The sequence below is a fragment of the Macadamia integrifolia genome, chromosome 11, assembly GCF_013358625.1.
Source record: "Macadamia integrifolia cultivar HAES 741 chromosome 11, SCU_Mint_v3, whole genome shotgun sequence".
In the NCBI taxonomy this organism is placed as follows: domain Eukaryota; kingdom Viridiplantae; phylum Streptophyta; class Magnoliopsida; order Proteales; family Proteaceae; genus Macadamia; species Macadamia integrifolia.
In genome coordinates, this window is record NC_056567.1 from 32,243,267 (window position 1) to 32,314,345 (window position 71,079).

General features: G+C 36.6%; 7 protein-coding genes across 12 annotated transcripts in view; 3 read left to right on the forward strand and 4 right to left on the reverse strand.

Moving 5' to 3' along the window:
* Positions 1-5,847: 5,847 nt before the first annotated feature.
* Positions 5,848-13,755, reverse strand: LOC122092667 (plant UBX domain-containing protein 8-like). The gene is made up of 9 exons (XM_042662898.1): positions 13,406-13,755; positions 10,750-10,811; positions 9,983-10,606; positions 9,568-9,820; positions 9,238-9,411; positions 8,994-9,158; positions 8,025-8,168; positions 7,768-7,824; positions 5,848-6,291 (listed from the first exon to the last, which is right to left on the reverse strand). Exons 1-9 carry the CDS (start codon positions 13,487-13,489, stop codon positions 6,184-6,186), a joined length of 1,671 nt encoding a protein of 556 aa, XP_042518832.1. The 5' UTR covers positions 13,490-13,755; the 3' UTR covers positions 5,848-6,183.
* Positions 13,756-17,933: 4,178 nt separating this feature from the next.
* On the reverse strand, positions 17,934-19,368 carry LOC122093695. The gene is made up of 2 exons (XM_042664097.1): positions 18,505-19,368; positions 17,934-18,427 (listed from the first exon to the last, which is right to left on the reverse strand). Exons 1-2 carry the CDS (start codon positions 18,979-18,981, stop codon positions 18,266-18,268), a joined length of 639 nt encoding a protein of 212 aa, XP_042520031.1. The 5' UTR covers positions 18,982-19,368; the 3' UTR covers positions 17,934-18,265.
* An 852-nt stretch (positions 19,369-20,220) lies between these two features.
* LOC122093103 (pentatricopeptide repeat-containing protein At3g12770-like) lies at positions 20,221-22,536 on the forward strand. The gene has a single exon (XM_042663352.1). It carries the CDS (start codon positions 20,221-20,223, stop codon positions 22,534-22,536), a length of 2,316 nt encoding a protein of 771 aa, XP_042519286.1.
* Positions 22,537-23,939: 1,403 nt separating this feature from the next.
* On the reverse strand, positions 23,940-31,701 carry LOC122093694 (chitin elicitor receptor kinase 1-like). Its single transcript, XM_042664096.1, has 13 exons — positions 31,477-31,701; positions 30,625-31,357; positions 30,035-30,068; positions 29,910-29,929; positions 29,640-29,801; positions 28,456-28,652; positions 27,280-27,369; positions 26,323-26,416; positions 26,055-26,206; positions 25,886-25,974; positions 24,790-24,925; positions 24,602-24,700; positions 23,940-24,515 (listed from the first exon to the last, which is right to left on the reverse strand). The coding sequence occupies exons 2-13, from the start codon at positions 31,265-31,267 to the stop codon at positions 24,351-24,353; spliced, it is 1,881 nt and encodes a 626-aa protein (XP_042520030.1). The 5' UTR covers positions 31,268-31,357; positions 31,477-31,701; the 3' UTR covers positions 23,940-24,350.
* A 4,616-nt stretch (positions 31,702-36,317) lies between these two features.
* On the forward strand, positions 36,318-39,365 carry LOC122093236 (chaperonin-like RBCX protein 1, chloroplastic). The gene is made up of 6 exons (XM_042663517.1): positions 36,318-36,605; positions 36,701-36,795; positions 36,880-36,997; positions 38,534-38,550; positions 38,652-38,714; positions 38,816-39,365. The coding sequence occupies exons 1-6, from the start codon at positions 36,455-36,457 to the stop codon at positions 38,882-38,884; spliced, it is 513 nt and encodes a 170-aa protein (XP_042519451.1). The 5' UTR covers positions 36,318-36,454; the 3' UTR covers positions 38,885-39,365.
* Positions 39,366-39,849: 484 nt separating this feature from the next.
* On the reverse strand, positions 39,850-49,531 carry LOC122094275 (malonyl-CoA decarboxylase, mitochondrial). Of its 4 annotated transcripts, XM_042665034.1 has the most exons (16): positions 49,343-49,530; positions 49,081-49,193; positions 48,911-49,001; positions 48,701-48,827; positions 48,442-48,625; positions 46,984-47,128; positions 46,789-46,879; positions 45,740-45,798; positions 45,547-45,624; positions 45,096-45,179; positions 44,722-44,906; positions 44,143-44,271; positions 43,413-43,485; positions 40,952-41,037; positions 40,376-40,460; positions 39,850-40,209 (listed from the first exon to the last, which is right to left on the reverse strand). In XM_042665034.1, exons 1-16 carry the CDS (start codon positions 49,418-49,420, stop codon positions 40,183-40,185), a joined length of 1,635 nt encoding a protein of 544 aa, XP_042520968.1. In that variant the 5' UTR covers positions 49,421-49,530; the 3' UTR covers positions 39,850-40,182. The 4 variants fall into 4 exon arrangements, with proteins under 4 accessions (XP_042520968.1, XP_042520966.1, XP_042520967.1 ...); XM_042665032.1 differs by having other exon boundaries at positions 48,442-48,827; positions 49,343-49,531; XM_042665033.1 differs by having other exon boundaries at positions 39,850-40,259; positions 48,442-48,827; positions 49,343-49,531.
* Positions 49,532-64,109: 14,578 nt separating this feature from the next.
* The window catches only part of LOC122093785 (protein STRUBBELIG-RECEPTOR FAMILY 8-like), a 25,796-nt gene continuing 18,826 nt past the window's right edge, over positions 64,110-71,079 (forward strand). Inside the window, exons 1-6 of one of the 3 annotated variants that reach the window (XM_042664267.1) lie at positions 64,110-64,533; positions 64,751-64,891; positions 65,011-65,082; positions 65,188-65,253; positions 65,348-65,419; positions 65,528-65,599. In XM_042664267.1, coding sequence (XP_042520201.1) covers positions 64,830-64,891; positions 65,011-65,082; positions 65,188-65,253; positions 65,348-65,419; positions 65,528-65,599 — 344 coding nt within the window. In that variant the 5' untranslated portion in view covers positions 64,110-64,533; positions 64,751-64,829. Of the gene's footprint in view, positions 64,534-64,750; positions 64,913-65,010; positions 65,083-65,187; positions 65,254-65,347; positions 65,420-65,527; positions 65,600-71,079 lie in introns of those variants that run through there. The other 2 variants (XM_042664266.1, XM_042664268.1) reach the window with 2 other exon arrangements.

Genomic DNA, 71,079 nt, shown 5'->3' on the forward strand with positions numbered 1-71,079 from the left:
AAGTTGTTACTTATTTGTTTTGTAAATATTCTCGCAGCCATTAAAGGGGGCTACGCTAGCACCTTTTCTTTCTCTCTCAAGAAATGATTTCACTATCATTATACATACCAATAATACCTATTGGTGTGCTTCTCTATGCAATTGCATAGGGTGTGTTTAGTTACGAAAATCTATAGACGCATTCATTGAATCTGGACATAATTCTATAGAGAATCATTCTTTTGAACATCTCTTCTTTGCTCATGACACCTTTATTTTCTGTCGAGCCATTTTTCCTTGATATCTTTTTTGATTTATCTGGTCTAACTATAAATTTTAATAAAAGTGGGATTGCTTTTGGCTCTAATATAAATAACATTTACAAAACCACTATATGCAACATTCTCTGTATCAAAGAGATGGACCATAATACATCTTAGCTTGGAACTCAACTTTTTCACCCGGGGGCCAAATGTGCTTAGATTCAACTATATTTTTCATAGAGTTAACAAGAAGCTCTCTATTTGGAAATCCAATCTGCTTTCTTATGCAGGTAGGTCTGTGCTTATCCAATTAGCTCTCTCATCCATTCATTCATACTTGATGTCTTGTTTTGTTTTCCCCAATGTCATATGCAAGAAACTTGATTCTATTTATTCACGATTCTAGAATGAAGATGACTCTAATAAAAGGAAAGCTCACCTAATTGGTTGGAATAAGATTTGCCTTCCTAAACCCATGGGTGGCCTTGGGATTAGGGATTCTAAAACCTAGATTAAAGCATTGCTCTTGAAGTTGGGATGGCCACTGATCATTGAAGAAAGCTCTATTTGGGTCCAAATTCTAACTAACAAATATTTTCCAAACTTGTCTGTTTTCCATCCCAAGACTTTAAGGAAAAAGGGTTCTGTCTCTTGGAATGGCATTGTAAGTATTTTACCTATTCTCAGTAAAATGGTCATGCGCAAGATTGGCAATAGGTGCAATATTGATTTTTGGACCGAGCCATGGATCCCTACTAACCCATGTTTTATCTCCACTTTGAATACTACTATACACCACCCAACATCTCTTCACAAGATAAGTGATTTTATTATTGGAGTCAATTGGATTCTAGGCTTTTATCCTCTTTTTTACATTTAACTTTAGTAAATGAAATCTTGAAAATTCTTATAAATTCTAACTTTGATAAGTGGTGGTGTCACCTCTCCAAAAAAGGGGTTTTAACCACCAAAATGGTTGCAAAATATCTCCTTGCTCACATTGGTGGCGATTCTTCTAGAAATTTTTAAGATCTTCTTTTGGAGGCTTGCACTTAGAGGAATTCCTACGAAGGATATTCTGGAAAAATGGTTGACTGTTCACTCTACTTGTGGTTTTTGCCACAAACATTTTGAGTCCATTAGACACATTTTTCTTTCATGTGACTTCACTAAAGAATCTGGGGGCTAGCCCATTGGTTTAAGAATTGAACATATTGTTGGTTTTTCCTTTAAGTCTTTGATTATACATTTCTTTAACTCTACCTCACTTCTGAATAAAGATTTATGCAATTTTTTTAGTATTTTCATTATTATATATTATTTTATATGGATACATAGAAATAAAGTCATTTTTACTACAAATACTCCTAACCCTCATTCCATCCTTATACCTGCAAATCAATGGATTTAGATTTACTACAAACCACCTCAACATCAACAGTTGATCCCTCAATACACTGACTCAGTTTTACCCTGTCTCTCAAATCTGGAATTACCATTGATGATCTGTGCTAGCATATCAAATACTTACCAAAATACTTCCGAATAGGGTAATTGTATCATTTTCAAAAGGAAATGTGTCTCATTGTCTGCAAACTATTTGATGACAGGAAACTCTATTGAAACAAGCTCTAGGAGTTTTCTATATGAATTACAGCTTGTGAAAGCAAAAGGATGGGGTATTGCAAAAGTTTAGAGCAATTCAGAGGAGTTAAGTCATCTTCTTTTGAACAAAAGTACTACTTCATGGCCTTGGAGCATCGCACCTATTTTTGTGGATGTTTATGATCTCGGACTACTAACTACATTTTTGCTCAAGTCTACTAACGAAGTGGTCTTACTGTTAGCTCGTTTGGCTTCTGTATCTATGAATAGGAAACAAAATATCACCCTCTCTAACAACAACATAGATGTACAAATAGTTTTATTTAATATTTAATTTCTTCTTCTTCTTGTCAAAAAAAAATTTTTTGTTTGGTTACTAAGAGTTTGTGACATGATTCTCACTCGAAGTTTTTTGGTTACGCTGATTCTATGATGTGATTCTTCCTGAAAAATTGTTTGGTTAGCATCAGTCTGTTGGTTGGATTCATAAGGTAAGAACAGAAGTACTATGGAGTAAACATAGTTAAAGATGTTGCCATACTATGAAACTCATTGCAACAGTAAGTTAAAGAATTAAAAAAAAAAAAAAGTTGAAATGCCTGAAGTGTTAGCTCCGAAAAAACGACCTGTTTGATGCTAGATCTCCTTCTAACCCTTCTTGTCAAAGTCTCATTGGAAGTGTTTGGATTTGCTAGATGACGTCCTCCATCCTACCAAAACCCTAGTTCAAATAATAGAAAAAAATCCCGAAATTAATTTATGTCCAGATAAAATTATTGTCCTATCTGAAAAAACTGAACTAATCGAAAGGGAAAGAACAAATAGAGTTTGTAAACACAACCTGAGTTCGTGAGGAGAAGAGATCGAGAACTGCTGAACAAAAACCCTAATTTTCTCTACTCTGGTTGGCCAGAGTTTGAAGAAGGTAAAGTTGTTTAGAATGAAAATCCTGATTTTGGTCACTCAAAATAGAAGAACCTTTTTTTATATGAAAGTAAAAAAATGAAGGTTCATATATGAGATTAGGTATAGATATAATCTCAGATATGAATGAATTTTCTTCACAAAAGGTAATTCTTAATAATTATTTGGTTCTCTAACAAACATAATTTTAAGAGAACCAAACACATCTAAAAACATAGAATTTCGATTCTAGAGAAAGTAAATCCGTAGATTTGCGTAACCAAACACGTCCTTCAATTCCAAACCAAAACTAAACCGTTGAAATTCAATTTGGTTCGGATTGAATCAATTCCGTCGGTCCGATTAGTCCAGGCTAAAAGAATTGACATTCCCAGTATTGACCTAGAGAAATGCGGGTGTCTAGTGGTCAAAGACAAATTTTTAAAAAGTCGGTGGAGAGAAGCAAAGAGACGCTACCTACGGGCCCACATGGAAGGGACTTCACGGGAATTGCGTGTGGATCACGTCGTATCAGTATCAAATGAGACCGATTTTTGATCTCTGACACTTAACATCGTAGGGAGTAGGGGTGTCAATCCATCGGGTGGATTCGGTTTTGATTGGGCTTAATCGGGCTTGAAGCCTTTCAAAGACTACACTGTGTCCGTCCATTTAATTAATCAGGCTTAGTTATTGAGGGCATGGTACGTTTTATATTCGATCGGTCGGCCTCGGGTTATAATTGAGCCACCTTAATCGGGCTTTAGTTGGGTATTAACCGGGCTATGGACATATTTAATGTTAAACGGGCTTTAACAGATTTTTAAACGTGCCCTCTTTAAAATGTACTATTATATTCCGGCCCACTCATGCAAGCCCAAAAAAATGATAATTAATCAATAAATGATACCAAATATAACTATTATTTAAAATGTGAACATGTTTTTACTTTTTAATTTGGGGGGTAAAATAGGTATTCTACAACCATTAAAGGGTCGGGCTAGGCCAGTGCACAATAGGCCGGTCTAGGTCGGGTGTTAAACGATCGGTCTCAATTGGGCGCCCAACGGTCCAAGTAGCAAAACCAAGACCTACCGTTTATAAACGGGTCGGGCTCAAGCCCGACACGTTTAATAAATGGTCCGAGCTAGGCCAGTCTATAAACGGTTGGTCCCGATCGATTTAGTCGGTTCGTGCCACGAATTGCCCGACACATTTAATAAATGGTCCGAGCTAGGCCAGTCTATAAACGGTTGGTCCCGATCGATTTAGTCTGTTCGTGCCACGAATTGACAGTCCCTCTCCTACTCTCCTTCTCCTCTCTTCCACTGTAGGCTCTCCCTCTATGTTCCTCTCTGGCTCTCTCTTGTCTCCCTCCAGGCCCCCTCTTTTTCTCTTTCTCCGTCTTTGGTTCTGGATAAGGTGGCAATCAGTGTGGTAATCAATACGGTTTCGATAGGTACAACAAATTGAGGTGATATCAAAACTGATACCATACTGCGAAAAATAACTACATTTTAATATTGATACAGTGATATCATACCACCTCAGTATGATTTTTATTTGCAACAATATTTTTATCATTTTTTGCATTATATATGTAATCGGTATTTTAGTATAGTATTCAATATTTTTCACCACATACCAAATAATTTTGTCTTAAAAATATCGATACCCTACAAAAAAAATAAAAAATAAAAAATTATAATCAATACTTATGCTGTTATGCTGCATTTTGTATGTATTCTAAGTTGATAATGCATTTCAAAAAATTATACCAAACACAATGTTTATTTCAAAATATCCATTATACAATCTCAAATGCTTTAAGAGTATAGTTATACATTTCATTTTCCTTACCACAATTAAAGGTGAGATCTTCACGGGGTGGGGTGTTAAGAGTCTAAAGACCCATAAAATGTTGAGGTTGAAAAAAAATGAGATGAAAAATATATTTTAAATTAATAACAAGTCCAAATGTTTAAGATCATGCATAGAAGATTAAGGTTGTGTTTTGTACGATTTTAGGGAATGCATACCAAATGCAGCCTTAATAAGTCATTCCATTTATAAAAAAGAAGAAAAAAAGAAAAAAAAAAAGGAGAAACACTTAATAAGTCATAGGAGGTCCAAAATTTACCCTGCTTCCTACCTTACATAAACTCATACAGTGGTGCCAGTTTTCAGATCAGACCAAGAGTTGTTTATGCGTCACCATAGATAGTGAAAATTTAACCATAAAGAAAATATACCTTTTTTGAAAAAGCAAGGGCAAAAGTGACCCATATGCACCAATTTAATCTGATCTGGATCGATATACTGATAACTAAGGGCCTTTTTGATTTTATTTCTGCTGTTTCAGTGTTTGGAAACAGCAGAAACGGAAAAACCCCATTTTTGTGCTAAGAAATGATTTTTAGAATTGCAAAAATCTGTTTGATTTTTTTGCTTCTAGAAACGTTTTCAACAGTGTGGTAGGTGCTGGTTCAAGACACAAGTGAAGGCATGACGTTGCAGATATGTAGATCACGAGTGAAAGCATGATGTTGGAATGTATGCTTCGTAGAGATGAGCTTCAAAAGGATGAAGGCAGTCCAGAACTGTGAGCTTCATACAACCAAGTTGGAATCACCACTTTTGAGTAGCGAGAAGTTTCAACAATAGGTTGGGAGCTGAGGTAGGTCAATTGAAGTATTAGGTTTTTCACAATTTTTATCCCTCTCACTTGTTTCTAGAAACAGAAAATTAAATCTACCTTGTTTCTCCATTCCTGTTTCTAGACATTGAAATAGATTTAAATTTCTGTTTCCATTTCGAAAAACAAGTTAAATGAAATAGAAAAATCAAGCGATTCTTGAGGTGTTTTTCAGTTTCTTAGCACAAAAAAAAATGGAAAAACACGTTTTTGGAAACGAAATCAAATATGCCCCAAGTCCTTGCTTGAATGTGACATCCGTAGCAATCCCATTATCAAATGCATCCGGGACATAAGCAGTCATGCAAAACATGAAGTCTTTTAACGTTGATCAGGACCCATTAGGCCCTTGAAAAGGAAAACCATATACTTTTTCACCCCTCACTACTCCTAGAAGCAGTATAAGTTTCCAATGATATGATTAAAATGAAAATAAAATATTTTTATACAAATACAAATCCATAAATCAATCAACACCACCAATTAAAACAATCATCCAGCCCACAAACCCAGAATGCTGAAGAATAGTTGTGGTGGCTGGAAAGAGTTCAATAATTTTCTATTTTCAGCTTCAGATGAAGCAGCATTTTTGCTGTGTTCTGGCATTTTAATGGGCTCCAACAATAACATCACCAGCCAAGATCACACATCATGCATGTTTTGTTGTTTCAATGGAATTTTCAAAAGTACTCTCCTTTTCCTCTGTTTTCCTACTTACAAGTAGGATAATCATCTTTCCTAAACTAATTCCATAAATAAGGCTTCTTGTTTGCTGGTTAGACCTAGTTCACCCAGAGATAATTCACTCTCACCATCACTGAAAGCACGCCGAGGATATGGCCTCACCTGTCCAGCATGAAAATCAAGGAAGTGTCAGTCCAAGTTCCATTCATCAATTGTACAAGTAGTGCGACTGTTATACATAGCAGAAATAAGTCTTTTCGTTCTCTAATGCATTACAATTAGAAGAGAAATGTTAAACCGGTTCAGGGACCATCTTGCAACCCAGCGGTTCAACATCAGATAATTTTGATGACATGCAAAATTTAAATTCAACAACCGATGGTGAACCAGTCACCCCACTGTGTTTCAAGAACTAGCTCAACATTTATCCAGAGTTTCATTTCCATCAATTAGCTATTAAATCAGAAGAGTAAAGAATTACTGGTCCAATGTCGACGAAATTTAATGTAAAATGAAACCAAAGGCTACCTGCGCATACCATCTTCAAGCAACAAAGTCTCAGCCATAGTTTTAAAAACCAGATTAGGTGGTCAAACCAGGTTAGACTGGAACTGCCCTTTATTGACTCTCTGAAAACCACCCATTCAAAGCTTGACGGTTTCCTTCCATTTTTTCTTTTTTCCCTCCAAATTTTAATCATTTTTATTCTCTTACAAAACCATGGTTTGATCAGTAAAAACTGGATTGAAGAGGAACTGGAACCCTTTTCGGTTCCATAACTCCACCCCCTGTCCGGCTTTAAAACTATGGAATTGTCCACCATTAACCTATGGCTCAGAAAATGTGATTCAAAGGGCAAGACACCAGTGCTTAATGTCATAGTGCCATCTGAGACCATCAAGGCCACAGTAAATCTACAGGAAAATAGAGGTAGACCTATAGTCTTTGAATACTTTGGGTGGCAAATGACCATGCAAGAAAGAGTGCACCATATTGTGAATCAAAGGCATGTGTGTTAACAGATGTTTCCAGCTCGAGTCTCCCCGTGACTCATCTGTTAAACAGGTTAGGTGTGGCTGCATGTAACAGAGTTTTACCCTCCGGCCTGAACCGTAAAATCAGGCAGGTGAGAGGGGTTCCTAGTTCCTTGTTAGCAGGAAAAAAAAAAAAATCCACAAAACTTTTGATGAAGTAAAAGATTATTAGGAGAAATTACTCTTGCTCTTGATCTCTTAATTTTTCCTTTCATATCTATTCCCATTGGCAAATGTTCAATGGGGGGAAAAAAGGGTAAGGAAAATTCTCATAATTGTAAGAAAATCATTAATATCCTGTTATTATCTGTAATTTCCATAAACACCTGAAATATCCAAGAAATTATTAAACAGAATGCCTTTTTATCTTTAGGTTATAAGTGATACCTCAGACTAAACTGGTTAGTGCAGAAAGCCTGTTTATTATAACAAGATTTATACTAAGCATAAGCATCACATAATTCCTGCAACAGTACACGAGAGTAAAAGTTTGTGCATAAAAGGACAGTAGATTGTTTAATTCAGTAGGTTTGCAACCAATTAACCAAAGATGATGTAATACCAGAAATTAGAAGAACAGAAAGTAATAAGCACGGACAATTACCAGTTTGTAGGTACCAGGTTTAACGGCCCTACCCACATCAATGAAGTCAAAAAAAGACTGCAATACAAAAGAAAGCAGCTGTCAGATTAAAGAATCAACAGAAATTTTACACAAATACAAAAGGAAATATCCATTACGTCAATGAAGTCAAAAAGTGACAGCAATGCAAAAGAAGGCAGCTGTAAGATTGAACCAAGATTAAAGAATCAAGAATAATTTCTACACATCCAAGAGGATGATATCTCCATCATTTCTACCTGGAGCTTGTCTGACTTGAGAAAGCGACGGCCACGTCGGCTACCATCAGGCATCCGAATGAGAAGAGTTACAGCATTATCATCATCTGAAGCTGGTTCCTGAGGAAGAGAAGCTTCTTTTGCAGCTAGCTGTCTCTCAAACTCCTGTCATCAGAGAGGAACCTAGTCAAACAACCATGAACCCACAGACAACTTCAAATGAATTATTCCTCTTCTGGAATAAGGTTCCCTTTATCAAAAATTTTTTTTTTGGTGGGCGGCCCGTTTATAAGATAATATATTACGAAGAGGGAGGAATATTCAAGCAACCCCTAAGGAGGGAGAAAGGGAAAAGGGGGACACACAGCCCTCAGCTAGGAGGTTCCCTTTATCATTGAAGGAAAGGCACAAAGATATAGTTTACTTGTCTTAAGACATTCACAAAATTTTGTTTGTCGTAATTCACAGAATTGCAAACACAACTAGAGTCCACAAGGTTGGAGTAATCCCTAAGGAAAAGATGAGATTTGCCACAATCACAGGGTTGCCAGTCGACACATGACTGCGATATTAGCGATTTCATAGAGAGCGAAATTTAAAACCAGCCAGATTTGACTTAACTGTTTGATGTCTGGCAAGAACTAAACTGGGTCAGGTAAACCAACCTAGCTTGGACTCAAAAACTCTTTAATTTTTCAAAAACCACTAGATTTAGAAAGAAAGACCGTCAAACAATATTACAACACAATTCATAATTTATAATGCTCATCTCCTACTATATTTGCAACCAAGATATGGCATATCCAATAATATAAGAGAGAGACTAAATATGGAACAATATCATGAACCTGTTTCAGGTGCAGTTTTGGTACGAAAGATTTCCCCTTAGATTTTTTGCAGCAAATCTACAGAGATAAGAAGTGTGCCAGTGCTTCTATCTGAAAGCATTCCCCCTATCATTGCTAACGCATGAACTTTAATTCATGTTACCTCTTCTTCTAGCAATTTCATGCGAGCTTCTTCCTCCTTGCGCCTCTCTTCTTGAAGAGCAGCAGCTCTAGAAGCTTCCTTTTCTAATCGACGGGCTTCAGCTTCCTCCCTGGCCTTCAATTCTTTCTCTCTATCAGCTTGTAGGGAAGCAAGATACTCATCATCCTGCAACCTCAGACCAGCATCAATGGTTTGACAAACACTGAAAATCATTAGACCATGGCCACAAAAAAAGAGGACAAACCTGCTGCTCTCGCAGTAGGCGTTGTGCTGTTAGAGTGGGTGAAGGAGAACGTGGTATCCGATGAGTATAGGATCCCACATCAAAACGATATGCACTACCTTCAGGAATCTGACCAAAAAGTGCAGCTTCGAGCATAACTGCTTCATCGTGTTCCTCTGAAGATATGCCTCCCCACTTCATCACAGTAAGAATGTAAACCAGTTAGTGACTCTAAAACACCCCACTTCATTACAGCAAGAATGTAAACCATTAAGTGATTATAAAACAGTATCATATTATCTGACTATGTTACACAGTAAAAGTAAAATATGTATTAACAGCTATGCATACTTCATCAGAGGGAAAGGTATCCCCAGTGCGCTGCCGATCAGTACCAACATCATGCGTTCTAGGACTTGAAGGGGGGCTGTACATTTCTCCAACATCACTTGCAGATTCCACGGATCCAGAAGAAACATGTCTGGACCTGTGCTTAACCAATGGCTGCTCCTCTACATCCTTAGCTTCTTCTTGCACAGATGAGCTTCCTGCCTCCAACTTAAATTGACTTGACGTTCCCTTGCCAGAAGAACCAAATCCTTGCCTCCATCAGGAAAAGGGAAAACAAATCAGGAAAATGGATGAAACACCATCCACACCCACAGGACAAGCCTAGATGTATGCACAAGCATGCAATGATCACATAAAGTGAAATACTAGAGAGTGCATATGTAATACAAATGGAACAGCAACAATAGATATCCACCTCCCATTTGCTGATGGCAGTTTTCCCAACTCTTCTACATCAGATGGAAATTGCTGATTTGGGTACCCCTCTTCAGCCTCTCGCTTTGAAGCTTCAATGGCAGCGCGGACCATCTCTTCTTCTATATCATTACTGTAGTCACTGCTTACATTTGGAACACTTGGGACATGCACTTGATACTGACTGTCACCCAAAAAGCTAGCTTCTCTTTCATTCTGACCAGGAGTATGTGCCGGAGGATTAATCGGAGGACCTTCATCTTCTTCATCATCAATTATGACTTGTCCATGAATTTCAGGATCATGAGTATATGCAATTCCAGTGACATCTTCAACAGTAGGACTGGGTCCAGAATGACCAGGGTGGTCATTTCCATCCTTGATATCTATGGGGATCTCCCGAACATTTCTTGGATGTGAAAAAAATGGTGCATGGCTGGAGAACTCAGAAGCACCCCTGCTTTCAAAGAGACTTCTAGGAAAAGTGGGGTCAGTAATTGAGAATGGGTCCAAGTTTCTAGCAGCAGATAGAAGTGGCAAAGAAGGTCCCTGTGTTTGTAATCCAAATGGATCATCTATATCCATGAAATCATTTTGAGATACTGCAACAGGTGCTCGTCGTGTTCTGGACATAATAAGCATGAAATGTAACACAGATATTCAGAAGAGGAGATAATAACTCCCAGATAATGAGAGTAAATTCTCAATAATAAGAAGGAAATTGGGGGGGGGGGGGGGGGATGATAATATAGATCAACGGACACATACATGTTTCTGTCTCCTGCGTTAAAATATGCATTGACAGCTTCATTGAGATCACCACCATGTTCCTATTACCAATCAGGAGAGAACAAAAGCAGAAAAATATTAGAGCAGCCATATCGATCCCATAAAGAGATTATGACGAACAAAAAGAGATCAAAATATCAAATGGCATACTGTCAAGTGCCAAAAGAAAGAGAAATGGAAAACTAACAGGATATAGTGGCAGATACTTGAAACCAGCAACATGAGTAATATACAATTATGTCCAGTAAAAAACCAAAACCTGCTCAAATGTCTTCAGGATGGATAGCTTGTCCATACTTAATTAATGTGTAAATAACAGCTAAATTCATTGTGTAGTCTGTTGAGACTTCCCACAACTTCATGCACCACCTGGAATATCAAAAAAGGTGAATGGTGCATGTATGGAATTTCCAACCTACGATCTCGAGTCAAATATCAGATCACAGCACAGTCGCCCAAGCATTTTAGTTTTGAATATTCTTCACTAGCAACAACAACAACAACATCCAAAACCTTACCCCAACTTAATAGGGTCAGCTACATGGAGATTCCAAGCAAGGACGAGCGCGAGGACCCATGAAAAACAGATTGACGGGTTACAACTTATTATAATAAGTGCTAGCTGTCAACCTTACGCACCACTATAAATCAGCCACAACCTTGCGAAGAATACATTCTTCATTAGCATGGACACTAAAATTTCTCATGCCAAAAGAACATAAACTAACGTCATTTTTAATGAGTTTCTTATCTTAAAGTAACATTTATCCACCAAAGAATCCATTAGACTATTACCCAATCGGGTAGCTGATGCCTCAACTATGTCCCCTACTTGATACTTACAAGTGTCAATGGAATCAATGAACTCTTTGAGGAAGATACATATTTCATTCCCAATGTCATTCAACATGACAGATTGTTGTTTGAGAACAGTATCAATACAATGCTTCTCAGAAGCTCCTTCAATAAATGGTATCATTGCAAAGGAACACGAATGGTGTTACATACACAAATTCGGGTGGAGAGAAAATAGTGAAAAATATAAAAAGAAATGAGAAAGAGATGATAAAGAGATACAAGGGGATAAAATAGGAATAATTCCCCATTTGGTAGATTAGCTTAACAGACCAAGCTTGGGTCTTGGCTAATTGGGAGGAAGCCTATCTCTTGGATTTACAGGCGAAGCCAAACGTCTGGCTTGGATGAGGAAGCCTACCTCTTCTCTTGTGAGAGAAAATAGAAATTTTTAGAACTTCAAATCATTTCTATTCATTATACTTGTATCTACTACGTAGGCTAAACAAACAAGTTTTAACCGTAATTCCACACTCCACGTAATTCTAACTCCTATAACTTCTAACCACTTTCCATAACCATAGATATTAAGTTACATAACACTACACACTCTACCGTGGCAATAACTCCTACCCAAATACGAACACAATAATTACATAGGAATGAGTTGGCATGTTACGGATGGCATGGTGTTTATCTAGAGAGTACTGTTAGGATGCTGATGATACTAAAAATTTAGTTCTTATTAAATGTTTTAAAGTTGTAGATTGGATCCTCCCATAAACAGGGGCCTTTTATGCTGGATGACTAAGTTCATGAACATCTAACGCATGTTTTAAGTAAATAAGCTGGCTTCAAGCTTAAGTTGAACTCACAAGTTGAAACTTGATCACAAGCTTTGGCTCATGGCAGAATGTTGAGCACAAGTAACCCCCAAGACATGAATGCCTTCGGATCCTTCTCTAAATGTCTTCATTTTCACTCAGTTACATAATGAAAAATTTTCCATCATCAGCATGCCTACATGGCCACCCCAGATAGTTGCAATGTCCCCAACCCCCCACCCCACCAGGAAATATAACATGGTCAAATATGTAAAACAAAGGAATGAGAAGATGAGGATTTACGCATTTGTGGTCGATAAACAAGGGAACATTAGATAAAAATATGGATGCATAAATAGGCACCTTCATTCAAATGGAGCACAAGATTCCAAATGATAAGCTTCTTGTCATCTAATAAGTTTCTGAACCTTTTCCCATGACAGCATTTTCTGCCCAGTATGCAAGAACAATATAAAGAAAGATTTCAGGAGGAAGAAACTTACCTACCTGTATAGCTGCCTAGACTTTGTTTTTATGGCTCAATAAGGAATATTAGTGAAAGCTAGTTTCAAAACCAATGCGATATGAATCATGAAATTTAGAAACATAATGGGCAGGCGGATTGACTCATTTGTCTGATCTTCGACCTGTCAACCATCTCCAAAGTAGCTTGCTTTGGGCGCAGATCATTCTTATAAGAAATACCCACATGAGGCAGAGACTTACCCAAACCCTAAAGCTTCCCTCCATCAGCAATAATAATAATCGATAACATACTATGCAAGATAAACAACCAATTGATGATTAAGACCCAAATCAGAAAAAATTAAGAAACCAAACTAGTCCAATCCAAAATAAGAAAACCCTAACAAGAAACCAAAACCAGCATTTATGATCAGAAGGTCAAGTCGAAATCCATGGAAACAATAACAAAATTCATTCACAGAACCAAAAACCCAAGATATTTCCAACGATGAAACAATAGCATAACTCAAAATTCGATCATAAAAACTAACCTCCAGTCTCTGCACCGCCACAGCCTCGGATGCACCAGTAATGCTTGTAAAAGTTTCGATTGCGTCTCGAGTAGCTCTCGCCATTGACGTCCAGTTAACAGAAACTTTAGTCAATTTTCACGATAACAGACCGATACAGAGAGAGAGGTGGTGGTGACTTCTGATTCTGAGAAACGTGATTAACTAGGATTGTTTTTCCGAAGATTGAGATTGAAATTCAAACTCAAATGAAATGAAATGTAGAACTCATAGATTATCGCTCTGGACTTGACTGTTAACACTTTCACACTGGCGGGGAATGCTAAGCTTTTCCCTTCTTTTTTTTTCCCGGAAAAAAACTTTTCTGAGAAACGTGTACGCTAGCATTCTCTCTCTCCTCTCTCCTCTCTCCTCTCTCTTCTCCCCAGGATTTAATAATCGGATACGGATATCGGTCTTGGCCGATACTGATACGTTATCGATGTCCATATTGGTATGAAAATTGGTCATTATTTATCTTTTCACCCTTGGTCAGTGGATTGGTATGGGATCGGTCAGGAATGGGTATCCGTAATTGATATACAAATCGGCTGATTCGAGACAGATTTCTAAAACCGCACCCATATCTTGAAATTACCTTGCTGCCCTCTTCTGTAGAAATTGTTTTGTGTAACTCATTGGCACGCTTCTCTACACAGCTAGTTCTAAGAGTGTCAATTTGGAAACTATAATTATTCGGAACTGTCCCGTTAAAATCTGATATCAGATCGTTCCATTTTTTGAAAAGTATATTTGAATACAAAATCATGATGAATTTAAATGTGTCAATTCCTCATCAAACTCACTAACATCATATCTATACTTTTAAAATAATAATCAAAATTAATGATGATCAAATAAACAAGCCCCAATATAGTTTATATCACCACCAGATAAGTTTATAGCAACAGATTAAAGGACCATCAACCAAAACCATGATATAGATGTGGGTGTGTGAGCCGGGAGAGGGGCATTGAGGATTGAAACCATAGTTTTAGTTCATGGTATTAATATCGATACGTTTCGATCTGTATCACATATTTTTGCTCTCAATAATACTGATACTAACAAAATTTTTAGCATTTTACCCTTTTATCAGTACCATATCACCAATCTAGTAACTATATCTGTGTCTCCCGATACCAATATTAAAACCTTGGTTGAATCCCAACTCCCAAGACTTGCTATGTTTGGAAAGCAAAAGTTAAAAATTTTAAAAATAATTAAATTTTTTTTAATATAAATAGAAACAAAGAAACATAAAACATTCATTATTGTCACCATAAATTTTGATATAAGGAAAAAGCATTTTAAGCATTGACTGTTGTTCTTCTATGCCACTTGTTGAAGAGCCTTCTTCCATTGAATTTTTTATTATTATTAAGAAAAAGTATCCTGTCTGTGTATCTCTACGCTCATATAGGTCGTGTGTAAAAAGATGGCTCTATCCCCTACTTAGATGCTTCAACATGACTTCCCATTAACTTGCATATTGGCATAGTGATGGTACAAGTAATTAGAATTATCCTTCCTTATTAGTATTATGCTTATTATTATTTTACCTTTCAAACGTTGTCTTGGAGCAATTGGCCGGATTGGGTTTATCTACAGCCTACGCTATAAGATAGCATATATCCAAGGGCTAGGAGCCTCAGACACGCAACCCAAGGGGTTTTCCATCCTTGGATCTGAGCTACACACTATGTCGCGTAATAGAGGATCCTGATCCCAATTGACTTTTTTTTTTTAATTTAATCAGAATATTTATATATTTTTTTTGCAAGAACCCCCAACCCCCCTCTTCAATGGGAATATGACTACATTCGTGTAGGTACCTTCACACGCATGAACTTTTTTTTGGGTGAATTACACGCATCAATTTGCTTGTGGCAAATGCAAATCAATATTGGTGATCTACAAGTGTGGTTATGATAACGACCAATACCATCATTTTATGATCACTTTGAAATTTGGTTGCTTCAATAGTTTTTTTTTTTTTTAGGTAGAAGGTTGCTCGAATAGTTAATCGGAGGTTTTATGGAATTGTGATTCGCCTTTTGATCATGGGAGAACGAATGCAATTTGGTAACATAGCTTCTGCACCAGACACATCAATGTGATTACCATTCCAACCATGTGAAATAAAAAATCACATCTATGTACATACTCTATGCATTCTCATTGATCCTCGCGTGGTGCAGGAGCTATGCAATCATGCAACGATCTCTTACCCTTTATTTATTTAATACAATTCTTGTTTATAATTCTCCAAATAAGAAGAACAATAAAATAAAAAATCAATCCGTTGGCCATAAATGATGGCCTATTTCAATTTGTGGTTTAGGTTGTGTTTGGAATGTATTCTTGAAGTAGATTTTGGGTCCATAACACATGATAAAATTTGATCCTTCACTATTTTATCATTTCAAAATGCGCTCTGAACCTAGAAATTGTTCCGAGAATGCATACCTAACACATCCTAATTTTTCAAGTAATGTTTTTAACCTATTTTTTTAGGGGATGGGGGGAAGGGTCTTGATGAATCTACCATTTCTCTTGTTCTGAATACCATCCTAGTGGCCGAATGGTGTCCCAACTATAGAAGGGATGGATTAATTGTAGGATTTAGAGCATCTTCAATGTGTCCCTTTAAGATATTGGTTTCAAGCATCCAATTTAAGGTTTTTGGTGGCTAGGGACTAAAGCTGTGTTTGGCCTGCATTATTGGAATGTATTAGAAATCATACCAAATTGTTGGCACGAAAATTCCTCCCTTAACTACGGTCAGTTGACTGTATTAGTGTGTGCGCGGGCGTGCCAGAATCCTTCTTGACCGAATTCAAAATCAAATCTGACTCCGACCAAATGATCTGGGTTTTACTCTTGCCCCGATAACTCCAGGGATTTTTTATAATCAAAACCTCCGAAGAATGAGAGAATAAATTGCAATCCTCTCAAAAGGAGTTTTTGAAATACAAAACACTAAAGCCTAACATATAGATTTTGTGGATTGAAAATTCACAAAGAAGTGATTAAACAAGTTCTACTCCATCAAAATACGAAATTGAAATAAAGAGTTGCATTGTTGGTTTTGTTTGAATATGTTGATTGTCGTATGAATTGGGCGGCTTTTTCTCCTTATATACCTTGGATCCATTAATTGTTCCATTGCCGACTTTATTTGCCCACTTCGCCCATGAAGTGGTTTTCCAATATACTGTCGCCACATGTCCCACTAACTTTACTTTATGCAGGCATATCTTAACCGCTTTGGCAACTAGTATCAACTTTTACATGGGTGACAAACTGATACGGTCAGTCCACGCTTCCTTCCAAATACCCAAAACCTCCCCTACCACGTCACCAGGGCGTATTTTGAAATTTGGGCACCAACACAAACACAACCTAAATCTCACTTGTGTATTTAGATATTTAGATATTTAGACACTAATGCTGATTTGGTATCTGATTGACTACATTGTCTGATTTGTATCGATATCAATCGTTATTGATATCAATACTTTAACTTATACTTATCAGTGGAATTGATCAAAAGGTTTCTATTATTGGATGGTCAGATGTCACAATTTATTACCATGAAAGCTCAATTGGAATCATAAAAGATCCAAAATCCTTCACCTTTTTAAGGTAAAGATTCAAAATCCTTCTCAATTCAAGGAAAGAAGAGAAAGAAAACTACATTGCTTCTTTCATAAGAAATGTACACTTTCCAATTGCCATGATGCCTTCCTTCTTCTATCGAAAAAAAATGATGCCTTCCTTTTCCTTTTGAGTTCTCTTAGTAGGCAGGTGTTTGTCTATTTTTGTGTCCAAGAGCCATTTGGCAGACAAGACCCACTGAGGGGTCATAAAGAGACATGAAGGGCTACCAAGGGGATCCATTAGACCACACTTGTTGCAATACTATAAGTCTATAACTATAGCAACTATTATTTTTTAAAGGTGGGGGGTGTTTAGAAGGATTGAACGAGCAACCTTCGCTTGACTTACGCTGGAGCCCAATTACATAGTTACTTGCCACTGTGCTTAGAAGCTCATTCCGCAATAGGGGGATGTTTGTCTAATAGCTAAAAGAGAAAAAGAACCTTACAAGCAACATGGATGCAAAAATCCTATTCTTGTTGATGCTCCCCCATATACTATCATTGGCGTGTGTAAGGTCCAAACGACGTTCTGTTTCAAAAACAGAATTTTCAATTTCTGTTTCAAAATGCCGTTTTAAATTAAAAAAAAAAAAATGATACTTGGTGAACCTGTTTAATGACCGATTACCGAAGTTGTTTTTTTTTTTAATATTTAGAACAAAACAGAAATGGCAGAATACGATTTCGCCGTTCCATCCTTTCGCGTTTCTTCTTTTTTTTTTTTTTTTTTTTTTACTCTTTTATTCCTAAAGAACAGTAAAACACCAAGTTAACACCAAACATTTTAATCCGTTTTTTTCTGGATGACTATCAAATGCAGCCTCATTCTCACTATTTCATACCTGTTCCATGAATTTCATCCCATGTTCTTATGTTCTTTTTCAACTAGAAAACCAAGCCAGAAAGTATAATGTGAAGTGATCGAACAGGTTGATCAATGGCTTGTGGATACCTACCACTATACAAACTAGAAATGTAACAACTATTCAAAATCATAATATTCTCAGTAAGTAGCAGAGTCAGGACTCCGAGCTAGAAGGAGAGCATGGTTTCAAGAATCGGGAATCAACCGTGACTGATCTAAGTCGATTCTGACGAACGCCACCGTTTCTTCTAGTTCGCAGAAATTTCAGAAAGCTTATACATACATTAGTTCTCTCCAATTCCTAGCTTCCTTTCAAAGATCGCTTCGTTCAGAAGTGGAATACAGCTCTGAAGCAATATCTTTGGCTACCTGAAGGAACCCTTTGAAGTCATTCGTCCCCAATTCAAGGCAGTCACTCAGCAAGCCCTCCTCCACCTCTTTCTGTATCGTCAACACCAATTCCCTCAATGGACCCTGCAAATTTTTAAGAAACAATAAGTAATATACGAAAAAGAGGAAAGAAGATGATCGATTCAGATGTAACAACTAACCGATTGATGAAACACTCGCAGAAACCTACGAGATAGAGATTTCGAAACACCCAAGATTCTCTGGTAATTGTGAAGAACCCAAGCTGCTCTGTCCTTATCCGATTTCATCCGAGACAAATCGTTCACATCCCTCAATAACTTGCCGATTTCCGAAGCCACACCAAGCATCTCACTCCATTCCACGCCCCTCCAGGCATAATTCCTCATGTAATCCAAACCCATTGACCACATTCTTGTCCAAAACCCTAATCGAAACCCTCCTTCCAGCTTCTCTGCGATACTTCTCGCTCTGGCGGCGCCTACGAGATCTCCTCTGGAGGCACGGAGGTTGGCAACTCTTTCCATGAGGGAGTGAGCCAAAGAGAATGCGATTCGCCATTGTCCGTACGGGAAACCTTCGGCTGTGGGTAATGGCGTCAATAGAATGAGGAGTAATAGCAGAATAGGCCGATAGGCATCTCTGGCTCTTGGTGACATTTTCGACGTAGCAGATCAGATCGCTTGAAAGTTCTGGAAGAAGACAATGTTTCGCAGAGGAGTGAATATCGACGAGAGCAAATATGGGAAAGTGAGGGGCCGGGAATGCTGAGCACGCCGCCGGGTGCGGAGCATGTTGCATCTCCCCTTGGTCCTCTTTAAGCGGTGATCGTCTAGGTTTCGTCCATAGCCGACATGACGATGTAACAGCGCCCAATGCCTCTTTCTTTGTGCCCTTTGCTGGCACCTTCTTTCTCCACGCCTCGTTGAATACCGTTGAATCATCGTTTGGACACATAACGATGACCAAATAGTTATGGGTCGACTTAAGTGATCATCGGTGAGGGGGGGAGCTGGATCCTCTCCTCTCTCAGCTTTTGGGAAAGATTCGTTGCCCTCCAAACTTTAGCCCTAAATGATTGATGTTTGGTTTATGCCTCTAAGAATGGATCCTCTCCATTAGGGGGTGTCAACCAGTTAGGCTCGACCAAATCTAGGGTTGCACTGTGAATGTCTGTTTAACTAGGACAGACCTGGTATGATTTATAATCGGGTCGGTTGATCTCGGGTTATAATAGAGATGTCATAAACAAGTCTTAACTAGACTACGGACTTGTTTATCCCTAAACGAGCATTAAAAAGATTCTAAATGAGTCTTCTTAATTTGTATGCAATAGTTGAAGTACTTAAGCTGACAAACTTATTCCATTGAAAGCACAGTTCTACCTCAAGCATGTCCTACAAACCCATCATTAGTTCACCACCACAATTACATAAATTTTATTTTTAAATTTAATTTTCTAATGTTAAAAACATTTGTTCATCAATCAATCTGCTGTTCATCTAAAAAATTGGAGCAAACCTATTTGGACTTTTGCTTTAATCTTCAATTTTATTAGTGAAAAAAAATGAAAATTTCAAGTAATATTAAAGGGGTTGGATTACATCGGGCTTATAAATGTTTCGGGTTGATCGGACATCCGTTGGGCTAGATGGCCGGTCCAAGTCGGGGCCATAAATGTGTTGAGCTCGGCCTACCAATACGATCTTGGAATTGACCCCTTTACTCTCCACGTTCATTCACCTGAACATACATGTGAGGATCCAAGACCTCTTCACCCTATAAATGGAATGAAATGAGATATGTGTTAGATGTTCACATGTATGCAGAGGATCCGAGTTCAAACGGAAACTATGTTTAAGACGTGAAAACACTGATTTCCGATCGAAAACAATGACATGAATCAAACACCACAAAAATGGGCAAGAACCGTCATCACCCAGGAGCTCTTCCATTGGAACTCTGCAATTGCTCAGAATGCCTCCCAAAATCCCCACTATTCCCTCTCCCTCTACAAACAAGTGCAAGCAAAGGGTATCTCACCAAACAATTTCACATTCCCACCCTTACTGAAAGCCTGCGCCACTCTTGGCTGCCTTCGCTCCTCACAACAAATACATGCCCATGTCGCCCGCCGTGGCCTTGCTTGCGACAGGTTTACCCTCGCCGCCCTCATCGATGCTTATGGCAAATGTGCCAATGCCGTTGATGCGAGCCAAGTGTTTGAAGAAATGCCACAACAAACAGTGGATCTCGTTTCATGGACTGCTCTCCTGTCTGCTTTCTCTTCGAATGGTCATACCAGAGAAGCTTTTAAAGCATTTTCACGGATGAGACATTCAGAAGATCGTGAGTGCTCCAAGGGCGATGTAGTTAGCAAATGTGCGCTTATATCGGCCTGCACTGTCGCCCATGATTTGAATTACTCGCACCATGGCCGAGCTGTTCATGGGCTTTCCCTGAAGTATGGGTTTGAATTGAACACCCGACTGGCAAATTCTCTTGTACATATGTATTCTGAATTTGCAGCGATGGACATTGCGTTGAAAGTGTTTGATGGGATTCCAATCGAATGTAGGGACGTGGTCTCATGGAATACTTTGATTTCTGGGTTTGCAATGAATGGAGAACCAGAACGAGCATTGCAAACATTTGAGCATATGATATCACTGAAGTCGGTGACAGTAGCACCAAACAGAGTGACCATTATTGCCCTCTTGAAGTCTTGCTCGGAGCTGGGTTGCGTGGAGAGGTCTCGATGGGTGCTAAATTACGTATCTGATCATCATTCCTCACTCTTATCTAATGATATTGTGGTCTTGACAGCCTTAATAGATATGCACTCCAGGTGCGGAAATTTGGAGTGGGCAAGAAGGATCTTTGACGGAGTTGAAGAGAAGAATGTGGTCTGTTGGAGTGCCATGATTGCAGGATATGAGCAGAACTCGTGCCCTGAAGAAGCTCTCCAGCTTTTCTATAAAATGCTACTGGAAGAATATAGCGAGGTTGTTGAAGTCCAACCAAATGCAGTCACCATGATGACTGCCCTTGCAGCCTGTGCAGCTCTTGGTAGCTCTAGGCTAGGGAAGGTATTTCACAAGTATGCTGTGTCCACAGGACTAGACCGTGACGCCCGAGTTGCTTCTGCACTCATTGACGTGTACGCAAAATGTGGGGATATAGAGCCTGCAAGGCAGATTTTCACTGAGATGGATGATTCGAGCAAAACTTTAGTTTCATGGAGTGCCATGATTGGAGCTGAAGGTCTACATGGGGAAGGACGCTGTGCCATTCATCTTTTATCTGAAATGCGGACCTTTGGATTCCGACCCAATGAAGTTACTTACATTTCAGTTTTGTCTGCTTGTAGCCATTCTGGTTTGGTTGAAGAAGGTAAGTCCTGTTTTAGTAGCATGGTGAGAGAAGATGGGGTCTTGCCTACTGCAAAACACTATGCTTGCATGGTTGATCTCCTTGGCCGAGCTGGTCAACTTGATGAGGCATATGACCTCATTCAAGGAATGCCTGTTGAAGCTGATGTAGCAGTGTGGGGTTCTCTGCTTGCCGCTTGTCACCTTCATGGAAATTCTGACCTTGGAAAAGTCATTGAGAAGCAGATTTTAAATTTGGACACGCAAGCTGTGGGGCATCGTGTGCTATTGGCAAACATATATGAGGATGCAGGTAGATGGGATGATGTAATTAGGATGAGAGTTGACTTAAAAAGGAGTGGATTGCGGAAGATTGCAGGGCAGAGCTTCCTTGATGTTGGAGGTGAAGTGTATAGCTTTGTAGCAGAGGATCGTTTTCATCCTGAATCTGATAAGATATATGACGAACTAAATGCTCTTGATGTAAAAGTGAAGAAAGCTGCCAAGTTTGCCAGAGAAAGATATACTGAAGGTGAAGAAGATGATATAGAAGAAATAATTGCAAGATGCATGTACCACAGTGAGAGATTGGCCATAGCTTATGGGTTGATGATAATGAACAGAAGTAGCTCCAGTAGCAGCAATGATAGAAATAACAGTGAAAGAGCCAAAGAAACTTCAACCAATCCCATTCGGATAACAAAAAACCTTCGTGTTTGCAGGGATTGCCATTTCTACACAAAACTAGTATCCAAGGTCACAAAGAGAGAGCTTATTGTGAGAGATGCCCGACGTTTCCATCACTTCAAAGATGGGTGCTGTTCGTGCCAGGATTACTGGTGACTCTGATCATGAGTGTGATTCCATCAGCCAGTTATAACATACAACAATGCATAGTGTATTCTTTGCTAGAAAGAAGAAAAGAATTCAGATTCAGATGCCTTTGTAAGAGCAGCTCCAATTTAATCACCAAATGGTTCCTGATTTGATGAGCATAAGACCTCCCATTGTGGTGCGAGAGTAGATCTATTTTTCCTCAAACAAGGTTAGAACCTGACCCGACTCAACTCAACAAAGTTTTTCCCAAGTAAATGGGTCAGCTACATGGATTTCTTTTTTGCCTTCCAACTCTATTTTGTATCATATCACTTCTTCTTGGAACTCTCAATGGCCTCGGCCGCAAATGCTCATATCGGAACAATGAGAGTCTCATATGCCTTTGAAGTGGATAATTGAGGCAATGAAAATAAAACAACATCACTCTAGGTTATCATATGCAGCCTCAAAAAATGACATCAAATTAAGCACAATTAGCATAGGCTTCTTGGGTCATTTCCTTTTACTTTTATGTTGGTCAAACAACCATTATTGTCAATGTATCAATTGACTTGAGCTTTCTTTCATACTCACACCTATTTATGTTGGGGAAATCTAAAAAAAGTTGTGAACTTTGTTAATTTTCCATTTTCTTATAAGTGATTAATGTCCCTTTCTTGGGACATTGGTCCATATAGGTGGGGGCATCGAGGTAATCATCCTTCCTTTTCCATCTCTTTTACCTTTCAACCAACACTACTTATGACCTCTACAAGTTTCTTCAATGAACTCTTTCTCTCTCTTCCAGCTTTGTCTCTGTCAACTCTAGAAATCTCTCATCGTCTCTTTCTTCAGCAGTCTATGCAAAACTGCCAACCTAGTTCACAGAGGCATTTTATTTTCTCTAACTAGGTTACAATGGCATTTAAACGGTTTCGGAGGTTTAGATCTCATGGTAAAAGTTGAGTTTCACAGTGTTCTCCAGCCAAATGGCTAAAGAAGAAGATGATAATGTTTTCCAAGCTTTGAAATTGCATTCCTGATCACTTCATGACAATATGAAATCTCATAAATGGGGTTAAGAGCCTACAAGAGAAAGCAAATGTCTCCTACTTTATTTGGTTTGCTACTTTAACTCCTACCTGCACCCTTCAAAGGAAATGCAGTTTAATTTGCAGGTACTCCTTGCTTCAAAATGGCCGATCGGCATTTACTGTAGGAAACAACTACTCTTTTCCTGGAAACCCAAAATGAATCAACCAAAAACTTAAGGGAAGAAGCAGTCTAGGTCAGCCATCAAAGAATATGAAAAAGTCAAATGGGAGAAGGATTTTCTAGTTTCATTTTTTTTTTGCCAAGCTTAATATTGACCCTCATTCAACTAAAGCTCGACATGCATGTTTCACTATCCTGTTTATGAACACTAATTCTGAATTATGAAAAATGATACTGAAATAATACAGTTGCTATTCTGCTATGGACTCTTTACAATGTGTCATCACACCAAAAGGGGTAACAATGAAAAGGAATAAAATCTGCAGATCGTAGATTGATTTACTTATTGTACACTTTTTTTTTCTGCCAAAATTTAATTATTGTACACACTGTTAGGATTATGTGCAAAATCAAGGTGATTGAAAATACAGTATATTCCTTTTCCTTTACTTCCCCCTTACTGTCACTACTTTCTCTTCATTCCTTGGTCATGGCCTCCATCCAGCAGCATTTAATGCAGTTCAACCAACAAATTCTCATACAATGCATGCTTTTTCACATGTAGAGATGAGGAATCCAAAATCATTCCAGAAGGAGGTACTTACAAAATCATCAGCTGGACCCTTCTACCTTCCTGACACTAGATTTACCAATGCTTGGTTTCCATAGAATGCTCTGACATCCCATTCCTCAGTTGAGGAGGAAAGGGTCATCAGTGCAACCACTATTGACCTCATGCTTGGCCTCAACTGGGGATTTTCTTTTGTGCAAGCCTCGGCAAGCTGGGCCATCTGCAACCAAAACAACCACAATAGCTTATCAGATTAAGTAGACAAACCAAATCTTGACAAGATCTTTTTCTTATTTCTAATCCCACCTTAAGAACTGCATCAAGTGGGTAGTCATCCCCAAGCCTACGGTCAACTAGTTTGCGGAGATCTTCCCTTGGGTCGGGCTTACTAAGAGCATGATCAAACTGTAGAGCACCAAGAAGAGTTATTTCATGGGTGATATTTTCAGAAAAAATTATGTCATCAGTGAACTGAAAGGGAGTAAGAGAATAACCAATGCCACAAGTCCTTGTGTGTCAATTGATCCTGTTGCCTTGACTACAGCTTCCTTGGCTGAAATAAGTTCATAAAGGACAACTCCAAAAGCAAAGACATCAACCTTAGGAGAAACATCACCATATTGAGCATACCTACACACAAGTGATGAGAAAAACAAGCTGTAAGTGTTACAGAAATTAGAATTCCATCAAGTTCAAGTTTTATTTGATGCTATAAGAGGTTGCAAGATTGCAGTTCCACCAGAAGCTTTTACAAGGATAAGCAGAAAATGCTATCCCTGGAAAACAGGGCCTTTCAAGGATCATCCGGGTTCAAGGAAGCAACTATTCCTATAATTGACCTAAGCAAATCAAGCAGTGGAAAAGTCCCTATATTTTATCTAGTCCACCAAGAATAGAACTCTAAAGTATCCAACCATCCACCTCATAAACATTTTAAAACGAGGCCATAGAAACATTTATAATAAAAAAGTTCTTCTGGACATAAAAGTAAGACTTGCATGGACATTAATTATATATAATGCAAAGTGGTCCTGACGGTGTGTAGCACAATGCATAAAATTTAAATTTTTGCATGGAAAAGGCATTTAAATATCGTAGTCCCTCTGAGGTCTGTATCAGAAAACAAACTTAAGAGAAATCCCTTCTTCCTTCAGTATATTCCCATACAGTTCTCTGTCAAGTATTTGAATTCTGAACAATCAACTCTCATGTCTTGTGAGAAGTCTATTTTCAGTGATAGTTAATTCCACATCTATTACAGACAGAATTTCACCAACAGCTGTTCTTTCATCCACCCAAAACACTAGAGTAGCAACCTACAGTTCAATACATGTAGCCAGCATACCACAGTCCAGAACAAATATACAATAGAAATGCTTTTTTGGGTTGAAGCATTTTATGAAATATGAATATATGGAAAAGGAGTTAGCATTATCTTTTTTGTTTTAGTATTATCTTTTTTGTTTTTCCCTAATGACAATTTTAGTTAGAAGAATTGATTGACAACAAAAGGCTGTGTTTGTTGTTGTTGACATGTTGTAATTGAATGACAACAAAAATAAAGAAATAAATCAACAGAAACTATCTTACTCTGGGGGCATGTATCCAAATGTACCCACTAGACGTGTTTGCAATGAATTTCCAACTTCGGTCAACTTGGCTAATCCAAAATCTGCAACCTACAAGATAACAATTTTTTCCCGTTTAGACAAACAAATTTTTACAATGCTTATGTCTTAACTAGAGGGATCGCCACAACCTTTCCATGATAGTTCTTGTCAATCAAAATGTTTGCTGATTTAATATCACGATGGATATAGACAGGAACAGTATGCTCATGGATATATTCAAGACCTCTTGCTGAATCAAGGGCGATTTGAACCCTAGTAGACCATGGAAGCGGATCATTCCCTGAATACAGAGGAAAGTAATCACAATTCACAACCAATAATTGAATAAACTACAGAGGTGTTCAATTGTTTGTCAGAAAAGAATTTTATGGCACAGTTGTGTACTAAAGTTCTCACCTGAACCACGCAAATGTTGGCTTAAATTGCCATTCTCAATAAACTCATATACTAGAAATAAAGAACCCTCAATGCAGTATCCTATCAAGCGCACCTGCATTAGATTTAGCGAATATAGTCACAGATAATAATCAGTAAAAACTAAATAATTACTCCCATTATAAATAACTACTATTCTTTCAGTTTACTATTAGAGAAACTGTGGCCAGGCACAGGATACAGACCTATAGATGCAACCAAAAACAGCTGTTGGCCATGTGAAACATGCACTCTAATGCCTATTAAAGAAACAACAATACCACAGAATACTGAATGCAAAAGAGATGGTTCAAGAGTACAAAAGAAATGTTTATCTGTGGCTACCCATAAAAAAAAGTTGGTTTATCTAACCAAGGGCAGATTCCTGTGGATCAACAATTGGTACTGATTGCTTTTTTTCTTCTTCTTTTTTTTTTTTAATCTCAGCTAATGAGCTAAACCAAGAGCATTACAAGGTTACCGGTATATGCCTTTAAGATTTGATTAAACCAAGGATACTGAACTGATCCAGTAAGTCTGGTCACTAAATTAAATTCATAATTCAGTAAGAAAAGAGCATATGGAAGCAATTGCAATTTGATTAGCCAAGGAATTTGATTCATCTAGTTGGGTAGTCACAGATGAATATACACTTTTCAATTCTCCAGTCAACCAAGCTAACCAACTTCCAGAACTCCTTAGCTACTATTGTTGTTGAACATGGAGACTATCACTAGACAGACACAAAGACTTGATATTTGACAACAAAACCTCTTAGGTGTAAAAATGAATAATCGAGTAGTTAAGGAAATTCTCCTCAATGATGAAAGAATAAAAAGTTGAAGATAATATACTAGATGAATCTTGGACTGAAATGGTATTCAAATACATGTTCATGTCTAACCAAAAAACTAGACTTCCTTCAGGAAACTACAATACCAGGTTCAAGTGATGAACATGCGTGAGAACCTTCAATTCCGCAAGGAACTCTCTCGATGCTTGCATATCCATCTTCTTGATGGCAGCTTTCTGCATAACAAGTAGTAGAAGCAGATAGAGGAAAGTCAAATATTCAACTCTAAGGGAGGAGTCATGAAAACAATAAGCCAGAGACACTTCAATGTGATCATAGAACACATGATCCTATTATGCCTCTGCGTGTAGAAAATGAATTATCAAGACAGGAAATTATAAGGGTAAAAAATAAATATGCTATAGATTCACATACAAGGGTGAAGGGGAGAAAAGGTAAAAGCTGTAAAATATCGAGTTCTAACACTACTGTCCACATTAGCTCCCTTGTCGTTAGAGAGAGTAACCCATCACTTTAAACACCCCCAAGGCCAGTTTTATTCAATTCTGTGAGAATATGAATTCTTGATGGTTTGGATTGAAAAAAAAAAAAAAAAAGGAAACATTACTATTTCAACCAAATTATGAAATATCTGAGGAAAATTTCATGTAATTTGCTCTGCATCTTCATATGTATCAAGCAGTGGTCGGGCATTAGACACCATGTTGGTTAGAACATATTGTCCATGCCAACCTAAAAGAATAATTGAAATAGGCTTCTTTCAAATTCAATACTTAAAGGACTCCCTCATAAACCAGTAGATATGCCAATTCAATAAGAAGTTGAATAATGAAACTATTATTTTGAAATCTTATTATCTGGGCTGAGCCTGTAACGGTTAAGTTGCACTATAGCAACATGTTAGCCACATGTTCAAAACTTGGAAAAAGCCTCTCCCACAAAACAGGTAGTGGAAGCCTTGTGCACTGAGTTGCTCTTTCTTATTATCTGGCATCTAATATAATTTTGTGTATGCAAAAGATACATAATTTCTATGCATGCTTAGGAGGCTAATATCAATCATACCCAAATACAGGACGTTTTAGACAAATGTTGACATATTTTGGCCGAAATGATGTGAATGTTTCAGTTTTGATAGGAATCAAAATTTAAATATCTATCACATTGGTCAAAATCATCTAAAAAAAAAAAAACTATTATTTCAGTCAAAATCACTGAAATCATATAAATATTAAATTCCATCAGTTACTTAAATAACACCAAAATCACAATTTGTATTGATGTCCTTCAAGAATACAAACCTCGCCTCTCAGCTCCGCATAGTAAACCACTCCAAATCCACCTTCACCAATTTTGCTAGCAATGCTAAAGCTATTTGTAGCATTGGCAAGCTCTTCGTATGAAAACTCCACTGATTTGTCCACACTGATAGGTGTAACTCCTGGGGACACACCACCAACAACAGTAGGCGGTATCGTGATTTTGAGACTCCCAGAACCTACATGCGCACAAGGATAAATGATCAACTGATATCAATTGTCTTCCTCCACAGTAGTACAATTTTATTTGATTGGACACAGTTAACCATTAAAAAAAAAAAAGAGTGCAGTGTTCTTTCTCCCTTTAAATTTATAGAATTCTTATGGGCTCCCCAACAAAAGAAAAGGAAAAATTCTTGGGTCCACCCCTGTTTCTAATACATTCACGAATATTGATTGTGTCAATCCATCAAGACTGACAATTAGTTCAACCTACAAAAGGGGATGGATAGGCCAAAAGTATATCCTGTTGGACTGTAATGACCATTCAATCAGTTGTATTCTTCTGATTGAAAGTCCCAAGAAAGAAACAGTACTCCAGTTCAGATGGTTAAGGTCACCAGAAAAAGCTGATGCCACGGGTAGCAGATCCTTCAGATCCTCCCTTGATACACAAAAATACCGTAGAGAGCCTATAGCCTTATAACACTACAGTGGCATCCCCTTTTCATTATACTTTGTAAAGAAAACATAACTCCAGTAGCAATATACGATGACAAGTAAATTGAAGAATTTACAGATAATTCAAAAGTTCCATTGAGACAGTTATATTTGAGGAAAGCATAAAGAGCAACAATGGTTCCTATACTACATGTCAGTTCACAGATTTACTCCACAGAATAATTATGTTGTAAGATAGAAAAGTGATTAACAGTTGGAAGCAATGCAACATAAAATTATGGTCACACATAGTATATTTAAAATGAAATCTACTTTAACAATGAAAACAATGATGATCACGCTGATACGAAGATTGATGTTCTCCATAGAAGCGTTTATTACCAAATGATGGCATAAGAAATTCTTGTGTTGTCTTGGTCATCTGACTCATGTCCCAAAATTACAGCAAGAGAACACATCTGTTTGGAATAGCCAAAACCCAGGAAAATTCTGAAGAAACATCCTTTACAAGGGGAATAATGTATAGCCATAAAAAGAAGGCTTACCAAGCTCATGATAAATAGAATGATGCTCAGATGCTGAGCGAAGCAATACTGCCCTTTTAGCCTTCTTCCTTCTGTTAACCAGACAGTATATACTACCTGGCAGAAGCAGTACCACAGCTATTACTGCAATAGATATGCCGGCAATTCCTCCGGGTGAAATTCCTGCTTAGATTTAGTAGTAGGGCATGGTCAGATTAAATAATATCAATGCCCAAATGACTTATTCAGATAACAAGCATAAAACCGGCACATGAAGAAAACTCAAGCCACCTGAAGATCCTCCTCCTGAACTGCAAGATGGGAATAGTGTATCCATGTTAGACATCTGGAAGAGGTAGGAAGTAAAGACAAACTGTTGATCAGTTCAATCCTTGAGCAAATTGAATACTAATTACCTCGTACTTAGGCCTCGATAACTTCCAGTATTATCTGCAAAAAGATTAAGAAAACTAGCGGATATCAATTCCAGGCTCTACATGTACAAAAGGTTTTTTATTTTTTATTTTTTAAGAAGAGGAAAAGCTAGATTTTCAGCAACAACCATTCAGCTTTATATCTAAATTAGATCAGTAACAAAGACACAAAGCTAAATTCTTTTCAACCTATGCAACCCATCACCTACAACGAAGATCATCTCAGGTACCACCGAGAGATCAAAACTTGTAAGTCTCGTTGATTTGGAATGCTTCTAGGGTATCAAGAAAACAATTTGCAATAAAGGTATTAAGAAACATATAGAAACCCACAGAAAAATGGCTTCTTTCTGTTCATGATAAAGGTCGGAAAACAAGATACCCAATTACTTATCATATTTTATAGATTTGTCCCCCTCACCCACCCCAACCCCCATTAATGGATAGATGCTCAAATACAAATTTGAATCCACTTTGTTTACAAATTTATGCATTCCCAATTAGTGTTTGTTCAGAATTGTGGATGATCATAAGCAGATAACAATACCAGCTAGCACAGAATAAGGGATCACCTTTGGTAGGAACGACCACTAGACCACTCCCAGAGCTGAAATCCGTGTTGAGGTTGTACTCCTGCAGCAATTGGGCACTTATGTTGAAGTAAGAGGCAACCGAAGACAAGGAGTCACCTGGGCGAAGAGGGTAAGTCGTGAACAACCCATAAGCAGAGTTGATATTAATATCCCCACAAGAGCAATTAACGGTAACATTGAGCACGGCATTATTTGGAATGTTATTTGGAGCGTAGCTGTTCCAGCTCTCCAACCATGCCGTGGTCGTAAGGTTGGAATAATACTCCGTAGCTAAAGTATAGTAGGTATCGCCTGTATTAACGGAGTATTGGAACACATGAGCATAGTATTCGCCGTTGATGCAATCGCAATTGGAGAATGGAACGAGTACGCTGGTGCCAGATAGAACAGAATCCTGATCGGATATTTGACTGTTGTAGCTCCTAATCGATGGAATCGAAGAGTTCAAGACTTGGGCGATGAATGTGAGATTAGAACCCACCCACACATAGTAAGAAGCCAAAGCTAGGTCACAGCCGCTGCTACAAACGGCTGCTTCTGCTCCGACGAAGAAGAACAAGAGCAAGACAGAAAATCCTCCCTTCAACCATAAATCCAATCTTCTAATCGTTGTAGCCGCCATGTGTCGAAGATCAAAGCTTCAAACGGAGAGAAACTATTTCAATTCATGAAGATCAGAACCTTGGAAAACTTTTAGTCGATACGCATTCTTCTGAAACAGAAATCAACAAAACAAAGGAGACGGAATTGAATCTTTTTTTTTTTTTTAATATAATGAAATTGAAGAGAAATGACAGAAACTCAAAAATGAATTTTCAAATATCTCCGTGCCTGAAATCTTCTTTGTCGACTATAAATTTCCGTTATATTCAGAAACGAAACATCTTCTTCGTCATCCTCGCGAGTCGCGACTGGAGTTCGTCAATTCAATTAGTTGAGAATTGAGATGAAGACGTGAAGTAAGCATTTCGCCATTTTTAAGGATATTTGTGAGTTTTATATCAAATGGCTTCATCTGCTACCAGTGGTCGGAAGCGTTTATCAGTAGAGTAGACTACACTGGCGGGAAACTGAAAAAGATAATTTCTTATGGCAGGAGGAGATTAAAATTGATTAAATTATTATAGTAAAAAGACCACCCCGCCCCCAATTAATGATGGAAATTCCGCCTACGTTGATGCTTCCATTGCCCTTACCGCAAGTGCCATGCTTTCATACAGAAAACTCTCCTATTATTATACATGATAAGAGAAGAATTTTTTTAAACATGAGGAGTAGGAAATGCCTATTCACATTAATTTTTATAAGAGATATAAAGAGATTGAATGGAGATCAAATGTGATTGAATCCTAATATTCTTTAACAAAATATGGATAGTTCTAAGCAGATACGAAATTATTCTCTATCCATGTCTCTTAGTTGTCTTAGCTCTTTTCCTTATTTTATATAATGAATCTTCAAGAACCCTCAAAATCATTTAAGTATTTAAATTTTCATTATTGGTTGGATATATATTTAGCTATTTTAGGGATCATTTGAATTGATATCTAGATACCCTCTGAATCAAATTCAGATTTTTTACTATCCATTTACATCTATATTTTTATTCATTCTTTTATGAGTGAAGAAGATTAATAAAATTTTCAATGCGAGTTTCCTACACCTCATGTTTACGTGGCCCCTATACCAACATAAGGCCCAATGAATGTCAACGTGGATGATATTTTTAATTTCACAGGGAGTGGAATGGTAATTTCACGCACTCTTTAAGTGCAAGAGCCACACAATTAATCAACATTATTTTTCCCATTAAAAATTAGGGTAAAAGATCCTTACAAAATCGAAAAAGATTCCTTCACATGCGCTCTCACCTTATGAGTTGTGGGGCTCACATTAACATTATCTCCCTTAGTATTAAATGTGAATCTCTATTAAACAAATCCATCTTTCATCCCCTCATTGTCTCATTGGTGTGGTTTCCACTTTGATATCATGGAAAGCCTCAGACCAATAAATTATTAAAAATAATAAGAAAATGATGCTTTAACAAGACTCCATCTCATCGGCATGCGACACGGAATAGCCAAATTGTTCAATACCATATTTGAAATGTTCCAATAATAATAATAATAATAATAATAATAGTGCCAAAAAAAGAAAAATTCCTCATGGTCCCATTTGGGAAGAAATCTCCAAGATGATTTCTTCAATTTTGCCTCGTAGATGAGTGATATGATAACTTTGACCTTTGGAAATCTAAAAGAGATATGGATTTCATAATCTACTTCAATCAAATATCTTATCATGTATTAATATATATATTTGCATATTTTTCTATATATATTTCATAGGTCTTCTTTTCCTTCACTATGTCTAATGAAGAATGACATAGCGAAGGATAATGTTTCACTATTTGCCACTTGGCAATACATGCATGAGTTAATCCATGTGACAGAGGATTAGGCAAACATTTCATTGACAATTTCAGCTTAAAATGAAGAAATTTGATTTACATCTCATGAGCAAATATTGTTAGGATCTCTTAGAGTTGGGTTTTTTCAAAACTTAAGGTTTGGCCGCCTTAGGAATTTGAATGAATTAAAACTTCACATGTGAGCAAAGGACCTTGGGGTATATCTATTCACAAAGTTCATGTCTCGTCTAAAGTATCATGTCGCGAATATTTAGAAGCTGCTTTGAGATTCCTTGGCAAGCTACCTACTTAGAGAATATTCTAAAAATTATATCAATAATAATAAAATAAAAATAATAAAAATAATGAAATATAATGTGCCACGCTAATATTATTCTACACTATCAAAATATCATTCGTGCCATGCCGTATATGTGGGAGCTGTTACTGTGCCGTGGCCTGGCCCAACGGACTTCCAAATAAGCCCAGTGGGATTGGCTTTGCCGACAAGGAAGAAATGTTTTTAGGGGAAGGTATCAGTGCCATGGTTTGAGGAATTGGATCGGATTGGTATTGCCCTTGACCCGATCGCATTCTTGACTGTGCCATATTAATGGATTGGTATGAACAAAAGATAAAATAGTCAAAAAAATCAACTTTAAACGTAAACTCAGGGGCATTTCTATCTCATCTAGGGTGATCTAGATTAGTATCAGATCAGTATCAATCTTGACCGATCCTATTCTCAATACCGAGTTCTCAAAAAATGATCCGTGCATAAGAGGTTCTCCCATCAACTCGTTGGGAGCGAAATATCAAAACTTGATCATTTTTTCCTCAAAATGATAGATATACTATATATTTCAAGGGAAAAGAAAAAAGAAGATGCATGGTTGTGTGGTCCCTACGCCCAGACACAGGGCTGCACAAAATTGTTGCCCTATTCCTTGTAAAATAAAAAATCTCGTTCATGTTGATACCCTTATGTGCATTCTCATTGCCCATATTTTTAACTTTTTTTCCTTTAATCTTTCTATAATCCTATAACCCAAGAGGGTAGCGCAGTTGGCGAGCAATGAACTTGGTATGAGCCGTAAACTCGGACGTTCTAAGTTCGAATCTCACTAAGCACACCTTGGGCCACTAACATGAGGGTGTTTAGTGCTCTTCACTACTTTCAGTGAAAGTTGAATGGTTCTCATTCAACCCGTTGAATGGTTATCATTCAACCCGTTGAATGGTTCTCATTCAACCCGTTGAATGGTTCTCATTCAACCCCGGTATGACCCGATCAATACGATTGTAGGATCAGTATGGGCCCACGGGACTAGTCAAGCCAAAGGCCTGGATACCCGTCGTTAGCAAAAAAAAATAAAAAAATCTCAAAACCTTGCCACAATTAGCTCAGGCCCTTATTGACACCTTCCAACATAATTGGTCTACAATACAGCAAACTTGGATCACCTATCCTATACCTGTACAGTCCATATTGGAAAGAAGAAACCAAAATTGTACCATATCGAGAACTTGAAAGCAATTTCAATACCAATATTATACTGATGAATCGGTTCAAAATGGTACAACTTTTATTTTTAATTTCACAAACGGTTTCTTATTCGGCTTTTATCACAACTAAATAGGGTCAACTACATGGATCTGTGCATAGATAAAAAGAGAGAAACACAACTTAGAACAATTGCAACCATGTAATATATAATTAGGGTAATTTATAGCACCACCTCCTGGAGAATGCCAGTATTATAGGAACACCCCCTCTCTTTCACCAAATTAGACTCAGACCTCTTACCATCATTCACTGTTACAGAATATATCAAAAATGTTGACATCAGCAGTTCATTTTTTTTTCTAAATATCATTTTGCCCTTAAAAATAATGAAGTACCGAAATTACCCTCATTACTTGTAGTCCCCAAATCGATTTCACCACAATCCTTCCGATGACAGCGACGGCGACGACGGTGGAAGAACATTCCTCAGGGCTTTTCAGATTGGCGGCGGCAAACCCCCTTTGGACAACGATGACTACGGCGGCTGCGAACCCCCTCCAACACCTATAGGTATGTTATTCTGCCTCTTTTCATTTAACCCATTTCTTAATCATCCCCAAATCTACTAAACAGAACCCTAACTCACTCTCTGGTCAGAGCGTTTAATCATCATCAATCATCATCCAAACCCAAATGAGAGCAATTCTCTGGTTTCAATTTCTGTCTCTTTTCTGTTCAGTCTCCACTAATATTGGTTTTCTTCTGCAATTCCTCTTTTTCTTTTTTTGGGTTGTGGAACTCTGCTATAGAAGCATAAGATTTTCTTGAACGAATGTCTTGTTTTGTCACTGATTTCTTTCTATTTATTTCTTATAAAATTGTTTCCCAATCTGCTCAAAGAGGGGAAACTCAACATGGCATTAGTGAATTTGAGTATCTGTTTTAAATCCCATTAACAGAGCGTTTTAAATCCCATTAAGAGCACTAGGCATCCTCAACCCATGATGATGTTCTATATAAAAACGGATAGATTTATCCATCTCGTTCGGAAAGGTAATGGCTTATCCATTGACCACTCATTGCGGATCTTTTTATTTTATTTTATTTTTTTACTTGGGTTGATGGATCCACTCTACTAATCCATGGCTGCGGTGGTTTCTATCCCTAATGGCTGCGAAAGCAATAGTAGTAGAACCTTAGCAAGGTCAGGTTACTCCTGATAAAGAAGAAGAAGATGATGAATTGAACTCTTTTCTATCGCCTAGAAAGGGTGGTATGAAAAAGAATCCGAAGAAGTCGTGGTGAACTTGGGTAAAACTCGTCGGAATCACAAGTTGAAGGTAGGGAGAGATGGATAGAAGGAGAAAAAGTGATACGAAGAGATATATAGGTGAAGAGAATGGTATTTTTGGGATAATAAGATAAGGGTGTTTTACTCATAAAGGCTAAAGTGTTATTTCATGGCATCACTTAACAGAGATTGACGATAAGGAGTCTGAGTCTAATTTGGCAAAAGAAAATGATGTTCCTATAATACTGGCATTTTTCAAGGGGTGGTGCTGTAAATTATCCTATATAATAATTATTATACATATGTATATCTAAGTCCCTTCTATCCGTATTGAACGATTTTACCAGATACGAAAACTGTATCATATTAGAAAAGATTTTTTTTTTTAATACCGTAACTATACAGCCCGACACCAAGAACGTGCCACGTATAATATAAAGGAAAGCTTCCTTATCCGAGCGAGGCTGAAGAGATATTTTGGCCCCAAAAATCTAAAAATAAACAAAAAAATTTTAAAATGGTTCTCTGTGGTATGTGCTGAGGATGTGAAGGCAGTCTTCACAGTAGGAGTGAGAAAGAAGCACGTTGAGAAGCTATCATGGAGTCATCTCCGATTGTTCCTTTCTCACAGATCTCTTTCTTCCTTCCTAAACCTAGTAGAACCAGAGGTTTTGCTTCTCCTACTCGTCCATGGAAGCAAAGAACTAACCGAACCACTCGTCTTCGTTGTCAAAAGATGTTCGTTCCTGGTGGGTATTGTCTATATTTGACTCTTCCTTCTTGTGATTCTTTATTAATGTTCTTTCAAATTGTGGGGATTCAATCGATTTGGTTTGTTTTGCAGGATTTGGGGAAGCATCACCTGAAGCAAAAGCTGCTACAAATCTTCATAATTTCTTTACATTTGTAGCTGTTAAGATCGTTATGGCACAACTTGAGGTTCCTTTTCACATCCCAAAACTTAGATTTAGTCATTTGTTTCGATTCCATCTGATCTGTGCTCATAATTATTTGCCAATGCAGAGTTATAATCCTGAGGCGTATGAGGAATTAATGGAATTCTTAGGTAGAACTTCATTGAATGATGGAAACAAGTTCTGTGCAAATTTGATGAGAGAGTCACCAAGACATAAAAATTTAGGTATGTCAAACCCGGCTACATTTGATACCTAGGCATTTTTACTCTTCTCTGTAGGGGTGTCAACGGGTCGGACTGGACCGGTTTTGGTCTAGGTTGAATTGGTTTGGTGTGGGAATGGTGAAATCGAAACCGAATCAGAAATTTTGGTTTCGGTTTCTTATATCAGTTTGTAATCAGGTTGGTTTTGATCCCGGTTTGAGTTGGTTCCGGTTTGATTTTGGATCCATTTGGTTTCTGGTGCGGTTTGGTTTGTTATAGGCGTTACAATAACCCAAACTCAAACCAGACTAATAAGGCTTCGATTTGGTTTAGTCTGGGCTTTTTTTTTGGTTCGGCCTGGCCAGATTTACTGGGTTGGTTTAGGTCTTGACACCCCTACTTCTCCGTATGAGCAAAATGATGTCCTGAAAAGAAGGTACAAAAAATGATGTCCTGAAAAGAAGGTACATGAAATCGTCGAAGGTCTCAGAGTTAGCTGATGTAGGATCATCTTAAGACTCCCCATCGCTATCACTACGACCTCCTTTGTGAGTATGCCCCCTTTCTGAAGTTACTTGGCTATTTTGCCGAGTTCCTTTAAGAGAGTTGTTTGGCTACATTTGGTAACGTTTCTCTTATAGAAATGATGTTTCGTTTAAAAAACGGAAATTTCAATTTCTGTGTCAAAATGCCATTTTTTTTTTTTTTACGAAATTGAAATGACGAAACTGCCTTTTGTCATTCCATCAATTCTTGTTTCTAGTTTTTTTTTTTTCCACGAAACACACCATAGATGCACCAAACGTTTTATTCCGTTTTTTCGTTCCCATAAAACAAAAAAACTTTAAAAACATTTTTTTGAAACATTACCAAACACAGCCTTGATATTTCTGACTGAATCCTCTTGTTTCGGAATGTTCCATAGGATTAAATTGTTATCCCCTTCCTCCACAAAGAATTGGTCTTTGAAACCTAAAAACTTGAGATCTTAAATGGAGAAACCCAACTGGTACATGAAGTCAAGTCATCCAAGGTCATAAAGTTGGATGCGGGATTATCCCAAGACTCCATCTCACTAGTTGGTCCTTAGGATGACTTTACATAAATGTTTAATTAATATAATGAGCTTGGTGCTTTGATACCATTTTCAACCCAAAAACTTAAATTATGAGGTGGAGAGGCTCAATTGGTATATAAAATCATCGTCCAAAAGTTAGTTGACATGAGATTATTTCCAACAATCCTCGACATTTTCTAGTGATTTTCATTTACCTATATATGTTGCGGGTCGAGGTGACTCGTGGCGGGAATGTTTGCCAGTCTCATCCCTGTTTTGAAGATTATTTGTTCAAAAACAGTTGACATGGAAATATCATCTTATATATTCAATCAACCCATATTACAGCATCTTCAGCCACTTTAATGAAGTAGAGCTATTTGCTTCATTTTCATCTTCTTACTACAGAGGTTTTGACTTCTATACATATCTGGTGTTTGTTCTGTGATTAATTCCATGGAAACTACTGTGTATGACACACTTTGACACCTATGTGGCAGCTCTACGGATTTTAGAGGTCAGTATCATATATTAAAGATCGGTTTTTTAATCCCTTGTATGTAAATCACTTTCAATGGCAATAACCCATAACCTGGATATTGTCACATCTTAATCCAGGTTCGATCTGCTTACTGCAAAAATGATTTTGAGTGGGAAAACATGAAGCGACTAGCTTTTAAGGTTAGCCAATCCCTTCCTTTCTCATGTTGATCTGTTTTTCTACTCTCTCTCTCTCTCTCTCTAATTTTTTCTGGTCTATGGATTATTGACTTGTGTTGCAGATGGTAAATGATTCCAACACAAAGCTTATGAGGGATTATGTTTTAGAAACCAGTCATGAGGAGAGTTAAAAGTGATATATTGTTGGCCTGCCCTTTTTGTCTCTATCTCTACCTAATGAATAATCTCTAATATATGATGAGAATCAAACACATGTAAGGTCTCACAACTGGTCCTTCAGGCACCACCAGTTCTATAGTTCTATCACAGAAAGTACTTTCAGCTCAGCCAGAAAAAGAAGAGAGAGAAGGCCTTGGTGGTTCAGCTAGTTGCTGAAGAAAGAGATGCTAGGAGGACTGACATTCCAAAAAAGCTCTACAAAACTGGAAATGGCAATCCCTTGCTCTGCCTCTGGTGAAGCTTGGAAGTTCAAGGAGTTTCTTGTTGTAACTATGTATTCTCATCGACAGCATTTGGTTTTCCTCCATAATTTTCATATGTAATAAATTGAAATCTTAATGATACATAGCCACTTTGTGTACTCAATAGATATCTTTTGAAATCTTTTCTCCCATTTTTATGCCATTTATGATAGATAAACTGGGAGTATCATCTTGTGAATGACAGGCATAATTTTGTTTCTCATCAAGTAACATTCTCTTTCTTTTCTTCTAGGGGTGGTGTCCAGGGCTTGTATTTCATCATCTTTCAATAGAGCAACCTTACCATTACGCTGACTACTAGCTTTGCTTCTGTAATTGGCGATCTATAGAGCTCTAGATGCTCGATTCTGCATTCTGCCTTTGATGATTCCACTAAACAAGTTGGACAAAGTTTTCCTTTACGAGGTGGTATTCTGGGGTTCACAAGCCCCTATAGGGTTTTACAACCTTTCCGGAAAACCCCTCTTGACACCCCATGTGGCCATTCACCATGGCCTTAGGAAAACTTGGTCCCAAGTCAAGTTTGTTTTGTGTGTGTGTCTGCAACTGAAGTTGCTTTCGTTGTCTTCCATTTCTCACCTAACCAGATTTGCTTGTGAATTTTTTTATTTTTTTTGTAGTGAAGAAAAATAAATTAAATGGAAAGAGCGAAGTACAACACAAAAGCCAAATAGGCAAGCACGAGGGGAACCTTATTTTGGAACAATACAAATGGTACAAATACAAGATTGCAATATCTTTTCAACCTTATGAAAGGGAATGCTACTTCCCGAAGAATTAAGGGTGGTTTCAGAAGCCAAGAACATAGAAAGGGGCATGCTGAGCAAGAGAAGAATGGTGAAAATGTCAGTTATCTCACCAGATACTCTGGTTTGCCATTTTGTGGATCTATTTTTAAGCTAGGTATACGTACAAAATCATGAATTTATTTGAGCTGTAAAACAAGCAAGAACTTCCTTCTCCTGTAATCCTCTAACCTGTTGTTCTTAATGCTCTTCTTGTTCCGCATTCAGCTGCAAAGTAGAGCCAACAATAAAGGCTATAATGAAGACAGGGAAGGCTCCTACACAAACACGCACAGAGAGTAACAGAAAGTAGCTCATAGACTTGAAATATTAAAATGTTCTTTCACTATTATTGAACAGAAAAATGGGGGCTCTTCCATGCACTGGAGAATACCTCAAGAAGGCAACGAAATTTACTAGAAGCCTCTATATGCCCTGTGCTAAAATATGACTGAGCATTCTCCTCAATTTTGTCCAGCCTGCAAAATAGTTGTCAATATTAATCTTCTGCATGTTGTTTACATGTTCAAAACTTCAGCAAAGTGGAACATAAAGGATCCCCTCAGATAGATCCTAAGGACAAAACTACTGACAGAATCCTTGTAAATACAGTACACATGAAGAGGGAGGACCTAAATTTGGAGATCCCACGGAGAATCCCACACGTGGGATCTCCAAAACCAAAAATCATCCAGATTAGATAAGCACGATAATTGGGTTGAAATTTTTATCAAAAGTTATAAAATATGGCAATTGGTTCAGCAACTTATTAAGAATTTATAAAAGAAAAACAGTGCAGACAGGATAGGATAATTTTCCAATGGAAGTACGAGGGTAACTAACACAACCTGCCACTGTTCCATTTAAACTGGTACTACATGCAGATGTACATAAAATCTAGAAGGTGGTCATAAAACTTAAGCCTACAACGACAAAAAGGAAAGAGGTGACGATATCTGGTAGAAATTACCTATAGACATAGTTTACCATGATACCTCCACTTTGGTGAAGGCCTTTTTCTGATAGATCTGCCATCCAATTCAGCCTCTCAACCATCTAGTGATGTTCAGAAAATCTTGGTTAGAAGATGTCAATAAGCATTCTCACATCTCCTGAAGAGTAATATCTTTAGGTACTGAACATGAAGAAATACCACATGCAAACTTGTAAATTGATTTAAATCAAATTTGATAGGCTTTGGTAATTCAAGAATGGAAAATGTTAAAAGGTTCTAAAGGGTTCCATTCCACTCCAAAAGATGGGTCAAAGCTTTTACCATTCCTCGGTCAATCAAAGGATTTCATTCCTTGGCCTATTATTATTTATCAGGCACGAAAATTTAGTTATCGATACACCTCATATGGATGTTCTTGTCAAAACTGAAGAGTTTCATCAATTTTCAAGGTAGCTTAGTCTGGTCTTGACACAAAAGGTTCCAGCTTGCTTGACTATAAAAGCATATCTACATCATACTCCAGAAGGAAAAGGAATCCCGTCTTCACTGAATCTATACTTAAGCAGTAGTAATAAGCTGATGAAGCAGAAAAGGTCCTCTTTATTCCTAAAACACTTTCTTTTTTTTAGGTAAAATAAGTCCTGAATGTGCATGTGTATGTATATTATGAGAGAGCAAAAGAATGCAGGGGAAGGGTGGATGGAATATCCACAAGAAACTTGGCAATGTAATGACAATGCTCAGATGACCATTAGAGTCAAGACCTTTGTTAAGGCATCACAAGAAATTAGGGATGAGAAAAGGACCAAAAGGTTTACAAAGGAACAAAGCAACTAATAAAAAAGCTAGAAAATGATAAGTTGAGGTAAAAACTTTATTGTACAATAAGAATGATGGTAGGAAATAATTAAAAAGAGAAAGAGAGAGAGAAAGTAGAAGACCTAGATCATTTCATTTAACATGACGACAAATAATATTTGTGAATATATGGAGAGATTGACAGAAGTGGAAGAGTTTTTATCTTGCAATCTTTAAGGTAAAAAAGAAAAATCAATTAAAAAAGTTAGGATTTTACTTGAAAATGATTTCATTTACATGTTTTTTACCTGTAAACAAACATATCCTCAATGAAAGCAGAGCACGGTAATAATCAAGGAAATGGCATTGGACAAGCTAAACCATGGGTGCATCATGTAGGTTAGCTTACATCAAAATAGAGAAGCATTTGGAGTATTTTGGTATCCCAAGTGATGTTTAAAGCATGGGAATTACCAAATATATTTCCCACCTATATTGTTTAACAGGATCAGTAGAACTAATGAACTGCTAGATGAATGAAGAAAAATTTCTTGATGCCTATATACAAGAGCAAGAAATATATACAAAGTTGCATTATCGTCAATCAAAATTATGATGCTATGAAGCAACTGCAGAGAACAGACTGAGAATAGATTAAGATAAAGAACTAGAATTACAAACCACACCCCGGAAAATGAAAATTACAGAATATTTGCCTAAGAAATTGAAGGAAAAGTTTAGCAAAAGAAATATTTCAGCATGGTCTTCAATGACTTAAAAGGACAATGTTGGGTATCTAAAGAATCATTTGGTGCACTTTGGATTGGTAAAGTGATTAAGTAGATACATTGATGTACGTAATTTAAGGATATTTATAATTAAGCTGCAACTTTTCTGCAACCATTGAGAGACAAACTAGCATGTTTTCAATCATAGTGGGTTTGAATCAGGGTCAGTTATGGATATAATGATTAGACTTATAAGGACAAGATATTACGGTGTATGTTGTATGTTGATGATACAATATTGGTTTACATGATTAAATAACAACAAATGCAAGCCAGAATTATCGAGTGCCTCAAAATAAAATAGTCAAAGATATGTTCGAAGTGAGGAATACATGATGTGGATTGAATACATAATGAATAATTTAGTAAAAGTAGGTGAAGAAAGTAGTAACAAAATGCCATCATTCATTAGGGGTTCCACTGCATACTAAATTTCAAGCCTTCTTTACTGACAGTCTGACACTGTGAAAAGCATACTCTTTTTCATCCTTTCTTTTGCCATCATATGCCACCATCTAATAATTTTCTTAATGCATATCATTTTCATTTCAAGCACTGACAATAATAATCCGTGATAAAACAGTAAAATCAAGTCAACAATCTCAAAATAATTAACGTAATTTCATTGCTTACGAACAGTATGTTATGTTTCATCATTATAGAATCAGCCTATCTTACATTCTTGAATTTCTCTATTCAATTTCGTCAGCAATATGTATGTTAAATAGAAGGATATTCATAGATAAATGCGATGGAATTAATAACTCGAACAACCAAACACGAGTCAGAGCTATTTAGCTGCTATTATGCAGACTTCTTAAGATAATATGACGTTAGCTATATGGGCTACTCCATTATAAATTTCAAGAGTACAGCATCGCAGGACCCACCGCTCCATTCTGCAAGTGGAAGTTTGCAACAGCATCTAGAGCTTTACCTCTCTTTTTCTCTTGAAAAAGGTACCTGTAGAAATTTTACAAACCTCTGTCATTTGTTATAAAGCACACACCATTGGATCCCATATTTTAAAATACTTTAGAGAGCTATCTTTAAAGAGAAATTCCTATTTTTCTCCTTTGCGTTCTACATTTAATCGCATCTTGACCATACAACAACCAATTGAACCTAAATAAATGGAATATGGATGGTCTCCAAAAATAAAATAATAGGTACAACCATAGTCCAAAAACTCTAATTTCATTAATTTTAATATGTCCGAGATGAAATAGGAGATGAAATAGGAGGTGAAACCCAGAAACAGCACTGTTTTGCCGAAATTTTTCTCATTTTGATCATAAAAATGCACTGTTTTGTCAAAAGTTTGATAATTTTGGTTGAAAATTTCGGTCATTTCGGCTGTTTTCCCTCTGACATGGCCAAGAGAAACTCATGGAAAAAATACACTGTTTTGGTGAAATTTTGGTAAGATCATTTGGGTCTAACCAAAATGGCCTTACCAAAACAAAATTTTGAACTATGGGTGTAACTGAACTCAGGGTACGACGGTCCATAATCCTCTATACTTTTTTGGGGAGGTAAATGATCACAGGTTGGTTATGGATACTTTAATGATCAGATCTTAGGATTTTGAAAAGAATTCTTGTAGAAAGCAGAAGTTACCTGGCACACAATCGCATGAGAGGGGCTTGTAATACTGACGACAGTGTATCAGAGCTTACCCACTCATGTTTTGTAGAAGTCAGCAGGTTCAACATCACTTCCATGCCATATTTCCCAGCACCAAATCCCCTACACAAGGGAATTTATTACAGATGTAATATTTTTGCAACAAAAATCAATGTTTTTCATTAAATCCAGCTTCAGTTCAGTAGGAATATAGTAGCAATTTCTTACAAGATCTTTTGGGGGCTGCCATGACATAAGGCCCGTCTTCAAATAATCCGATAAAATTAATATCCCAAGGATATCAATATAGAAAGAATATAACCGAAGGTCTGAAACTGATCACGAAGATCTGTAAATTATTTAATAGGTGCACTTCTTACCAAGTCACAGGAGCTTAGCTCCAACTCCATCCCATCAGATGTGTCACAAGATTGTGTGTGTTGGGGGGTGAATAAACCAGAAAACATACAAAAGGGTTGTACTAGAGTATGCCAATCATTTAAGGATCAAGCCCAATGCAACTCATAGTTCTTAGACCATACTCATTATAACCTCATAAAAAATAAGGCTCACCCCAATTCTAACAGCACTCTTTCTTCATCTGGCTTAAGTATGTTCTCCCTGAAAGTAGAAACCAATCCCCCTGCTGATGAATGGGCTGCATCTTCAGTACCTGCTTCAGTAAGCTTTGATTGATATGCCAACTTGGAAAGGAGCCATGGCAAAAATCCTGGCACAGGGCTAAGTGTTGCAAATGTCTTCATGAAGAATAAAAAATAAACGTCAGGCTCATCACTAGTAAAGTATATAAATGATTAAATATTTGGACTGTAAGAATTCCTTTTAAAATAATGTCAGAATAAAATGTAAGATTTGATTTAACTGTGCTCTCTATTGTTCACTATTATCCGGTCCAGAATGTGAGAGAGAGAGAGAGAGATGTTTACTGAAATATATGGCATGTCTCTTTTCAGCAGTTCAACAACTCGTTTAATAAGAAACTTTCCAAGGTTGATTCCCGATAAGCCTGGCTGTCCACTTGGAAAAGTATGCAGCAGATTAGACAAAAGTAAGGAATATTTGTCATAAGAAACAGATTCTTGTTTGAATAGAAAAGTGTTCTGATAATGTTTGCCATTGAGAAAAGACGTAAACTAATGGGAACTCACATTTTATCGACAAAATGTGGCTCAAAAACATGACAAGTGCCACAAATTGTGGCAGTGCTGGTTCCCAAATAATCCTACTTATTTAAGCTTTTACGAAATAAATTTCAGTTCTAGGACCATGCAGAATGCAACCTCCAATATCTTCAAGATGGTCATCAAAGATTCTTCTATTCCAAACATTCTCTTAAAAAATGATGAGTTAAAAATTCTAGTCTCCAATGCCTATTACCTGTGTTGATGATATAGAGTAAAACAATGCACACTTCGCTTCAAATTCAGGTGTGGAAGGATCATTATGCAAAACGTCCTGATTTGAATGGATAAAGAAATGTCACCATTGCATAGCTAATGAAAGAAGAAATGTAGATATTTTCATTCACTCTCTCTTTTTCTTGGGGTGGGGGTGGGGGTGGGGGTGATACCTGTACTTTCTGAGCCACATCCTTTAGAAGAGCAACTTCAATAAAAACAAGGGGTTCACCTGAAAGAAATTTCCTGAGCAGATCAGTTTAACTGAATTAAGCATGTGAACAGAGAAATACAATGCAAAATTATAAATCTTGTTTAAGATGGTATAAAATCCTTGAATTCTCAAGCAGGTTCGTGAACATTTTCAGCAGGCAAGTGCCAACCCATAGTAAAACTCCATAACTAAATTTAAAAGACAATTCATGGTTGATTTGATATGCATATTAAATGAAAGCAATACTATTCCTCCCTATTTTCCCATTTTCTACATGATGGAGACTCAAGCCTCAAGTCTGTCCTATTCATGGTGGTCTCTGGCAAATGGGTAATCCCTTCATGGAAAACTCATGCTCTTGCCCAACAATTTTTTTCTTATCAACAAATCTAGAACCTGGCACCACTTGCACCAGGGAATAGAACCCAAAATTTAAATGTCAACATATTTTTTAATCTCATCACTGATGATTAACAATATCTATAACCCAAGCTAACATAGAGGATAAGGAACCCAGTGCTGAAGGATTCCACCCTAAATAACTCCACAGATCAGATTGTAGACTCATCCATAATGTTATTGGAGCTCTTGGAAAATACTTTCAGGAGAATTAGAATTACTGAAAAGTTAATGGTGGCATATAGTTAGCACTTAGCCCTATTTTTTCTCTCAAAGGTACACTTTTTCTATAATAAAGAACAAAAACATAAGCTATTGATAATCTGGATGGAAACTAGGGTTGATAATTTAACGAAACATTGGATGATTTATACACAAAAACATAAAATGCACTGAAAGCATATTGTGATTATGGACTCTGTGTAGATCCATAAACATCTAACCCCAAATTTCGACACGAAAAAAGGACAACCAGAAAGAAATAAGATTGATTTTCCAAAGACAAAAACAAGGTTACCACCAAAATTGAGCCACTTGAGCTACTGAAACAACTCTTGACATAAACAAAGGAAAATAACATATTTTTTAACAGAAGAATGAACGGTCAACCAGGTATTGCAGGATGTAGATATCCAAAGCAACGACGACCAACACCCAGCCTTCTTTTCAGATCGATAAGATTACTGATTGGATGTACAGCCTAAACCAAACAAAAATAAATAAATGAGAATACACATAAATACACTCCCACAGTGCCAATGTAACAACATAGATATAACAACAAGAGAAGAATGATAAGCCAACCTCATATGCCACAATCTTCTCCAGCAAAGATGCTGGATCATCCCATGTAATACGGTGAAGCTCTAATGCAGCAGGACTAAGCCATGTAACCAGCTTCTCTTTTAAATAGGAATCCAGTGCCCGCAAAGAGGCATTATTTTCTTTCCTGTATACTTGGACAAGAATCAGTTCGCAAACTTTCATATTACTTCAATTACATTTTACTGATGACTGAAATTATTTTTGATACGGAGTTGAAGGATAAGATGAAGCGTTCTCAAGACACTACATTGCAAGGAGAGAGAGTTCCTTCAAAACAAAGAGGAGCTACTGGCTAAGGAGTGCACTTAGAGGCATCATGGTGTATTGGGCATTGGTATAAAAGAAGGAGCAACCAAGTTTAATTTTTGCATCATTTTTAGTCAAGGACTTTTTTTTATAATTATTATTGACTCAAATTTGGCAATGGTCTGTGTTGAAATGTGTTAATATACATGGTTGTGGCCCTTACTTACAGCTCAAGCTTTTGGGATAAGCGGTTGTAACATGGTATCAAAGCCAGGCGGTTAGGTGTTCGATCCCTGATAAGTGTGAGGGGTTTGTGTTATATGTTGTTGTGCCCCCTTTGGTTGGATCATAATTTTTGAGGCATCTGACAACTATGATTTTGACAGCTTTGAATTTGTACCCACAGACATGCTGTATGTGGTCTTGACATTATTTTATGAATTTGAGTCGGGTGGAACCATCCCCCCAAGTTTTGGAAATCCCTTCTCATAACAAATTGCTCTGTATATACCTGGAATATATAGAGCCTGCCTTCCCCCCTGCCCCTTGTGTGGAACCCAAATAGAGAGAATTTCTGTGTCCGCCACTCTGCCTCCGATTGAATTATGCAATTCAAGTTAATGTAGGTTTGAAAAGGGCCCAGCAGAAAAGCAGGGATAATTGGAACTGTCTTTATTTCAGAAACTTCAGCCTAGTACAGTAAGAAGAACTTTGATTCTATACAATTCTCTTTACATAAATCCATCTCTTCCGCGACTTCTCCCAGGGTCCGGTTGTTTCCAGATTAAAAACCATGTAAAAGGAAAAAATTTCAGGTGAACTCATGTGCTTTTTCCCACAAACCATGCTACCCTACTTCAGATTACAGTTTTTATTTTCATTTTCCTAGAAATTATTTTCGAAGGCAGGAAAAAAAATGAAGGGAATTACTCAGCTTTTTTATGTCCTTGTAATTCCATAAGAAGTCACCACAGTAATCCTTCCCTCTAAAGATACGTAATTTCTTACTAAGTTGTACACCAATATTCTCAGTGCCCAACAAAAGCCACCATGGATTTTTGTTCTTCTGAAGGAATGACCATTTTCCATGACTTCCAAACATTTTTTATTGTTTTTAGTTGTTACTGCGGATCAGTTTGAAAGGGGCAAAAAAGTAAATAGGAAATGAAAGAAATTGAAACAAAACCTTACGCAAGCATTGCAAGAAGGTCAGCCCGAAGAATAGTCAAGAACTTCAAACCTCCGGGGTGGGTATTGAGCCGTTCGAAGAGAACTTCGTACATTGGCTGGAGAGCGTGTCTCAGATTTCTCTCAGTTCTATACAGAGCACAGAGCAAGCCCTCTTCGTCAATGTCAGATGATTTAGCTTTGTCACCTGAAACCATACAATTTCCATTACAACCCACTTTCACGGAAGAAGAAGATAATGAATTATCAGAACGAAAGTCACCATCTGGAAGCTCAAGACCAACATATTTCCGTATCAATTCACGAACTTGAGTCCTACTGACATCATAATCTCTGGCGAGTACAAGAAGCAGTTTCCGGCGGTTATCATGCGAGAGACTAAAGTAACCCTGCATCCTTAATAATCCGTTACTTAAACTACCAAGAGAAGTAGAGATTCCTAACACCATCATAGAAGAAAACCCTGACCTACCTCAGAGAAATCGCTCATAATCCCATCTAAGACTTCCGTTTTGTTCATAGAAATGGCCGAGTGCATAGATTCCTGTACCAGCTTCAATTCTCTGGCGATTAAAGAAAGAATTTTAAACATACTTTCATAATACCACGGAAGCAGAAATTTTTCCACATAAAGAAACAGACCTCTCAGTCTGAATCGATGTTCTTTCAAGCTCCTCTCGAGCTCCTCGCGTTTGATGTTCATCGGATTGGTCATTCTCAATTCTCGACTCTGCTAGAATCCGACCAGCTTCGTTCTGCCCAAATTGAAAGCGCAACGAATTTAATTCCCACTAGTTTCCCACCAATCCACACAAAATTTATGAATAAACTAGATTAAACAACTGCTGAAATCAAATTGAATGAGTAGATGAGGAATATGATTCAATGAAACTGGATCACTTACAGCAGGGATGGAAAACTTGCTTGGGTCGGCAGGTTTCATCTTTGCTCTCATCAAAATCGCCAATCCTTTTCTGTTCATCCTCTTTTACACTCTCCGTGTGAAGATTGTAATGCTTCTGGAACAAACTACCAAGCGGTTAAGGCGTTAAGATGTCTGTGTATGTAAAATTGACAAACATTGTGAAAGCTGCAACTTATCAACGGGCACTTCCTTATATAATAATATCGGTATCGTATCGGTTGATGAGTCCTGTGTCACTTTTTTTAGTAACGGAATATTCATTCAAAAAATAATCTATTTATTGAAAACAAGGGCAAACCGTTAGATCGGCCGAGACTGATATAGATACCGATACTGATATTAAAATTCATAACATTTACACTCTTTCGCTCTCGTCTTATTTCATGACAATCGATACTCATCGAAACTCTTTATCAACTTTCAGTGTGTATGATACCAATATAAGAGAGCAACATGTTCATCTCTCTCATTTTTTTTAATTATGATTTCTTATTTACTTGCATGTTCTTTCAGATAATCATTCCTCCTATGGTTAAGTCAACTAATTGATATTGATTTTAACGTCAATTTTAGGGCAAGAGATCGAAACCTGAGTAGACTCTACACTAGAGTAGGCCAATAATAGTACATATTGAAGCATCAACATGAATGGAATTCTTAATTTCATGGGGGTAGGGTGATAAATTCAAGGCCAGACTCCTACTGATTAGGCACAAGAACCACACGGCTTGATAGCATTATTTTTTTTCTTAATTTTATTAATAAATTTAATGAGATGTCAATTTCTTTTTAAAAATATTTTTCCAAAGGATCTTGCATTATTTCCTCAAAAGTTGGAAGTCATCCGAACCATGAAATGAAAGGTCAGAGTGCACGCTTCGCATTTATCTACAACTTCCAGATCTGACCGTCCAAGTAGTAGCCAAAACTTAAAGAAAATCAAACCGTTCAACTGAATGAAATGTCACCCAAAATCATAAGGTCATTAGTAATCTCCCTACCAGTTGAAGATCCAATATACCTTGCCTTACTTTTTGATACCCATCCTACGACAATGATTGATATCAGCAACTGCGGGTGAAGTAAAAGGGTCTCCGAAAGAGTTTAGCTGCATGGAGAATGATGAGCCCCACATTCATAATATTATAACTCCACATGTTGAAGTCTATCCTCTTAAGTCATGAATCATGCCCATTGCACTTACTTGCATCATTGCATGTATGTGCACGCCATATGTGCGGGTAGAATAGAGATTGGATCATTTACATGTGTGTTTACCAAGGTGTACATGGAAGGATTCAATACATGTCTCAGTTTCTATCATTTATAGGGTGGAGGGGGTAGATATGGAAACAAAAAAGATAGGTGTTTAATCCTCACATGTACATCCAGGTGAACGTATGTCTAGAGGATCAAAATTCTATGGATTATGAAATCTTTTATTTTTTTCACTTTCATAAATGCTCCTTATCCATTCTAAATGAAAATGGATGAAACATGTGTCATCACCTGATCATACCTATACCTGTACCTGCAGCATGCACATATGTGAAAGTGATCGATCCTATCCACCCCTCCCTCCTCTCCAATTGCCTCCAGTATTACCCCGCTCTCCCTACGACCATGTCGTTTTCCTCCAAGAACACCTACACCAAACCTGCAATTTTTTGCAAAGCCTTGTTATCGCCAACCATCTGCTTCAAACCTTCATGCTGTGGCCACAGCATGAAGATCAAACTTCTCCATTTATACCACCTTATATTGTAGATATTGTTGTTCCTCCATCTATTCCTCTTTCTAATATTGGCCTTTCAAAATCTTTTTTGTGAGAGTATCATTATCATCGTCTTCTTCTTTGGTCAAATGGGGGGGGGGGGTTTGATGTTTCATGAGCTTCCCTATGTACATTCTTGTTATCATGTATCGTAGTTTATAAATTTATTTTCATATGAAGAAATCTACCAAACCCCACCAAAAAGAAAGGGATTATTAACTCTCACCAAGGCCATGTTATCAGTGAAGGAATGATAATTTAACTACTTTATATATATATATATATATATATGACTTAAGTTAACTTTCAACTAAAGTGAAATAGAACCCATCACAATGGCCATTGGTACCGTTGGATTGGCTTGGGAGAGGTCTTGTTGATCTTGTGGGAAAATTACGATCTTAAGGAGAGTGAATGGTGGCACGCCTAAGCTCTCTCATCAGTCTAGCCTAAGTGTATCTTAGGAAACCGATGTAGGATCAGCCCCCATAAGTTGATATAGGATCGCAACATATCACCACGCTTTTGGAGTCAAGCCCTTAGTAAGAAGATCTGCAATCATGTTTTCTGTAGCAATCTGTTCCATTGTAATCAGTGACTTTTGAACTTTCTCTCTGACAACAAATACTTAATGTCAATGTTTTTAAAGCCTAAAGTATTTTTACTGTCATGAGAGAAATAAACCGTAGCGGAGTTGTCACATAACATACTCAATGGTTTAGATATAGAGTCAACAATCTGTAATAATGTAGTTCTACAGAAATTTATAGTTCATGAGCTTACACTCACTGATATTTAGATAGACCTATTCGATTCCTCTCATTTTCATAAAGAACCTTAGCTTGAACATAATTAACAACCACTGGCTTAGGAGGCTCATCAATTCAAGATTAAAGTCTATTATCATAATAACCAGATAAATATTAAAGGATTAGTTCTATTCCTTAAAATTGGAACCATTCAAAATTTTTTTAACAGAAAATAACTGGGAAGTCAAAGCTAGCAAATATAATCATACATATTTACCAAAATATATAATATGCAAGAACATAAGGCATATTAGCATCCCAATAATATAATTAAATATGACTAATTGGGCTATTAATTAGATTTATCCTAATATTGTTTTCAATAAATATAGGAAAACAGAAACTAGAAAAATATCCGACGTCATCGGGGTCACACCTGTGGTGGCAATATCACCCAACACGTAGTAAAATCTTTTACATGCAAGATGAGATGCTCAAAATAATACCACTCTGAAGATTCTGTCACCTGTGGTGGCAAGACAAGAACCTCCAAAGCTATGAAGCCCAAAACATCACCCTCACACTATCAAGCGAAACCAACCAAATGAAGACTCACCTATGATGGCAAAAGCACATCATTTGTCATATAGTCTCATTGACTACAACCCATCTTAAATAGTCAATAGTAATTTCACAATCTCAGTAACTAACCCATTAAGTGGAAGTATAATCACTGAAATTATGAAAACCTGTAGACTTTGATTGTTACCAAATGCCCATAGGTTTTGATTTTGGGTGCAAACAACAAGATAAGCTATTTCAATATTTAATTAATATAAATATTTAACATAAGCTCACAAAAACAACCCATTGTAAACCCTAATAGTCAATATATTAACACTATAATTTAACAGTTATCAAAGTGAATACATTCTTAGTATAATCGTTTTTTTCAGCCATTACCATCAATAAATAAAAAAATCTATATATGACATTTTCTATAATGACAACATGCTAAATATGAAAGTTCATAACATTTATTCATGATAACAAAAAACATATGAAATATGTTACTTTATCCATAATTCATTAGATATACGAAGTTGTATATAAGTATGAACTTTCAGCCCAAATGACTTTAATATCTAATACAAACATTAGCCCATAAACTTTAAGTCAATCACAATAAAACCTCTTAATTTCTGTATGTTAACAATTCATTAGTTAATGGGACATATGAACTAAATAATTCACTAGATCAAAACAACAATAAATCATTAACAAATAAAAGTAATATGGGCTTAGATTCATATTAAGTGTAAATAACTTCATAGGCTTTATACCAATAAGTGACTAAAATTTCAATGGGCTCATTTAAATCATTCGAGTATGATATATCTATTTTATTTCGATGATTTTTTTAAACAAAATTACACATTATCACAAGTTCACATAGGGCATATAAATTCAAAGAAGTATTACTTAAACAATGCACTTGTAATATTTTCAATCATAATGGGGTGTTAAAATTCATAATTATGTATCTCATGATGAAACCTGATGTCATAGATGATAAATATAACATCGAAGAAAACATCGAAATACCCTAGATTGAATTAAAATTCATGAAACAACAAGTGTAGTATGCATAATAAAACATGTATAATACATCTATCATTCTCAATAAGATAATAATTTATTCTTCCACTAATATAAGAGAATAGGACTATATGACCTAATAAAAATACCATTTATAGGAGTTAACATCAATTCATATTAGAACTAAATCTAACTATTGGCTTGAATAAACAGGGCCGAAATAGTCAACAGTATAAACAGATTTCAGAAACCATTTCAATAAATCAAAATTAAACTATTTCTGATTCTATTTGTATAAATTGTTTATGGTTTATACAATTATTAGACTCCAAAACTGGATTTCATTGAAACTATGATGAAAATAGTTATTAAACCATCAACATGTACGAGCAACGTAGGATGATCTTATGTCATAACATTTCAAATGTGAGTATATGTATCATCATTAATATTAATCTTTAAGATGTCAACTCTACCCACAACGAATTTTCATTAAGGCCCATTTAAATGGATCATACCAATAACAAAGTTCAACTTAGTGAGATTTACGTATATTCACTGTAATGACTATATCACTCAAGAGTTATAACTGAAATTGTATCCTTATTCTTTGGGACAGGAATACATTGGTCCTCTCATTTTCTTGTATTAATTGTGAAAATAATAATAACTTTTGAGATCTCCTCATCTTTAGGATCATAAACCTTAGGTTACTTTCATTTTCTTTAACTTTGGTGACATTATCTTTAGGCAAATGTTATCTATTATGTTGTTTTAGCGAAAATCATGAAAGAATCAGATACGTCACTTTGGTGGAATCCACCTCACCCTTTCATAGTTTCTTATAAATGATTTATGCAACTAATCATGTACAGAAGCTTACATCCAGTTTAGTTTTAATATATTTATTCATCATAGGGTGTTCCACATATGACATGCAAGCACAAAATGTCATTAATTTTCTACCTTTATCATTCATAAATTAATTTTTAATATCATGGTAATGATAAATCAATGTAAAAACATTCATAAATAAAAATACAATTTTGAAGTCTTTCTGGAACAAAGATAGAACACTACAAATGTTTCAAAATAGTTATGAATTTCATCCTCCCGCTGATCAAACCATATAAACAGTACAAAGTACATGTGACAAACCAACCATTTTCCATTTAATAAAATAAAGCAAATAAACCACATGCCTATGGTCTACAGATTGTTTCTGTTTAGCTTTAAATAGATAATATAATAACCATATAATGCATTAATAATGTATGCCACTTTTACAATTGCATGTTATCAATACAGTGAGATGTAGGTGCATGTTAGCATCACATCCATTTACATATGATTTTCATAACTATATTGCATAATAACAATCAAAACTTAAAACCAATGGCAACTATCATAATTAGGTTTAAAGATAATAAGAATAATTCCAATAATTAAACCAAAACCAGATGATTCCAGACTGCACATTTATAAACAGTTTAAGTCTTATCTATTTATATGGTTTCACAATTGGGTTTCATTAAAATTGTAAAAGAAGTAGTCAATTCACCCCCAGTTTATAAATCCAATATCAAAACAATTTAAAATCAACTTTAAAACTCATTACTTTGGTTTTCAATAAAATTAATTAAATATTATTTTAATGTAAGCCCATTACACACTGAATTCCAACATTTTAATAAAAAAACATGCCCAAGCCCCAAGCTTACCGTGATAACTAAAAAACCCAAATGTGTAAGGGTCATTGGGTCGGGTTAAAACCGACCCAATTAGTTCAGTTCGATTCTAAATCGGTTCAATCATGTGTGGCCCCCATCTTGTTTGATCATGGTTCGGTTTGGTTTGGTCCACAATTCAAGTGAACCCCATTATTATTTTAAATAAATGAAATATCCAATGGCTCATGACTTAATAGTTTTTAATAGACTTAAAACTTTAAATGAATCAACGATGGGTTGGAACACAATAACCCATAACATCATGAAGTTAAACCCACGACCCTTAAGTATCCAAAATAAACATGACCCCTATCCTGTGCTGAACATTGTGGCCCAAAACACAATTAACAGTGGGCTTAAAAAAACAGAGCTCACTTAGAACGAAAATGGTCCAGCTCAAAGGTTTAATAACCAAAAATTTCAAACAATTTAACAACTGATTGGATTTTAAAATGTCAAAATCCAAGCCCATATAAATTAATATGAAAAAATTGAAATACTTAAACCCAATAATTCAAGGTTAGATCCATCAACCAATTGGTGACTCAGTCTAGGGATCGACCTCGCGGGTCAATCAAATTTGTCACAAAGTAATGTTATTGTCCTATCGAGATATATCAGAACAATATCCTATGCTTAATATTTCCATGTCATGACAAAATATGACATCATGGGTTGCATAACATTTTTATATAGTGACTGAACAAAATAACACAAGAAATAATATGCAATAACAAAATCATATAATACACTAATGAGTCATGACTAAACTAAAAATCACGAGAAGTAAAATCATAAATTATTAAAATTTATGGTTTTATTATGTACCAACCCTGTTAAGTCTACAATAAACTATTTTATTATAAAATGTATAAACCAAAATTAAAACCAATGTTGTTTAGCAAAGTGACCGATAAATGGCCCATAAAGAAAACCCATTTCATTTTATTTTTATTGACCTTAAGAAAATGAGGGGGTGGGTTAGGATACAAGCATAATAAGATTGAGACTTGAGGCATAATAATGATCTGTCTGCCTCAACAACAATAGTATAATAAAACCCTCTATTAACTTTATTTTTTATTTTTTTATATTCTCTTCTTCAAACAAATTTCCAGCACTCATGTGAACAAAGGTTTGGCTCTAGTGAACAAATCCCCCATAGTGAACAAATCCCCCATAATAGACGTCGAAAAAACGACCCGTTATCCAAAGTACAAGGGGATAATGTTTGAGGTTTCAGGGGTAAAACATTGCCGATTCTGACCACTATGAGCTATAGCCGGTTTGGAAACTTTCCCATTGAAAAGACCAATTTGATCCTGGTGACCAATATGTCAGAGTTCAATACCGGGAATAACAAGACAATAACCCTTGGATCTCAAGAGAGATTCCAACCACCTAACTTTGATGGGCATACCTGCAATTAAACGTTTGCAGCCATGGCTACGAAATACTTTTATTTTTAATTAATTCCAATTTAATTGATCCCTGCGATTTTCTAGAAGCCTAGAGTCAAAGGTACGAGAAGCAATTTCGGAGGATATCAGCCATGGTTACGGCCAATGTACACAGTAATCATTATTTTAAATTGAATCAGCTACCAGTACAGATAATAAAGTTAAAAAAAAAAAAAATTATAGCCTATTGTCACCATGAACCCGCTCTGATACCATTGAAATAAAATATACTTACAATACATCACATGGAGATCAGATAAGCATGCAACAATGAATACATAGTCAGGTTTTAGGTATACCTGAATCCATGGTTGAAGAATTATAATTCCTCAATGTCTTATGGTATGCTCGTTGTACAACACGATCAATATTGGTCTGATCTACCCTCTTCCCCTTTTGCTTTAGGTGATTAGCATCACTTAATGGGTCAGTGATAACTATATATAATGGTGAGGGTAAGGACCAACCCTGCAAAGAAATTAGGGTTTCCTCCCCATTAAGGAAATAATACCTTAGATCCACACATAGTAATAAACATTTCATACCATTAAGGTGTGCTAATAGAATCCAATATCTCCATAGAAATCACTTACCAATAATATTGGATTATTTCTGCTTACTCCATCTATAGTTAACACCATTAAATCAGTTTTGGAAACAAATCTTTGACTATGCTAGCCCACCTAATTGAAAATCTTACAGTTTTCGGTTCAACCATAATTCAAAGGAATTTAGATTGGTCGCATAAATAACCTCTACTAGTATCTAAAGAGTCAATTTGATTTATTATATATAGTGGAGTGGCCAATGCATTGTACTCAAGCGCTTTTTAATTAATCTGAATTTTTTAAAATTGGATTTGAAGACAAAAGTAGGTGTTTTAGTTCTAACCTGAAAAATTGTCGAACAAATCATTTTTATACAATTTACTTCTCCATCTGTGCATATAGGTTAATACCCTTTAACCTTTGATTCCTATATATCTCTAGAGTTACCAGCTTAGAAGGTTTGGACGTGATGGATATGTGTTCCAATAATATTGATCAATATATGTTTCTTTGTAGCATTCTATGGCGGGGTCGATAAGCTGCCATAAAGAAGCAAAAATATAACAAAAAATGTGAGAAGAAAGCTATCTACCCTATTGAAAAGTATATATATATATATATATGTGTGTGTGTGTGTGTGTGTGTGTGTGTGTATTTTCATTGAATTTGCACTTTTATTTATGTGTAGAAAATTTTTTAGAGGCTTTGGTAGTCCATCTTCTAATTGTAGATTCAATTCTATGTTTTCTATTTTATTTTTGATATTTTTTATTTTATTTCAATGTAGTCTTGAATTTTTTTTTACGCATGTGGACTTCATAAAATATAGGTTAAAATTCAATTAGATGTTGCAACATGGTTACACGTAAAACAAGCAAATAGGGGTTTCCGTTGGGATATTACTCTTGTTAGTTAATAAACACTCTTCTTTTCTTGATTTCATAAGTATTCTAAATGATAGAGGCTATTGTTTTCATTGTTCAATCATAAATTTACAATAAATCAAATTTTGGAACCATTTAATGGTGGTTGTGAATGCTTATTATAGGGATAGGATAGTAAATTTACTATTCTTAATTGTACCTTCATTCTCTCCTTAATAGAAGCATTGTACAAGCAAAAGAGCATGTATTTTATTAGCTACAAAATATTATATTTCAATTTTATATTCTTCCTCTTTCTTTGATCACGGTTTTTATAATTTAAATATGGGTCTTTAGCTCAATTGCTGGCAAGTATTCGAGGTATGAGAAATTATTCCATATCTCAAGAGGATGATGGTTCAAATCCATCATGTCCCTTATCAATATTTTCATTTTAATTTTAATGAAAATCTCATATGAATTGGTATTTCAAGATATAGAGAACTCAATAGCTTACAAACTTAATCACAATCTAACTAGTTTAATTTTGACTATATATTCGTCTTTATTATTTTATAATTCTTACTATATAATTTTCTTTGTGATGCAACATGTGCACTTGCACGTGTGTTTTTACTAGTATATATATATATATATATAGACATATATATTCATTGGACTGCACATGATGGGTACACCCCCTATCTTGCCACATTTTTTTGCCTTTTCTTGATGCAAGAGGCAAGCACACTAGACCAGATAGGATCCACAAGATACAAGACAGTTGACCCTTTAACCATGAGAGGCCAAAACAGGACCCACAAAGGGTCCATTGGGCCACACTTATTAGCAACTTTTAAACTACTATCATTTAAAATTAATTAATTAATTAATTAAAAAAAAACATATTTAAAAAAGGTGGGGGTAGGAAGGTCGAACTAGCAACCTTCCCTATACTTACAGTAGAGACCAAGTGCCTACCTTGCCACGAAGCAATAAAATACTCTTTTTTTTTTTGAATTGGGGAGGGGGAGTAAAATACACATTTTGGGTAATATAATAACATTAAAATGATGATGATTATCATAAATTAAAATGAGCCCCATAAGCATAATAAATATATCCTAAATCCTAATTACCATTGGTTGAAAAAATAATAGATTTTATGGGATTTTTTTTAACCCCTTAGGCTTTGTTTGTTGCAAAGGGAATGCAAATTTTTGAGGTAAAGCTAAATGTTTTTCCCAGAAAAAATAAATTTAGATGTTTGATTGCAAGGAAAATATATTTTATATGTGAAAAAAATTTCATCTATATATTAAAATTTATCTTTTTATTTATTAACCAAAATAGAAAGAAAAAATAAAACCTTGGAGCCAACAATGGCCGATTCTAACGGCCGTTGGTATCCTTCTTGTGCGGTGGTGAGGAATAGTGGGGTTTTGCTTAAGACTGAGTATGGAGATCTGAACGATGGTCACAATATCACTTCACTTCACTTCTGTTGCAACCAAACAACTCAAAAGGGAAAAAAAATTCCTTCCCTTAACTTCACTTCCCTTCACTTCCCTTTCCTTCCCTTCCCTTCCCTTTTCCATTGCAACCAAACGCAGCCTTAAGGTGTCAAATAATTTATAACTTCACTTTTCTATCTTTTTAGAATAACATAATTTTTTAAAAAAAGGGTAAATATTGTCATTTCACAATTGTACATGACAATGATAGCTTTTGATAATAAAATACTAATAAGTCACTTTTAAATTATTTTTTAAAACTCTATTATACCCTTAACAATAATAACTTTTTTATTATAAGATAAGAGACAATTATAATGTGTCTAATTCTAAAAACACTTATAAGTGTTGAAAGTTATTTAGACTCTCCCTTTTTAAATACATTCCTAAGGTGATAATTCTTCTGTTTATTATTAAAAAAAAAAAAAATCTTCTATTTGTTGTGATTGGATGGATTTATGCAGATGTAGACGTGGATATGATATGATTTGCTTTGTATCGATATCGATGGTGATTGATATCACTGTTGATATCGTGCATTAAAATCATGTTTCTCACTAATAATGGGACAAATTGAAATCAAACTATTAAGCTGAATTTCAATTTCAATTTCAATTTCGGTTACTCGCTAGAGTGCTAGTGATTAGTGATGTACCGAGAAAGTAACAAAGGAGTAACACGCTCATGTTTTAGTGCACAGCATTGAGACCAGCATCGGTCACCGTCAATATCAATACCTAATGGATCGGCCGTATCAGATCAGATCAAACACTTTTGCCTCTCAAAGTATCGATACAATAATTGATACGAATCAAACCATAAAACCATGAAACAATGATCATGCAAGTGGTGTGCCGGCAAGGGAGCAAAGGAGATAAGGCCTAAGGGTTCAACTCAAAGATCAAAAGCGACAATTTTAATGATGCATTGACTATTGCAATCGAAGACACCGACACCATTGTCTGGGTCCCGAGATGAGCTATTCCCATGCACTTCTTCTTGGGTGGGGTTTTCCAGTTTTCGTGGATTGTATGAAATGATGCAATCACCCTTCATGAATTTAGGTTTTGGAATTTAATTTTAGGGAAAAAAAAGTTGTTTGATCATGTGGCCTTTGTGTTCAGATACATGGATGTAAGAAATTATCGTTTCATCTCGTGCGAATGAAAAATTTTCATTCATGTTGATGTCTTTGTTAGTGGTATGGCCACGTTGGTCACATCCTAACATTATTTTCAGTCATATAAAAGTCTGGTCGATATTCTCCAAAGGTAACAATAAAAGTCTATAAAAGATAAAATTTTGGAACAGAATAGGGTATTCTTGTATTGGAACCCTAATTTGCCCAAATAAAAACTAATCTTATTACTCAACTGCTTCTCTCTCTAAGTGTTCACTATATGCAGGTAACTTTGTTGATCAGTGAGGATCTCCCTTGACTCAAAGCACTTGCAAACCCTTTCACTCCTTACGTGCACTCTCAATAGCCCACACACTAATACAAAGGCCATGTGACCACACAATGATCTCTTACCCTTATTTTTATTTACATTTTTTAGTTAGACTTACGAGGCATAAAAAATAAATACCAATTAACCGCTCATGTTTTTGTTTGTTAATTTGATTACAAAATCGAATTTCTATATATGCATGGTTCTAATATCGTATTGATGTATATATATAGTTAGTATTCGATATGATATCGATACTGATCAGAAGTATCAGTGAAAAAAAAAAAACTCTTCTTTTTTTTAATTTTATAATGGTTATTGGGCCAATAGTGGTATGCCCTATTGATACATATAAACACGGTATGTTGTGGTTTTTTTGCTACATCACATTGGATTTTTTTTTAATAATAATTATTCAGGAAAATTGAGGAGACATGAATGGCAAATCATGTGACATGTTGTAGAAAATAAATATTTAAAAACGATATAGGAATTGAAAGGAAAATACAAATAAATAATCATATAAAGCATGCAATACGACGATTTATATGATTTGCAAAGATTATCTATATTTACTGTGAGATAAGAAGATTTATTTCACGAGAAAATAATTACAGCCACTCATCCTTACGCCACTGATACCCTTCCATATCCCACGGTGATAATAGCCATTAGGGCTTCTTTTACATGAGATACGATATACGCGTTTCGGCGTGAGGGGAATTTGGGATTTGGCATTTGGGAATTCTCATGCACGGATGAATCCTTGGACCTTTATGTCTCATGTACCATCGAATATTGCGAACCATTTTATTAAAAAAAGTAAGGGTGGATACGTAATTGCAACAATTCAAATTGATTGAACGTTGTTAATGATTGGATTGTTAGTGGAGGCAAGTTGGATTATTTGTTCGTTTCTATTTTTTCTCTATCGAATCCAAAGGCAGACAGATCACCAGGGGGACCCTTTTACAGGAAAAGAGTAGAGATGACTTCAAATCTCACTTATTCTCACCTAACTTATGCTTTTTAGATCCTAAACCTTGGTTTAGAGTTGAGGTAATCACTCAAAATCTTATTTCATAAAGTAACACCTTTATATGTCTCTATCTCATATGCAAGTAATAATCAATGAAATTAAACATAGAATGTTCTTATATTAGATGTCTCATTAAATCTTTTTTATTAATTATTATTTAATGTTAGGGAGAATGATAGGAATGCCGCCCATGTGCGATGTGCTAGCGAGTAGCAGCAACGAGGGGATGGGCCACCATACTGGAGGGGAAGGGGATTACTTCAAGGGGGATGGGGGAAGAGATAGACTACTAGCGGATGGTAGACGGGTGATACCTAGCATTTTCCCTTATTATTATTAGAAGCAAGGTTCTTTGAACCCGAGGTGTAGAATACGTTCACTAAGATGGGATTTTTTTTTTTTTTTGAGATTAAAAAAATAAAATAAAATTGTGTAAGCATTTCCTAGACCTGGTGTTCAGAGAGTTTTTTCTCTTGTTATATCATTAGGGGAAAGAATAAAAAACATAAAAAGAATCTTTCAATTGAAAGCATGAAATTTTACCATATGAATAAATTATATGACAAATTTGAAATTTGGATATTTAGAGAGTGGTATTGATTGTCCATATGAAAAATTTTGATTGACTTTACAATTGAATGATATGGGTAGGAATCTTTTTTCTACCAAACTTTTTTTTTTGGGGGGGGGGGGAAGAGGGGGTAGGTGGGAGGGATAAATTAGCAAGAACTTTGGGATCAACCTGCTTACAAAATTTGAAAAAAATCATCCAAACTACGATCTTGTGGGTATTCAGATATTTTCTTAGAAATTCCTTTAGTAATTAGGTTAGACATGTTCAGCCTCCTGAAAATAAATGCTTGCCCACGATAAATTCTTGTGGAATTGAAATTTTTGTGTATAAAGGGATCCTAAGGTCTTTTGCTCACCTATAAATTTGTAGTTACATTAAAATTTTCCGTGGCAAAAAATAAAATAAAATTATTGAGCAAATAAGGAACTATCAAACATTATGAGGTACATGAATAAACATGGAAGGGTATACGGATAATCCACCAAATATTGTATCAGTAGTATTGAATATGAGAGGGTAAACTAGTACTAAAAATATATATCAAAATAAATTTTGATATGTGATTAATCCACACAATTTTTTGAAACATCTAATTGTCAAAATTTCCAAATCACTCGCATGGCAATTAACATGGGTTGTACTAGTATACTTTTGAGAAAGGCATTCTGGAATATTTTCCCCTAAAACTATATTGCGACATGAAGATGGCCAAATATTTATAATGTATAGCTAGGGATGTCAACTAGACAATTCGGTGTTGTTTCACTAGGGCGGAATTGATTTCGATGTGAGAACGGATGAATTTGGAACCAAATCAATTACAAAAGATTTTGCTTTTGGTCCGAGCTGAATTCAAATGGTTTTTTTTTTTTTTCCGATTTTCTATTATTATTTTGGTATCTTGTTCAGTCCGATTTGGGTTTGGTTTACCATCTATATATACATAATTATGGGGGAAGATATGATTTTATTTATTTATTTTTGTGATGTCGTTTCGATTAGGTCTGATTTTCAGCCAGTTCAATATCACAATCCAAAAATCAAACCAATAAGGTTTCAGTTCGATTTGAGCTTTTTTAATCGGTTCAGCGATTTTTTCCGGTCGAGCTAGGGTGTGACACCCTAATGTGTAGCTTTCAGACATGAAGGAGGTGGAAGTAAAAGTGTGGAACTCGTCCTCCCACAGGTGTATGCTAAACGTTGGTCATGGGTCACCGTCACCGGGCTCGCCGCAAACGACAAAAAAGTCATTTTCTTCCATTTGTCACAGCCTCACGCCCTCACCGAGGACCGTCAACAAAGATGAATAATGGCTTTAATGCAAAAAGTATCATTTTTAGGGATATTTACGTACTTTCACTTCACAACCAAATAAACTGTACTGGTATCCTTAAGTCGCATTCACAACCTTCAGACGTTGCAGTACAGTAGAAGCGTAAGAGAGACATCGAGAGGAGAGAGAGAGATAGAGAGTGTGAGACAGAGAGGCACAGACATGAAGAAAACTCTAAATTCTACTGCTCTACAGTCATGGTTTAATCTATACCTTTCTTACCTCAAGTCTCCTCTCTCTAATCCACTTTGCTTTTCTTTCTACTTTTGCCGACACATTCTCTCTCTCTGTCGCCGTTTCGAATCACTTTTTCTTCTTGTGATTCATTAATGGAGGAGACAACCACAGATGATCCGGATTTTCACAGCTTCTTATCTTCATTTGTGCTTCCATGGCGCCCTGGTTTGCATGTTGAAGAGTTTCAAGTATAGTATATATAATGGGGCTGCGCACAGTTGATTTTGCTGCTGCCTTTGCGATAATCACTATTTTTCTCACACTACCTCTGGTTCTTGCGATCACTGACGCGTCTGATGGTAATGTCTATTATGGAGTTATGTTTATAATGGCACTACTTAATTGAAGATTAGTAACTCATGATTTTCGATTCATAGAAGGCTTATATGAATGGAGGTGTGGAAATGACCATACATCTTGTGAATCTGGGCTGCTTCCCCCTTTTTTTTTTTTCCTCTTTAGATCATTGGAAGCATTTGCTAGTTTAGTTACTAACAACTGCTCTTTGATTTGCAGTTCAAGCTCTTCAGGTTTTGTACAATTCATTGAACAGTTCTTCTAAGCTAACCGGGTGGAAGTCCAGTGGCGGCGATCCATGCGGAGAATCATGGAAAGGATTAACTTGCGTGGGTTCTGCTGTTGTTGCTGTGTACGAATGTATTCGAGATAGGAGTCTTGGTTGATTGCATTTCATCTTCTCCCCCCACTTCACATTTTTTTTTTCCTTATATTTTCTTCTTTTTAGCTCATTGATGTGATCAATTTTACTCCAACAGTGTTGTTCCTGGGTTGGGACTCAACGGGACCTTGGGATACTTGCTCTCGGAGTTTTTGTCGCTGAGAACACTGTGAGCTAACTGTTTCTATTTCCTTTCCCTGCATTCTGTAAGTGTGGGATCGACAATTTTTATTTTTTCATTTTCTTAATAACTTCTCTCTCTTTTTTTTTCAAGGGATTTGAGCGACAACAATATCCATGATTCGGTTCCGTATCAATTACCGCCAAATCTCACAAGCTTGTAATGTTTGATCTAGTTATTTCAGTACTCTGTTCCTTATTTGCTGTTATTTCGAAATTTTGATGTGCAAATGCTTCTCCGTTGTCCAATACAGAAATCTTGCCAGCAACAACTTAAGCGGGAATTTTCCTTATTCCATTTTAGACATGGTTTCCCTCAATTACTTGTGAGTGAATTGTTTGGGTTGCTATTTTGTTTATCTAGCTCTATCCACACAACCCCTTGTCGGTTTCAGGTTCTTATACAGTTGTTGTTCATCTAATATTTTGTTTAGGAACCTAAGCCACAACTTGTTCTCCGCGTCAATCGAAGATATTTTTGCAAAGCTTCAGGGGCTCTCGGTCTTGTAAGAAATTTGGTTCTACCACTTGCTAAGTGAAATTCTATTCATTTATTTAAAATTTTTCTTATGTTAACACTATTTATTACTATGGCCCATAGAAAAGGGTGGAAGTGTAACCTGGTACAGGTCCCGCCTTCATTGTTTCAAAGGGGTGGGGTTTAGATTAAGTGGCCGTCCTCAGATTTGACCTGTGTCTTAACTCTAGCAATCTAAGCTTTTGTGAATGAACAACAACAATTTTACAGTTGCTGTTGCTACTATAATATTTGGCGTGACCTCATGTCATGTGTTATGATGCTTGAGGACTTGGATGTCATGTTTTACTCTGTTTAAAATATCCTATGGGAGCCAGCAACGGTGAAATTTTGATAATCCCCAACCAAAAAAAAAAAAAAAAAAAAAAACGGATGGAACCTTTAGCGGTGGTGGCTGCTCTTAGGGATGATGATTTGTTAACTTTTTGTGGGGAAGTTTGCATTAGGGTAGTTATATGTGTTATTAGGAAACATGCTTCTTGCACTTCGTTGGCATTGCCTGCCAGGATCTGTGCTATATTCATAATTTCCAAAATTTCGATGGTTTATCTTGGTTTGGACCCTGGTCGAAATGAAACCACTAGTGACTTGACAGGTTTATAAGTTTTCAGTCGAAATTTTGGCGGAATGACCAAAATGTTCGAAATTTTACCCAAATTGGTTTAAGTTGTCAAAAGTTTTGCTCAAATGGTTGTTGAAATTATGTAATGCTTTTTAATTTTATGGTTCTTCATTCTTATTGCATATTTCCATTACTTTTATTAAATTATATATGTTATGGGTATGTATAGATTATACTATAGAATGGAAAAGATACGGTTGGCTACGGCATACACTAGCAACCTGGATCTGAAGCCATACTACCTCTTTAAGGTTCCCTCCTCACCAATCTTATGATTCAAAACGTGTAAACATGCTAAATAGGCACTACAAGAAGTTTCAAGGCAAAATTCCATCATTTGACCACCAAAATGGCCATTTTGCGTTGATCTGGGAAATGGATCAAATCTCGAGCCTATTTCACAGATTTCGATGGAATACTTCAGTTTGGAACATTGTGAAAATCTTTTGGGACCTTGGGTTATATTGGGAGTTATCTGACCCATGGAGATTAAAATGTCAAATATTCAATCAGACAGCAATTAAGAAATTTATGATAGGTTGTAGTTACCTTTGCATTGAGAGATTTAAGAACATCTTGTAGGATTGAGTATCCAAAGGGTCCTATGCATCTGTTTGAAATTTGATGATCAAAATCATGTAAAACCTAAAGCTATGCAACTCTTATTGCCTTCATTTTCTTGAACATGAGCTGTCCAAGACATTATGGAGATGGAGCTGTCATTTGCTGTCAATGTTAATACACGTACCTCGACCGAATTGGAAATGGCTGCTTCATCAGTAAATTTCCATGTCTGTAGATGATCTCTATGTTCACTTGGGCTTCCAATTAGTTATTTCAAGTGACTTTATCTACAACAACAACAACTCAGCCTTATGCCAACTAAATGGGGTCAGATACATGTGTAATACCCTGAAATCTGACTAGGGTTATTTTCGCCTTTTGACCATTGTAGAGTCATGGTGACTTAAGTTGGGGATACTAGACCATTGAGGGTGCATCAGTACTTGGTAAGTGCTAAAAATCATCCATTAGATGTATCTACACTGTAGAATAACTTTAGGATTTTTGCCATGAAAATTACCATTTTGCCTCTGAACCTTGAATTACCATTTTGCCACTGGACCATAATTTGAATTTTCTTTTAAATTTCTGATTTTAATCTCAACCTTAATATTAACTTATTATACACATGTACAATTAACTAACAAGTGGATAAGACCTAACTAACAACCTTAACTAACTAATTATTGCTAATTAATAATTAACAAATGAAGGCTTTCCTAATAAAGTTGGAGACTTTCCTTTTGAAACTTGGATGGCCTTGAATATAAAGTAAGGGAGATAAAGTAGGAAAAGAGAGAGAGAAAGTTAGAGATCGATTGTGAATAGAATAGAGGAAGAGAGAGAGAGTTAAAGATGAAGTAGGAAAGGGAGAGATAGACTTAGAGATGAATTAGGGAGGGGAGAGAGTAGCCAAAACGAGGCTCTCTTGTCTCTCACCCTTATTTAAGGAAAAAAAAAAAAAAAAAAAAAAAAAAAAAAAAGAACGAAAAAAGGTATTGTGGAGAAGAAAGAGAAAGAAGAAGAAGAAGAAAAAGGAAAAAAGAAATCAAGGTTTTGAATGATTTACAATAGGAAAGATAGGAAAGATAAAGAAGATAAATATAAAACATAAACTTAGACATGATCCTACGCTAAAAAGTCCATGAACCTCCATAGACCCCCCAAGTCAATAAACACTACCACTCACCACTTCTCCTAGGGTCATTTTAGGTCGCCCTAGCTCTTTTAGTTCCTTCGATTAGAATCAAATTACTCATCTATACTGGAGCATCCAAAGGCCTCCATTGGATATGGCCATACCACCTTAAGGCCCCGTTTGTTTAGAGGGGTTTGGGGTGGCAATGTGATGTAGGGGGTTCCTAGGTGAGTAGGTCTCCTACAAGATTAACTAACTAGGTAGGGTCAACTCAAGGGGCTTAGGTAGATAGGACAAAAAGAAACTCAGCAAACAAGATTAAGCATGCAAGATAAAATGAGACTAACAAACAAAGTAGCCAAAAACAATAATAATCTAGACGGAAAAACACATAAATTCTTACTTAAGTTTCAAGTGGGGACATGGGGAAGGGAACAAACGACATACGAGTGTTAGGTTAAGCACAAATCAATCTAGACACCCAAATTAGATATGCAAACAATCAATGTCCTCTAGCAACCAACTAAAATAGAAAATCAGCAACGTTTTTTTTTTGGAGATATAACAGTGACGAAACGACTTAAAACAACTGGTAAAAATAGGCATAAACAAAGGGCAAAGGCTGGTTTCAATGTTAATGGGCTGCAATATATAATAGGGATTAATGGAGATGGGGAGGGTTTAGTTTAATGTTTTACCATGCTGCTGTCCAGATCTGAGGAGAAAAGAAGAGATCAAGGTCCTCCAAAATAAAGAGATGCAGTCCACCTTTAGTTGATGAAGACAACTCCAGCTGGTTGTATAGAGATCCTCAGTATTGTCGATGTAGTTTGGTGAATGATGTTGGGGCTCTCAGCAACTCACGGACAGCAGGTACATCCAGCAGTCATCCATTCATTGAAAGGAGATCAGCACCGGCAGAGAGTAAACAACAACCGAGAGTAGCAACAACCGAGGGTAGCAGCAGCAGTGATGTAATGGCAGCAGTATGTAACAGTAATAGGGAGTAATCGCAGCCGTGTGCAGCAGTAGCAGTGAGCATCAAAAGGGGAGACCAGCGACAACAGTTCAACATTAAGGGGCAAAAAAAAAAAAAAAAAATACAGCAGCAGCAGTTCAGCCTCAAGGAATATAAAACAGCAGCAGAAAAAAAAAAGAATGGAAAAAGAGAGGGAGGTGAGACAAGAAAGAAGAGAGAAGAGTGAAGAGAGAAGAGAGAGCCGAGAGACTAAGGAGAGGAAAGAGGCGAGAGAGAAAGGAGATGAGATTGAAAGAGAGAGAGAATCGTGAGAGGTGGGGGGGCCTTGCCCTTGGCTGTTTTTCAATTCACATTCATTAATTAATCAATGGCCAATGGCCTTACACTTAAATAGAATAAACTTCCAAAAATAAAAAAGATATTTAGAAACTCAATTGCTTGAAATAAAAAACTACCTAATAGACCAATATAAAGAAGTCCTAGTTTCCTAATTGTGTAAGACAATCAAATATCACTAGATTTAAAGCAAAGCACTAGAATCAAATAAGATTTGGTGGGGTCCACAAGATCTGCAAAGTACTAGAATCAAATAAGATTTGGTGGGGTCCACAAGATCCACTGTCTGGGAGGACAAGGGGGGTTGAACCTAGCGCTGAAAGGCTGGTTCGACTCCTCTCTTTCCTTCTTCTTTCTTGTTTCTTCTCTTTCCTTCTTCTTTTTTGTTTAATCCTCCAACCACAAAGAAGGACCTGGTTGAATCTTCTTCTTCTTTCGACTGTACACCTTGATGTCCCCATCAACTCTCCCCGGCTTGGAAGAATTCACCTCTGGTGAATTAAAGCTCATGTAATACTCAAGTAGGTCTGGGTTGAGTTGTTGGACTTCTTGCATTGTGATCCAGGTGTTGTCAATTTTCGGACGTCCATGCCACTTGACCAAGAACTCTCTAGAACCTCCAGTGTGTGTGGACACAATCCTCTTATCAAGGGTTTCCTCAACTTCTTCAGTTCTCCTCGTGACCTTAGGCACAAGTGGTAATGAGGTGGGGGGAAGTGGTTGTCTTGGCTCAGAAGTCATTAATTTTGAAAGGGAAGTCTTCAAGGTCATCAGGATAGAAAGAGGTGAAGGTAGAGGTACCATGGTATGGGACTAGGTCTTCGACATTGAAAATATTGCTGATCTCCATGCTAGCTGGCAGATCAAGAACATACGTATTGGCACCTATCCTCTTGAGTACCTTGAACGGACCTGTGCTACGAGTATGTAGCTTGCTCGCTTTTCCCTTAACAAAACGTTGCGGCTTGATTCTTACCATCACCATATCACCCTCTTGAAACTCTTGCAGCCTTTTGTGCACATCTGCCTTCGATTTGTATTGCTCATTACTCAGTGTTATCTGTCTCCTTATACCTGCATGCAAATCATGTATATGCTGAGCAAAAGATTCGGCTGACTGTTAGGTCCTAGAACTAGACACGACTGGGATAAGGTCTATGGGTGCCCGAGGTTGGTATCCTGAACAGATCTCAAAGGGAGACAGACCAGTGGTACGGTTCTTAGAACTGTTATATGCAAACTCGGCCTGGCTAAGGACTCGATCCCAACTGGTAAGGTGTTCTCCTATGAGGCAACGCAATAAATTCCCTAAGCTCCTATTGAGAACCTCGGTTTGGCCATCGGTCTGAGGGTGGAAAGTTGAGGAGAAATAAAGTTTCGTGCCCATCATCCACCATAGGGTCCTCCAAAAATGACTAGTGAACTTAACATCCCTATCGGACACTATGGTGAGGGGTAACCCATGGTACTTGACAACCTCATTAAAGAAAAGTTTGGCTACTATAGATGCATCGGAGGTCTTAGAGCATGGGATAAAATGGGCCATCTTCGAGGAGCGGTCAACAACCACATAAACAGAATCATGGCCTCTCGAAGTTCTTGGTAGACTAAGCACAAAGTCCATGCTAAGGTCCTGCCAAGGGAAATGGGGAACGGGTAGGGGAGTGTACAAACCCGTGTTTTACTTTTATTGTTTGGCGGTCTGGCATGTCCTGCATTGACCCACAACTCTAGCAACATCCCTCTTCAGTCCTGGCCAAAAGAATCGGTCCTCAACGAGGGTGATGGTCTTATCGCGACCGAAGTGGC

Excerpts from the sequence above, each read along its gene's own strand:
- LOC122092667 (XM_042662898.1), bottom strand. The coding sequence starts at position 13,489 with ATGGCGAGAGCTACTCGAGACGCAATCGAAACTTTTACAAGCATTACT. Across the intron at positions 9,159-9,237 it reads GCCTACTGCGAGAGCAGCAG|GATGATGAGTATCTTGCTTC; the intron begins GTTTGTCCTCTT and ends CTGAGGTTGCAG. Across the intron at positions 7,825-8,024 it reads TCAAGTCAGACAAGCTCCAG|TCTTTTTTTGACTTCATTGA; the intron begins GTAGAAATGATG and ends TTTGTATTGCAG.
- LOC122093695 (XM_042664097.1), bottom strand. The coding sequence starts at position 18,981 with ATGTCACCAAGAGCCAGAGATGCCTATCGGCCTATTCTGCTATTACTC. Across the intron at positions 18,428-18,504 it reads TGCGAGTGTTTCATCAATCG|GGTCCATTGAGGGAATTGGT; the intron begins GTTAGTTGTTAC and ends AAAAATTTGCAG.
- LOC122093103 (XM_042663352.1), top strand. The coding sequence starts at position 20,221 with ATGAATCAAACACCACAAAAATGGGCAAGAACCGTCATCACCCAGGAG.
- LOC122093694 (XM_042664096.1), bottom strand. The coding sequence starts at position 31,267 with ATGGCGGCTACAACGATTAGAAGATTGGATTTATGGTTGAAGGGAGGA. Across the intron at positions 29,802-29,909 it reads TTCAGGAGGAGGATCTTCAG|GAATTTCACCCGGAGGAATT; the intron begins GTGGCTTGAGTT and ends AAATCTAAGCAG. Across the intron at positions 25,975-26,054 it reads ACAAGAACTATCATGGAAAG|GTTGCAGATTTTGGATTAGC; the intron begins GTTGTGGCGATC and ends GTTATCTTGTAG.
- LOC122093236 (XM_042663517.1), top strand. The coding sequence starts at position 36,455 with ATGGAGTCATCTCCGATTGTTCCTTTCTCACAGATCTCTTTCTTCCTT. Across the intron at positions 36,606-36,700 it reads TCAAAAGATGTTCGTTCCTG|GATTTGGGGAAGCATCACCT; the intron begins GTGGGTATTGTC and ends TTTGTTTTGCAG. Across the intron at positions 38,715-38,815 it reads TGAAGCGACTAGCTTTTAAG|ATGGTAAATGATTCCAACAC; the intron begins GTTAGCCAATCC and ends CTTGTGTTGCAG.
- LOC122094275 (XM_042665032.1), bottom strand. The coding sequence starts at position 49,420 with ATGAACAGAAAAGGATTGGCGATTTTGATGAGAGCAAAGATGAAACCT. Across the intron at positions 44,907-45,095 it reads GAGACATGCCATATATTTCA|ACATTTGCAACACTTAGCCC; the intron begins GTAAACATCTCT and ends TTCTTCATGAAG. Across the intron at positions 43,486-44,142 it reads CTCATGCGATTGTGTGCCAG|GTACCTTTTTCAAGAGAAAA; the intron begins GTAACTTCTGCT and ends AAATTTCTACAG.